The sequence below is a fragment of the Hevea brasiliensis genome, chromosome 11 (assembly GCF_030052815.1).
Source record: "Hevea brasiliensis isolate MT/VB/25A 57/8 chromosome 11, ASM3005281v1, whole genome shotgun sequence".
NCBI lineage: Eukaryota > Viridiplantae > Streptophyta > Magnoliopsida > Malpighiales > Euphorbiaceae > Hevea > Hevea brasiliensis.
The window spans coordinates 10,652,886-10,724,974 of record NC_079503.1 but is presented as its reverse complement, the minus strand read 5'-3'; the positions used below and the strand labels follow the sequence as shown (position 1 = coordinate 10,724,974).

Here is a 72,089-nt window from a genome sequence, read left to right as displayed (position 1 = left end):
GTTATGATTGGTTTGGATAGATTGGCATGCCAATAAGGTTTTGATTTGTATTACTACTTATGGCCTTGTGCCATTCTGTTATCATGGCTTTCATGCCGTTCTGTTATTATGGCTTTTAGCCATTCTGTTACATAATGATTGATATGACTTTATGCCTGATTTGATACTATGGCTTTTTAGCCATTCTGTTGCATACCTGGTTGACATTATGTGTCCCATGGTATGACAGCCCGTGGCACAAGTGTGTCCAGCGCTAGTTTACCCACTTATCCAGTCCAATCAGTTTGTTATAGGTTACTTGAGCAGTGAAAAGTATTAGTGAGATTAAAAATATATTGAAATAAAGTAAATGAATTAAACAATATGACAAAGAAGGAAAAGAAATATTACAATGAAATAAATGTTTTCAAAATTCAATAAAATTTTAAATGATGTCTAAAATTATTATAGGATCAAATAATAAAATACTAGAAAGAGTTGATATCTTAAATTTTAACTAGCCTTTAACTAATCCAAAATTTATTGAATGTGCATTTTCCTTTATAAGCACTACAACTAGGAAATTATTTCTCTTATTTGTATATTGTATTTTCTTTGTATTATTGCACTACTAAGCATAAATGTTGAGCGCGTTGGATTTTTCATCGCGCAGGTACTGGAGATAGAGATAAAGCCTGGTAGTCCTTAGATTGGGATTTTTGGGAGTTCAAATCTGCAAATAATGTCCAGTGTCACCTCCTCGTTGCAGTGTATTTTGGTAGGGCCCACATGTATTATATTAGGGTATTTTATTTTTGTTCATTGTAATTAATTATGGAGTTACAATGTGAATTGTAAATTTGTATAATTAACTTGTACATGATGTAAAATAATAAATTTGAAAATTTCATGTATAAGACGAGTTTGTATTTGATATGGATAAATTTACGAATTTTAGGGAAATGAATGTGAACGGAAATGATTGTATGATTTGAATTAGAAATTGTTGATGAGATTTTAAACAGGTGAATATGTTAACATGACAAATGTAAACAAAACAGGGGAAACTCCGCCCTTTTCCCCACTTAAAAAAATATATATTGAGTTTGAAAATATAATGGTGTTAAAATTAATATGGAATAAAATAAGATAGGATAAGATGTTCCGGCACAGAATGTAGTATGCCTTCCTCGCTTATATTGTAGATGGGTAAGGGATATTACAACCTCTATGTCCTTTACTTCCATATTTGCCAAAATGCCAAATTTGTTCATTAAGCATTGATCTCACCTCAATATTTGCCTTAGATTTCTTACTTCCCTTCACCCTCTTTTGAATCTGCCTTTTCCTTTTTAGAACATGAATTAATCCGCGGATCCAACCCTTCTCTTGTTTCATCTGCCCCCTTGTTTCTTCTATTTGTTGCCCGACCTAATCCCTAGCCTTGTTATCAGAGTCTAGTTCATCTGTAGACTGAGCAAAAGAGAATATATTTGCATCATGCCCCATTTTGCCATATTTAAAGCAAATGATTGGCAAATTTTCATACTCCAACCTAATGTTAATCCTTAGCATACATAAAGAGGTTATAATAAGAGACTTTAAAGTGTTTAGTTCATTAGCCAAGCAAGTAAACTTGCCTTATTGGTTTACAAGGTATTAAAATCAATCTTGATCACCTTTCCCAACTTCTCCCTAATTGCCTAATGAATTGTCTTATAATTGTTATGATTGAAGTGGATATCATGCCTAGCAAGTGAAATTAAGCAATGACCCTAGAATGTTGGGCATTAGAAGGGACAAAATTTGGATTCCAAGCTTGTACTGTTAGGTAATGCCTAAGCCCCACCTAAGCACCATTGAGTAAGGCGGTGTTCATGTCCATACTTTTGTTAAAGCATACTAAGGAGTAATCAGTTTCTAGATCTATCATAGTGTACTTGCCTTTAAGTTTCTAGAGTGTTAGATTTGTGACTTAAAATTCTAATGAAATTTGAAGACCCTTTTCCTAATTTGAATAGAAGAAATATTCCTTAATAGGATAGAGAAATATTTCCTAGATAGAGTATAACTCCTATTTTAGTGTTATTTCTAAATTGAGTGAGATTCCTAATTAGATTAGGATTGAGGAGATTAACGCTATAAATAGGAGTATGGTAAAAAAGGCTATTTGACTTCAAGCCCATAGAATGAGTGGCTTTGCCAATTACTAAGGAGTAGCTTTGCCCATTGATGATGGGCTCCTGCTCATTATAGTCCACTGGGGGAAAGAGGCTTCAGTCTAAAGTGAAGAAGGGCAGAGTCCAAGAGGAAGGGACTATTGTCCAATATAGTTGAAGACAACCTTTGTAGTGTAGCAGTTAAAATAGTAAATATATTGAGTTAAGTCTAAAGAAGACTGAGAGAAATTAACTACTATATTTACTATGAGTAATTATGTAGTGAGAGTTTTCTAGGATGTAATTAGAATAATGGGTAGATAGTTTTATGCTTGTAATTGTTGAATATTTATTGATAGTGGAAGATGGCATGTCCGTGGATGTGACTCTATGTGGAGAGAGTGTGAACCACACAAATATTAGTGTTTTGTGTTTTATTTTATTTACATGCTTCCATGGTGTACAACACAAAGAGTTTTAATCCGAGTACAGAGCATTTTATAACTAATAGGTTTTCCTAGGAGTTTAATAATAATCACATTCCTCCATGGCTCCACCAATTAGGTGTTAAGCTTTTTAGATAGATTCATAAAGAAATTATTTCTACAATCTTGGATCACAATGTCTTTAAGGTACACTCATCAACATCGCTTGAAAAAACTTTACTATGGGATTTAACTGAGTACACCATGTATTGTGGAAGAAGGAGTGCTACATATGCACAAATAAACCTTGTTGGATTTCTATGAAATCACAATCACTTCAAAACTCCTCCATCTCCCCTAAATCTTCCCCAAACCCCACCCTTTGGTATTCCTGTCATCTCCATTTCGTTCCGATAAAAACTCCACTACCAATACTGCTTAGAGAGAGCTCCATTAAAGTTCCCAAATGGTATAGTCTTGGCCCAAAAACCGAGCTTGATAAGTTTGGATCAACCAAGCCCAGTACTGTTCTCATTTTAGATTCGAACTAAAGTGGCAATCTTTGACAAAGAAGGCCATCTCTCTCAGATTTTTTCTAAGTCTTTCCCTTTACTAAAGATTATTATTTTTGTGTAAACTTATGCATAATTTCCTCTTTATATTCAATCATAGAAAGGAAATTAGATATGAGGTTTTTATATTTTTTATATATCTATTCCAAATTTCATACAATATATATAGATAGCTTGTACAAGCACAAATAACTGCAACACGCAGCAGGTTAACACAACATACACACACATATACATATAATATGCAGAGCTAAATAATTAAAACACATTGTATTAATATGAAAACACTTATAACTATATTGTAATTGATGATGATAATAAAAATAAAGCAAAAATAAATCCTCTTAAATTAATATATAAAGGTTAGAAAAAGAAAAAAAAATTAAATGAGAGTTACTAATTTTGTTGAATTTGGGTTAACTATATTTTTAGTTTACATTGACAGACATTTAGTCAATCTCAACTTTTATTTTTAAGAACATCTTTTCTCCTTTTTGGTCATTAAATATAAAATTAATTAAAATAATAATATAAACTTTTTCAGTAATACAAATATTATTAGAGTGTATAAAATTTTTATTAAATACATATTTTATTAGAATTTTTGTTGAAATTCAATTATTATTTTTAAAATGTAAAATATTTTTAAAATGTAAAATCCTTTAAAATTCATTCATGATTTATTTTATATTGTATTTTTTTTGTGCAATTATGTTTAATTGAGACTCGAATTCAAGACTTAATAGCGCTAAAAATCACTCCAGCACCACTAAGATAAAGACATTGACTGTATTGTAATTTTTTATCATATATAATCATATTATATAACAATAATAATATAGTTATTTTTGTATGGATAAATTTATATTTAAACAAAGAGATATAATTTCATAGCTCTAATTTTTGAATATAGAATGAGTGTGGTGGCCTTTTTTTTTATTCATTGCTTTAAAAATGTTCAAAATAGATGATTGTGAGTTTAAATCAACAAAACAAAAATATTTAATGCAATGATTACAATATAAGTTGATGAAATATGTTCCCAACTTTAAAATATATTAACTAAAATATGAATTAATCAATAGAGTGTGTGTCATTAATTTTGCTTTAAATGTATGCGAACATGGCAAAGGTATAGTGTATCATATTGGCTAGTGAATTAGTATTTTAAGATCTTATGTATATGCTAATAATTTTTTTTTTACTTCCAAATTATGAGATAAGTACTGGATGTGTTTCGCTAAATTATATATTATCTAAAAGCATTAATGTTTATTCACAATTTAATATTTTTCATATATAGTTTTCACACTGTATGTTCTATAATTTTTTTATTATTTTATAATATGGAATTTGAATTTTCAATTATCATGATTTATTTATTTATTTATTTATTTATTCAATTAAAATAAAATTAATTATATAATACTATTTTTATATTTTAAAATATATTATTCAGATTAAAATATAAGATCAAGATCCTGTCCACCCACCCTAGACATTCGTGCATTGAACTTTTTGTGTGAGAATGAAAATATCACTGCCCTTAGATTTGCCCACATGTATATATATACATATGTATATATACACATATATATGTATATAGTAACTCACCTCCAACCGCAACCATGCTGGATAATAAGAAAGGGTAAAATTGTAATTTTATTGTTCCTTAGGAACAATAAAAATATTGTGTGTTTTAGTGATATATAATAATGTTAGATAATAGAGAGAGAAAAAATTCTCATATTGTTGAAATACATAAAAAAGGAAGAAGTGAAATATATATATATATATATATATATATATATATATATATATATATATATATATATATATATATATATATATATATATATATATATTCTGTTATGACACTTAGCACGTATGTATGTGAAATAAAATAATTATCTTATTTTAATTCTCGTAAATAAATTATGAACAGATGTGTTTGTTAACAAGTAGATGTATTTATTAATAAAAAGACATGTCTATTTACACACAAATAGTTATAACTGTTAGAAGATGTGTCTTTTAATAAATGAATATAATTACATCTGTTAGAGGATATACCGATTTAAATAAATAGTCATATCTATTAGAAATAGACAGACACGTTTATCTAGAATAGGTGCCATGGCTTTTCATCATCTATAAATATGGATGAGTTTTTTAATTCAAATATATACTACTTCTATTTCTTCTTCTTCTTCTTTTCTTCTAATCTCTCTAAATTCTGTTCGTATAAAGAGTTCTTAAGGGAAATCTTCAGGAGTTGCTGTCTACAGATTTCAGGCTTTATTATATCCAAGAGGTATATTGTCATAACATTACAAAAATCTAGTGGGGGCAATTAATATCTTAAAGATAGTGATTCATCACGCCTCAAAGTCTATTCTATACCCACTGCCTTAACAATTTTAAGGTATTAATTGCAATGGAGTCCCAGGCTGTTTCTGTGATGAATCAAGAGTTCGTGAAAATTGATTGTTTTGATGGGACAAATTATGTTCACTGAAAAGACAAGATGCTATTCTTACTCATCACATTGAAGATTTCTTATATACTTGATCCAAGTCTACCTGCCATTTCACCACCAACACCAGACGATTCTAAACAAGTGAAAGCTGATCGGGAAAAATGTGAAGAAGATGAATTGTTATGCAGAGGTCATATTCTTAACAACTTGTCAGATAGGCTATATGATTTATTTACTTCTGTCCAGTCTTCAATGGAAATCTGAAAATCACTGGAGTTCAAATATAACTCAGAAAAATAGGTATGGATAAATTTCTCATCATGAAATATTTTGAATTTGAAATGGTTGATAATATATCTTTTATGGATCAAGTCCATGAGTCACATGTCCTTGTTTCAAAACTTAAAGATTTAAAAGTGATAGTTCCTGAATTATTGCAAGTAGGAGGAATAATAGCTAAACTTCCTCCTAGTTGAAATGATTATAGGAAGAAATGATTGCATACCATAGAAGATTTTTCTCTTAAACAGATTCAGAAACACTTGCACATTGAAGAAGAGACAAGAAATCATGATAAGAAATTTGTATCTCAATCTACTACAAAAGTTAATTTTATGCAAGGAAATCAGAATTTTCAAAAGAGAAATTCTAAAAATAAGAGAGTTTTCTGAAGCAGCATGCAACATTTCTAGTTATGGCAGCAACAACAAATCAAAAAAAGGAAGAACTTCTTGCAATTGTGGCAAGAAAGGGCATTACAAATGTGAATGCAGGTTTCTAAAGAAACATAAGAAAGAAGATACGAATAATAGTACTCAGAATTCCAATAAAGTAAATATAGTTGAACAAACTACTGAATTGATTGCAATGATATTAGATTTGCTTATTGGAATGGTAATAGAATTCAATATGGCTATAACAACCAAATCCAATGATTGGTGGTATGATTCTGGGGCTACTGTTCATGTTTGCAATGACAAGACTCAATTTAAAAATTATGAAGAATGATGGGCAGAAAGTTCTAATGGGCAATCATGATTCCGCTAAAATGGTAGGAAAAGGAAGTATTGAATTAAACTTCACTTCTGGAAAGAAGCTATTATTAGTAAATGTGTTGTATGTGCCAGAAATAAGGAAAAATCTTGTGTCTGCTAGTCTATTGTGTAAGGAAGGTTATAAGGCTGTTCTGGAGTCTAATAAAATAATTGTGTTCATAAATGGACTATTTGTGGGAAAAGGTTACTCATGTGATAGAATGTTTAAACTCGTTATTAATAATAATATAAATATTTCTGTTTATACTGTTGAGTTATCATTATCTTTATGGCATGATCGTTTAGCACATATTAGTTTTAGATCTTTAAAATTTATGGCTAAACATGATTTAATTTCATATATAGATGACAATAAAAAATCTTGTAAAATTTTTATACAAACAAAAATGATTAAGAAATCTTTTCCAAAAGTTGAAAGATCTTCTAAGTTATTAGAACTTGTGCATTCTGATATTTATGAATTAAATGGAATATTGACTAAAGAAGAAAATAGGTATTTTATAACTTTCATAGATGATTTCTCCAAATATACTTATGTTTATTTAATGAAAAATAAAGATCAAGTATTCCAAATGTTTCAGATTTATAAATCTGAAGTTGAGAATCGAAAAGGAAAAATGATCAAAATTTTGATAAGTGACAGAGGTGGTGAGTATTTTTCCATTGAATTTTCTTCATTTTGTGAAGAAAATGGAATTATACATCAAATTTGTGCACCATATACACCACAACAAAATGAGTTGGCAGAAAGAAAGAATAAAACCTTAGTGGATATGCTTAATTCTATGCTTGTGAATTCTAATTTGCCAACAAACTTGCGGAGAGAAACTTTACTCACTGCTTGTCATTTACATAATAGAATTTGCTCTAGAAAATTTAAGGTTTCTCCATATGAATTATGAAAAAATAGAAAACCTAACTTGAACTATCTAAGAGTATGGGGTTGTTTAGCATATTATAGAGTTCTAGATCCTAAAAGGACTAAATTAGGTCCTAAAGCTTTGAAAGGAGTTTTTGTCGGTTATGCCGAAAATTTCAAAGCTTATATAATTTTGAATTTAGACTCTAATGTAATTGTAGAATCTAGAGATGTTGAATTTATTGAAAATAAATTTCATAATGACTCTGTATATGAGCCCATGAATGGTTTAAGTCAAGGCAATGATTCTAGTATTGAAATTAATTTTGAATTGATTTCTAGCAACAAAAGAAAGTTAGATTCTTCTAATGAAATTAGAAGAAGTCAACGTGTTAGAAAAGAAAAGAATTTACATACAGATTTTATATCTTCTCAAGCAATTGTCTTTCTAGTAGAAGGCAAAAGGTCAGTTGTACTTAACAAAATACCAATTTTGTTAAATGTAGAAGATGATCCTAAAACATTTCAAGAGACAATGACTTTAAGGGATGTGGCTTTTTGGAAAGAGGCAATCAATGATGAAATGGATTCATTATTATTTGATAATACATGGGTTCTAGTTGATTTGCCACCTGGTTCCAAACCGACAGGATGTAAATGGGTTTTTAGAAGAAAATAAAACACAGATGGATCGATTCAAACTTTTAAAGCTAGATTGGTTGCAAAGGATTTTAAACAAAAAGAGGGAATTAATTACTTTGATACATATGCACCAGTGGCTAGATTAACATCTATTAGAGTACTTTTATCTTTAGCATCAATATATAATTTATATGTTCATCAAATAGATATTAAGGTAGCTTTTCTAAATGATGACTTAGAAGAAGAAATATATATAGAGTAACCTGAAGGTTTTGTTCTACCAGGGAATGAAAGAAAAGTTTGTAAATTAATTAAATCGATATATGGTTTAAAACAAGCACCTAAGCAATGGCATGAGAAATTTGATTATGCAATTTTGGAATATGGCTTTAAACATAATAGTGCTAATAAATGTATTTATTCCAAGTTTATAGATAATTTTGGTGTGATAATTTGTCTTTATGTTGATGACATACTTATAATTGGAACAAATATGGAAGATGTGAATGATACAAAGAAGTATCTAATATCAAAATTTAAAATGAAAGATTTAAAAGAGGTAGATACAATCTTAGGTATCAAAGTAAAAAAACATAGTGAGGGTTTTGCTCTTTGCCAATCTCATTATATTGAGAAAATATTAAAAAAATTTATTCATTTAAAAGTCAAAGAAGCAAAAACTTCACATGATGTTTCTTCCAAATTAACTGAAAATTCTGGCACGGCAATTGCTCAAATTGAGTATGCTAGTGCTATTAGTAGTTTAATATATGCTATACATTGCATTAGACCTGATATTACTTTTGTAGTATATAAATTGTCAAGATACACTAGTAAGCCTAGTATTGAACATTGAAAAGCAATTTCAAGAGTTCTTGGTTATTTAAAAAGAACTATAAACTTTGGTTTATTTTATAATAAATTTCCAATTGTATTAGAAGGTTATACAAATGCTAGTAGGATAACTAGTATTAATGATAATCAATCAACTTCTGATTGGGTTTTTACCTTAGAAGGATGTGCTATTTCTTGGGCATCAAAGAAATAAACTTGTATAACCCATTCTACAATAGAATCAGAATTTATAGCTCTAGCAGCAGCTGGTAAGGAGGCAGAATGGCTGAGAAATTTTTAACTAGATATCAAGTTGTGGCCGCAACTGATGCTTGCTGTTTCCTTATATTGTGATAGTCAAGCAACAATGTCTAGAGCTTATAATAAAATTTATAATGGAAAGTTTAGACATATTAGTTTAAGACATGAGAATGTGAGACAATTAATCTCTGATGGAATTATTACAATTACTTATGTCAAGTATTGCAATAATCTGGCAGATCCATTTACAAAAAGGGCTCTCGAGAGATATGATAAAAAAAAAAAACATGTGCTACATTAGGATTAAAAATATTCCATTAAGTTTACTAGCGATGGGAGCCATACTTTATAGTATTATTACTAAATAAAGTTTAAAGGGTAACAAGTCATTAGTAAATATTATAATTAAGTACTTAGTGTACTAAGTTAATGGAATGAGGATGAGTATTTATACTCTTAATGAAGTTTAATATTATGACAAAGGAAACTTCACCTATATAAACATAGGAAGTGGTGCCGCTTCAACAAAAAGTGAGAATAACTTTTGTAAATGTTCATGAAAATAGGAGGTAGCACAAGGCCATGTTTGTGACACCCCTTACCCGTCTGCAGTATTGGCGAGCAAGATATGTCACACAGTGTACCGAAACATCGTATTTTACCTCAATTATTTTTAACCTTCCTTAATTTATTTCTTTTTGGTTGTGAAATGCAATTTGTGAAATTTAACTTATTTAAGTCATTTATTGAAATTATAAATTCATTTGAGGTTCCAAAAATTTTATAGAATATTCAGCAGAGTATCGGTTAAAAATGGAGAAAACAGTTCTTTGGAACCTATGAAAAACATTTCCAATACATTTTCAATCATTCTCAACTCCATTATATTAACATAATCTCAATATTTCTCAACCATTTCTCAAAAATTCTTCTATTTATCATCATTCATTTCACATGATAATCATGTACAAATCATAAATAAATAGTAAATTTTCATTTATAAACACAAATTACAAATATTTGCATTAATACCAAAATATATTACATGAGTTTCAACTATAAATGATAAAATAAAAGTTTAATTACAAAATACAAACAGTACAAAATATCAAAATAGGATCTAGTGTCCTATCAATGCACTGAAGTCTGTGAGGTGACACTGACACTATGTAGATCTGTATACAAGTCTCACTCAGTTTGTAGTTTGCTGGGCTCTCTGGCTAAATCTTTAGTACCTACACGTTACAAAAGTGACGCGCTAAGCATAAAACTTAGTAGTGCCAATAATAAAATAAAAAGAACTAAAAGAAAATAAATAAACAATGTATATGTTAATTTCTCATACAGATAATTTATTTGTAATATTTATTCATATGGCGTTGTTTATATTAGATATTTACTTAAATTTATCCATTTCCATTTTGGTTGTCCAAGTAACCTATACTGGATGACTAGATTGGATAAACGGGTAAACTGACACTGGGTACCAAGTACCTCAGGCCGTCACACCATCGATCACAATGTGTCTCCCGATGTGCAACAGAACAATTAATAAGTTGTAATAAACATTGGGCACAAGGCCAAGTATCACAATGAAATCAGAATGGCATAATGCCATGTGCAGTACTGCTAACTGAACCCTATTGGCATGCCAACCTATCCAAACCAATCTTACTAGGTGTACGAGGGCACATTACAAAGTTATTGATTGAATTTTTTTTTTTTTTATGTTTTACATGTAAGGTTACTATTCATTTTACTATTTAGGTCAAATTATTGACTATCCAATGCATAATAGTTACATGAGTTCTAATCACATAGATTTACCACGTTTTGGTTTCCAAAAGTGTTGGCATTAGTTGCCAAGCATTGCTTCTAACCAATGGAGAATAAATTAAAATTTTTAGTTTTGGGTGCTAGAGTTCATTATTTCATTAGGCCATTCTACAGTGAGAATTTGGCTAATTGTTCTCCATAAAAGTTGTTCTTTATTGTGTCTAGTTACATTTCACTTTTTGAATCACCTCATTGGGAGTTTTCTAGCTCAAGTTATGGCTTTTACCATAATTGGTCGAATTGCCTTTACCCAGAATTTCTGGGCAATTTTGGTTCTGCCAGATTTGATAGTTCAAATTTTGGCTAGCAATTTCATTTAGTTGAGTCCAGAATTTGAGTTTGTGTTCTATATGAAAGTTGTTCTAATTTTCCTAAGCTTTCCATTGATATAAATTTCAAGTTATTTGGACCTTTCTACACTGAGTTATGACCAAATGAATGAACACTGTTCATTTGGTCATTTTACCCAGGCAGAATTGGTGCTACCCGAATTTAGTCAATTTGTAGGGCATCCTAAGTTTGTTTTCTGGATAGGGTTCCTTCATCAAAGTTGTGCCATTATGTGTCTAATTGCATATCCAATTATCCTTGCACCAACTGAACCTACACAACTTAAGTTATAGCTGCCAAAACTTGCTAGACTCACATCCAGTCCTGTAGGTCACCCAAGGCAGCACACGCAACCTCAAATCCTAAGCTACAATTCACTTCAATTCCTTATTATACTCAGCCAACTGGTCACTAATTGACCATTAGAACTTTCATTCAGTAACACATGAGCAAAATCTAAATTTTGTGCCCCAAACCCTAACTCCAACAACTACAATTCTTTATACACACACAATCAATGCATTTATCCATCAAATTCATGTTCAATTGCTTCCATTTACAACTATAATTCAATTTTATTCTTGATACCCTAAGGTACCATAAGGCTGCCGAAATTAGAGGGGCACATAACTTATGATTTTCTTTTCAATTTCTTGTAATTCCTAATCTAAATCAAGTCCTTACACATATATTGAGAGAAATGAAGAGAGATTGGTCACTAACCTTGTGAGCAGAATTTTTCTACTCCAAATTCCTTCACTTTCTTGGCTTTTCTTGGTAGCCAAACACTTGCTCAAAATGTAATATCAAGTTTTTATGAAGGAATGTAGGGATTTTATGGGGTATTTACAAGGAAAATCTAGTGAGAAGGATGAGCATCCATGGAGGTGAAAGGAGAGATGGGTTTGGGCTGGTTGGGAAAGAAGAAAGAGCTGATGGTTCTTTTTAATTTTTAATCTCTTCTTCTCTTTTTTAATGTATTATTAATGTTTTTGTTGGATTATGATTGGCTCACACAATCTTTATAACATCATTATGATGTAATAATTAAGTTTAAACTTCTTTTTCTTTCTTTTCTTTTCTACTTAATTTCAATTCAATTTTTAAAAATATTTATTCACATTTTATGTCATAATAATTATTTACTTAATTGGACAAGTCGGTCAAAAATCATCCCTGAAGACAAAATGACCAAAATGCTCTCCGTTTGGCTTATCGAGCCAAAATCATCTATACATATCGAAAAATTTTCCTAAGCCTTTTCTTAGCATTCTAATGCCATAGAAACCTCAATGACTCTTCTCTGGTGTCCCAAAAATTATTTCATGAATTTTCTCCTTGGTTTAGGGCTTTTAGCTGTGAAGACCGCAACTCCCCTCTAGGTTACCCATCACTAGGGTATCGGCTCATTTAACTTGGTTGTATTTTATTTCTAAAATTTTTTCAATTAATATTTGAGTTATTTACGATTCCTCACTCTAGTCTAAATATTTTTCCAGACGTTCTAACTGTTCAGACCAACACTGGTCAACGGAACAGTAGAATGTACGGAATTGCTACAGTGAGGGTGTTACAATATTCGTGCTAAAATTTTAGTGAACTTTTTAATTCGAACTAATTAGTTCATGTGTGTAGCATTTTCGATTCTATTTAATAGGAATCTAGGTTTAAGCTAAGGCCACCATGATTTCTTTAAAACTTTGAAATACTTACACTAAGTAAAAAGTTTAAATCGAAAAATACTTTTTATTATGCATAAAATAATGGGATCTAACAATACAAGCTAAGTGGGAGATTGTTATAAATAACTGTATATTAGATAATAAAGAGAGAAAAAATTCTCACATTGTTGAAATACATAAAAAAGGAAGAAGTGAAATATATATATATATTATTCTGTTATGGCACTTGGTAGGTATGTGTGTGAAATAAAATAATTATCTTATTTTAATTTTTATAAATAAATTACGAGTAAATGTATTTGTTAATATGTAAATGTGTTTGTTAATAAATAGACATATCTATTTACACACAAACAATTATAACTGTTAAAAGATGTGTCTTTTAATAAATGAATATAATTACATCTGTTAGAGGATATACCAATTTAAATAAACAGTCATATCTGTTAGAAATAGATAGACATGTTTGTCTAGAATAGGTACCATGACTTTTCATCATCTATAAATATAGATGAGTTTTTCAATTTAGATATATATTACTTTTATTTTTTTCTTCTTCTTCTCTTTTAATCTCTCTAAATTCGGTTCGTATAAAGAGTTCTTAAGGAAAATATTCAGGAGTTGCTATCTGTAAATTTCAGGTTTTGTTATATCTTGGAGGTATATTGCCATAACCTTGCAGCAATCTAGTGGGGGCAATTAATATATTAAAGATAGTGATTCATCACGCTTCAAAGCTTATTCTACACCTACTGCCTTAACACACACACACACACACACACACACACACACATATATTGATTGCATTTGAGCTATTGTGTAAGTTATTTAGTTTGAGGCATACATGTCCAAATTGTGAATTTTTTTTTTCTCTTATATTCAATGTATCATGAACTTAAAATATAAGATGTCTGATGGTGTTCACCTATTAAATATATGAATTATATATATTTATATCTTAAATTAATGATAAATTAAATTTAGATAAAAACTTTACATGAATTAAAGATTTATAACTTAAGTTTTAGATGGTACTATTAATTTTATTACTAGTACTGTACATACATAAGTTATCAAAAGCGACTAAAAGATTTTTAGAGAAAAAAAATGAGATGCTTATAAATTTCAAATTAATGAGTTGCTGAATTATGATGAGGGATAATGGATTATTCTGAGTTTATTTAATATTATTATTGAAATTGTTATTAAAATAAATAATATTTTAAATATATTAATAAAAATATATTTTTAATATTTTAAATAGTCTTTTAGAAAGCAATTTTTTTGAATTCTCAACCGCAGCGCAAAGAGTACTACATGTGTGCAAAGTACACAAATATAATTGTTTCGCAGAATGCTGCTATTGCTCCTGCCCTTCATGATAGAATATTCATTAACCTGATTAAAATTATTGCTGATAATCAACCTCTCACGATGAACAGTAAACTTGTCACATTGGGCTAATAAATTTTGATAAAAAAAGAAAGTAGGCTAATAAATTATCATTTGAGTATAAAGTACCTAATTTTCAGTGCAGCAGTCATCATCTGATTAATCAAAGCATGAAATAGTCAATAAATTAAGTGCAGCATGTGATTAAATAAAAGCTGAGTATCGCCACATTTCACATTGTAATTGGTTACATTAGTTTAATTATATTTAAGGAAAAAAAAAGAAGAAAAGAGAAAGGGCACCATTTCAAAGGAGGAATAACCAAGAAGAGAAAAACAATTAAAAGAAGTTGAAAGAATTAAAATACCTTCCAAAGAAAAGGTAGAATTAAATCATTTTTATAATAATTTTAATTTGTGTATTGCCTTTTATATTATTATATAGAATTGTTATTGAGAATAATTTTTTTAAAATATATTACTGAGAAAGTATTAAAAATAATTTAAAATTATATTTTATAAATTTTAATCATAAAAATATTAAAATAATAAAAAATATATTTTTTTTCAGTGACATCTAAAATTGTGTCATTTTTCTAAAAAAAAGCATATTTAACCCGCTTTAGGTTAAATCAAAGCAAGCTTGGCAATTATACAAATTCAGTTATCAAATTAAAAGAACTCGACCCACAAATTTTACCATAAATATCTAGCTCTTGCTTTGCTCCTGGTAGTTCTGCTTCATTTAAGTATAGGATGCAATTAAGAAATGAGATAGTCATTACGTATATAAATTGCTTGTAGTCATACCCTTTTAAGAAATTTTCATTTATCCGCAAATTACATGTAATAGGCTTACCGTTTAAACAGTAAAGAGAGCATATGATCATAATAATAATAATAATAATAAAAGATTTTCCAAAATGTGCTTCACCATTGGCCAACAGCGAGTGTTCAAAGATTGAATGTGCATTGTAATACAAGTGATTTCAAGAATTTAAATCTTGAATGATCATGTGGCCCAAATGGCTCCAATTAGAAGATCACTTGAGCAAGTGTTGCTCTGATCCAGTGAAGATGGAGCTGCAAGTTTTAGCTCTAAATCTGGTGGTGCACATTGAAGATTAGGATTATTTGTTGCACCAAAAGTAGGTTCAGAGTTGAAAGGTTTAGTACTTAACCATATAGGCGATGTGGAAAGGTGATGACGAGCAGATGGAGAAGCTTCCGTGGTCTTCAATGCAAAACCAGAACCAAAAATATTATCACTTTCAGTTTTCTTAGAAATGCCACCGTTGAGGGGTTCAATTGAGGATTGACCACTGCCCATCTGACAAGAAAATCACAAACAATTAAGTTAATGGAAATTATTGAGTGATCAGATTAAGCAGTCAAGAAAAAGGAGAAGAAATTAATAAATCAATTACATCGAAGAGGCTAGGACGGCGTTTTCTTTTGTTGATGAGGCTGTTTTGTCTGAGAAAATATTTCTGTGCATGACTGGCTACTTGGGTTGGAGTTCTTGTGGTCACAAAGTTCCTAGAAATACCTCTCCAATCACCCTTCCCTAGCTTATGGAGCCCTAGTAGAAAGATCCGATGCTCCTCCTCACTCCATGGCACTCCTGGAACCATAATGATACCAATGATTATGATAGCCATCATCAAAACTAAGAATTAAATTTTCTTTTTCTTTAAAAAGAAAAAGAAAAAAAAGCCTTAAAAGATCTAATCATTATCTGGATCAAAAACCCCAAACTATAAAAATAAAAAAAGGAATATATCATCATAGCACATTAAATTAAATTAAGGTAGAAAAAAAAAAACAAAATCCCTCTCTGAAGGAGTTTATTTTTTTTTCCTTTTTGGGTTTTTTTTTTGAAAATTTTTTCCCATTAGGTGTTCTTATATGTATGAAACCTAATAGTTTTTTTTTTTTTCAATTTTTTGAATCTTCTACTGAAAATCTTTTGGTAATTCTAAGTGTAACAGAAGAGAATGCTAAAATAAGAAAGAATTTTCACGTAGTCATTTAACAATGAAGAAGAACCATATTCTCTCTTTCTCTCTGCGTATGTGTGTGTGTACTTTTCACAATTCTATATTTATGATCTGTGCGCTTAGAGAGAGACAGAGAGATCATAAGGCTAATGAGCAGTGAAAGATTATACATTGAAATCAAAACTCACCTTTCTTCCTTTCTTGGGTACGCCCAAGCAGGCCATCAGAGAGATATCCATTCGAGAATGTATCAACATTTTCTTCCACAGTGGCAAGCGAAGATCTAGAACAAGTAGAAGAAGAAGCTGTGGATGGAGATGACAAGCAATCCACGCTAGAACTTTTCGTCAAAGAAACAAGAGAAGATGAAGAAGAAGAAGAAGAAGACGGAAAAGTTAGGTTTAGTTGAACTCCAAAGAGCTTCAGACTTTCTTTGTGAAAAGTGCAAGTTCTTGAATTATGCCCTATACTCCCACAGTAAGAACATTTCCTGCCCATATTCTTGCCCACCAAACCCACTAATCAACTACTAAAACCTCTCAAACCATGATCTACTTGAGAGGGATAGAGAGAAATCACCACTCACCAGGATAAATCTTGTCTCTGATTTATATATGTAGAATGATGGACTTTGCTTTTTCTGGTTTGGATTTTTTTCCACCAAACATTTTCTAACCCAGAAATAAAAATAAAATAAAATAAAAAGTATCAAGATCTCTATCTATCTCTAATTGGATGAGAAAAAACGAAAAACTTATCCTCAAAAAGACTAAAGGCACCATTGCAAATGGTACACGATGATGAGCTACGTATGGAAGGGGGGACCTTTTGCATCCCATTCGTACGTACAATTATAGATAGGACCATTAATATATATATATATGAACTGGATTCTATGCTTCTCATCGTATATGCGCATGGACAAGATCAGGACAAGTGATGACCCGATTTGACCCTGCTTACGTTTCTTAATGACATCAAAATCCCTTGTATTTAGTATTCTACTTTTCATTACTTTTCTAAAGTAACTATTAGTATTGAAAACATATTATTCGTTTAGCTGATTCAAGTTTGAATTCCTACTACTCTAATCTCTTGATTACTATATATATATATATATATATATATATATATATATATATATACAAGCGTTCAAATTCATTTTTTACTCTCAATTTATTTTTGAAATCTATTAATTTACTGATAAATATTAATTTGATGGTATTGAAATTATTTTTAAAATTATAACATTTTAAAATCTCATTTTTAATTTTAATTGAAACTGATTAAAAAAATTTTCATTTAACTATTTTAAATATAATCTAAAAATTAAGTATTTATTTTATAATTAATATAAGTAATTAATTAATTATCATAAATTTAATACGTCCTTCTTTTTTAACTTTATTTTTCACAAGAAGAAAATGATGAGATGGGGTGATATGGTATGTTTACACCCTATAAAATTGGGCACATTTAGTTTATGGAGAGTAGATATAAAGAAAAGGGAAAGGAGGAGAGATGGGGATAGCTAGGTTCGTTGAGTGGAGGGCATGTCCACCAAAAGTTAATGAAGTTTGGTAGATGGAGTGGAGGAATGACGTAGAGATGGGAGAAAGAAACCCTATAATTTTGAGGTGATGTTGATGAACCAACACCATTTTTGTTGAAAATTTGGCTTAAAAAAAGACAGTTGCTTGAAAACTAGGAAGCAAATTGAAATGATGGGTGGATCAAATTTTTGTAATCTTGCAAATTGCTATAATGTTTATTTGTCCAATTCATTAAGGAAGGTTTAAGGGTATATATCAGTGTTCTATACGGGAAACACCACCTTATTTATAAGGCAGCTTGGTCCTTTATAGTCAAAATTAAGACGTACGTGAGCAAGAGTAGTTGTTGGTCCACTGCCCTATATTGACTGCTTTGTCCCCTTACCAGAGGACCACCCACTCCCCCAGGCCCATCCATAGAAAGCCAACATCTAAGCAACTTCAAGGAGATTCTTCATTCATCAAGTGATAAATTTTTCCCTAATCCATATAAATAAATAAATTAATAGTTGGTAATAAGTTTGAAATGAATTTTTCTATTTGTTTCTAATTTAGAAATGGATCGAAAATAAAATGTATTTATTTTGAATTAGAAACAGACGTTTTTTCATTTATGATTAGAAACAAACAATTTTCATTTCTAAAAGAAAAAGACATTTCATTTCTAATTCATTTGTAATCAGTATTAAAATATAATAAAAATATATTAATAACAATTTTTAGCGCACAATTACAAATAGAAAATTCATCTATTTCTAAACTCTGTTTCAAATTTATTTTTATTTATGTTGATCAAATCTTGTTACCGGTCCATTTCAATTTGTTTCAACTCAAAATAGAATGAATCCATTACTAATTTGCATTGCTAATCCGATAATTTCTTATAGTGAAAACTATATGTATCAAGTTCTTTAGGATAACCTTATATATTAATCATTAATAATCCAAGGAGATTGCATGGACATGATATAATTTAAATTAGTGATAATACCCTTGTCAATTCTGACTAATTTTCTTCCTATGTACTTGTTTGGGTTAATGCATTTTAATACGAAATCAAATATTGTTGAAGAGTCAAGTTCTTTGGGAACTGATAGGGTGCACCAGAGTGCACCCATCACTAAAAATAAAAGATAATACACCCATCACTATAAAAAATTAGTTATTTCTTAAATTTAAGAGTGTGAGATTCACAACTCTGTGAATGAGGGTGCACATGCACCGGGAGTATTCGATAATTTATCGAATTTCTTTAGATGCTAATTAATTGGTTTTCACATCAAATTGCATTGATTTAGCAATTAAACATCAGAAGAAGTTTTAATTAATATATACATATATATAACAATTGATTGATTAAAATTTAATAATAAGAATAAAATAAGTGATAATTAGTACACTCTAATTAATTAACTTGTTTCTTTACTTACTGATGCTGCAATGAGTTTTTGGGTCCGGTCTTAATGTAATGTAAATGTGTAATAAAGAAAAAGGTGAGGTGGGTAGCTTTCTAGCAAGTCACTCCGACATTCAAGTCAGAGAACTGAATGTGAGAATATGAAAAAGAATTGTAATGAGATTTTGAGAATGAAAATATGCGTACCATCTTTCTGGTTACTTGGTTGGTATTTATAGGCTTCCTAGGAAAATAACCGTTACTTCATTTATAGAAATAATCTTAGCTAATATGCAGAGATTGTCTCCATGAAATTCGGTCTTGCTTCATTACTGGCGTGACTATTACTTGGTATATCTTTTGCTCATCTTGTTGGACGAGAGAAGGTGCTTTGTTCGATCTTGCTTCAATCTAATAGTGCTTTATTCGGCTCGCTTGGTCTTTTAACCATATAAAACTATTTGACATTTCTGGTTGCCACGTTAGATATTTGTATAGAATTTTGACTATTTGACTTGAATTTTAGGTAAGTAGTATCACTTACATAATTATAGTTCCACATATTCTATAATTTTTGAGCAACATGTATGTCATAAATCATTATTTCCTAATAGTGAGTCCTTGGATTATGTTGGTAGAATGTGAAAAAATCAATGATTAAATATTACCTTATAAATTTTAACTTTTCAAAACAATAATTATTAATTTAAACCTCAATTTAATATTTAACCCCTAAAAGGTATAAATATTAATAAGATAAAAAGTTAACATAGTCTCTTTTAAATATCCAAACAATATGAACAAGGCGGAGGTAGAAAATTTGGTCAATGGGGTTAAAAAATTTCATTTTGCTCAGTTCAATATTATGTATAATAATAAATTAAACTATGTATTGAGAGAAAAAAAAAAAAAGAACATATATAATGCACGTACCTTAAAAGACAAAACACTAAATTTTGTAGCATCATATCTATGAAAACAATTTTAAGAATATTATTAGAAAAAAAACAATTATTAAATTTTTAATTATAATAAAAATTTGAAATAAATTAATAAAAAAATAGATTTTAATAATGAAGACATTTTACAATTATTTTAGCATATCAAAATATTAAAATGATGATTGCACATTAGGAGTAAATCTTCCTTATCTATGCTAACTAATAGAATTTAAATATAAAATATTTTTATTTATATCTTAAACTTTTATCATCATTTACAATATTAAAAAAATATTATAAATAAATTATATATTTACAAAATATGTAAATTTAATATATATATATATATATATATATATATATATATATATATATGTGTATATATAAAGTTTAGCGGGTCAAACTAAATGTACCTCCGCCCATGAAAATTAATAAGAGATTAAAAGTTAAATTTTTTACCAAATACCTGATCGGAGGAGGGATAATATTTTAATTTTATATATAATTAGTTACAATTAAAAGCTTACAAACAACTCTAATATTATTAAACTAAAATTTATTCATAAAGGGCTAATCTGATTTATTTACTCATAATTTTTCATTTGTTATAGTGAGGAATTTACTTAATTTATAGATTTTAAATTAAAATATTAATTTTATCAAATATTGATTCAGTCGACAGGTTAACTTTAACTTAAATTATATAAATTATTGGATAGTTTTTTTAATTTTATAACTTATTTAAAATTTTATATAAATTAAAATAAATTATAAATGATTTTAAATTAACATGTTGGAGTCAGCTCAAAATTTGTTAGCCTCTAAATTTAAACAAAACATGATTATGATTATGATTATGAGTTGTCAAATCATAAAACAGGAGTTGATGAATAAGGAAATTAATTAGTTTGCGTATGACCTCTACATCAGTGAATTTTTGGTGATGAAAATTAGGTAAAGCTACGACTCGGCCAAACCCCACACCAAATATATATAAATATGATTGGTTCATTTCAATTATGGTTGAAATAGTAATCGAAAATTTCAATCATTTCATTAAAATTTTTTTTTTTAAAAAAAAAGCAGTGAATTTATAAATAGCTTTATCACAAAGCATGCTTGGCCTATAATTGTTTAAAGAATTTTATCAGGAGAAGGTGGAATATGATAGCTTCAACACTAAAATTATTTAATTGTTTAAGCAAACACATCATGGCTTAATTGGATTTTTGCCCAAAAACAATGTTTTTTTTTTTTTTTTTTAATATGGGTACATATTATGTAGATTAGATATTCTTAAAAAAAATGGGTCAAAGCTAATTAATCCAAAACTATATAAGAGATACATTACTCATATATCAAATTAACGTGAGATCTTAATATATATTATATCGAGAATTATAAGTGTAGACAAGAAGACATAAAAATTAATAATTTATCAAATGTGATTATTTGTGTCATACTTATATAATGATATAATGAGATAGGTAATTGTAATTGCCCTTATTATATTGCATTAAACTATTTTTTAGTGGCATTGGAGTTATCTATTAGGCTGTGAAATCTTAAGTTTAACTCTCAGTTGGACTCAAAATATACAATATATATATATATATATATATATATTTTAGTCTCAATAATTTTTTTTGAAATATATATAAACAAACTAAATCAAGGGAGATTATTCAGTTCACCATTTAATAATTTGCCATCAACTATATTGGTAGGTGCCATTAAATTTAAACCATTCACAAGGGGTAAACAAGGTTGAAAAATTAATGCATATAGTACTGAAAAAAAAAATCAAATTAAACATAGTAAAACGGATACATACATAATACTATATTGGTAGGTGGCATTAAATTTAGACCATTCACAAGGGGTAAACATGGTTGAAAAATTAATGCATTTAGTACTGAAAATAAAAATCAAATTAAAAATAGTAAAAGGGATACATACATAATAATTAGAAGTTTTAATTTGGCAATTGAGATGGTCAATTAAGAGATGACACACTATCTTGACTATATTCAACAATAATTTAAAGACAATAATCTTAACCCACCTTTAGACAAAGAGAAGCAATGCAAGACTGAAAACCGAGGCATGCAGATGCAGAAATAATCTGATGTCCAGATTCCAATTTTCAATGTCTCATGATGAAAAGGCAATTGTAATTCCATGCTTAATTATATTCATTGCGCAAGTCCAATATTGTATGCATGAATTGATAATTATTTGATCAGATAAATACATTTGATTTTATTATTTATATAATTTTCTCAAAAAATAAAAAGAAAAAAAAATAAAGGGAGAGTTAGATTCGCATGGAGGGCATAATTTAGGACATTTTCTTTTCATTTCACATTATAATAGTATTATTTTTACCGCATGAAATAGACGACAAAAGTTATTATCATCAGTAATTTGTTAATTCTAGAACGAGGGTTGCCAATCAGAGGTAGTCTGATTGATTTTTCTATATTTTAAAAGGTGTGGGGAGTGGAGAAGTCTGAGTTCGAATTTTTTTATTTATTTTTTTTTAATTATTCACTGTTATAATGAGAAAAAGAGAATTACTTCTCATTATGTAATTTATCAGTTATAATCGGCTCATCGTGCCAAGTAGATTTACTACTACTACTACTATTATTATTATTATTATTATTATTATTATTATTGTTATTATTTTCTAAAACTACTTAAAAATAATAATTTTTTCTAAGCAAAAGGATGTAGAGGCAATTGCAATATCTGAAAGTTTGGTGAAAACTCAAAAGTGACTCTCAGCCTCTCTTTTGTTTATTACATTTTTTATTTTTCAATATTTTTAATTGTGTTTTTTAATAATTTTTAAATTCATTTTTTAATGAAATTATATTTTAAATTTTATATGTTTTTATTTATAAATCTTAAGTTATTTTTTAATTTTTGTGAGGATTTGTTGTCTTTTTATATTATATTATGGAGTTTTTGAATGTAATGCTTTATTATTTGAGTATGAGTTTAATAAATATTAAATTATTCTCTAAAAAAAATTATATAAAAACTTATTTAGTTTAAATTTAGAAATTAAAAATAGAATAAATATTTTTTTGTTGTTTAATTTAAAAAGAAAATCGAAATACTATAATCAGAACCGATATTAAAATATGAAATTTAATTGAATTTTATGTAATTTATATTTAATATAATTTTATATTTATTAAAATTTATTTACCTTTACTTTTCAAAATTACCTAAATAGAAAAATAATAATATTTTTTATTAATTTGTTCCTAAAATTTAAGATAAAAATATATTTATGAAATTATTTAATTGGCAAACAAAAATCAGTTTTGTCCACTTTAAAATTGAAATTGATTAAAAGGGATATAATAAAATTATGAATAGTATTTCCTGTTAGCCTAATAAGGGAAAATCTCATTTTTTTTAAAAAAATTAAGAATTAAAATACCATAATTTTTAATAATTCCACAAACCAAATATAATAATAATGATTTAAAAAAATCCAAAAAAAAATAAAATTTGAGAAAAACTCATGTATAAAAATTACAATAACTTTATTTTAATAATATGGCATTTAACAAATCTAAAAATTGATGATAATTATAACAAGTTATCTAATTATTAGAGTTAATAAAACTTTAAAATTTTGATACGAATTACCAATATTTGTTATGTTTTATTACATTTATAAAAAAAAAATTTTAATTGATATTAAAAAAAAATAAATTTATAAATTAGATTTGGATTCTTGCAAAAAAAAAAAATAAAACTATAACATTTTTTCAAAAGTTAAGAGATAAAACAACAAGAAAGTGAAAAAATTAAATATTAATACAAAATTACTCATCTTATTGTCAAATCTAACAACTGAATTTGATTTCTTTGATTCTCAACATTTTTTCTATTTAACTTTATTTGTTCAACTCTTTCCGACTTTATCTTTTTTATGGATTGTGATTCAAAGAGACAAATAAAATAAAATTTAAGTGTTCAATTTTTTTTGTCAAAATTTAAAAAGTAAATATTAAATTTAAAAATTTAAGAGGGGTAAATATTAAATTTTAAGGAAAAAATTTTATAAACTTAACATTTTTATAAGTAATTTAAAAAAAAAAAAAAAAGTAAGGGAAGCAATTGCCCCTTTGTGCTAAACGTGGCTTTGCCACTGCTATGGAGTAATGAGATTTTCTCTGTAAATCCTCCAAAAATTTTTAAAACCCTTTATTTCTATCCAAATAACAAGAAATTATTAAATTTTTAAAACAATGAAAACTTAAATATAATTTATTTAAATTATATATACATATATATTAATTATGACTGTTATTTAAATTTGAAATCTCATTATAATTTTTAACACAACTCTAGTACAATTAAAATAAAGCTTACTGAGATTTAATTTAATTTTATTTTAAAAATTAAATAAAAAATTATTTAACAATTCAATGGGTAATTAATTTATAATTCAAAATGTTATGAAAACAATTTAATTTTTTACTCGACCCTTCAGAGCCTGGGTGGGAGAAATAACCAAGAAATAGTGAAGAATGGCCTTTTCTTTCTTTCTTTTTTTTCTTTTTTTTTTTTTTCAAAGATATGTGAGGCAGAGAAAAACATGCGGTGATCATCCAAGAGAATTAATAAGGGAACATTTGGCAGATGTGAGGGTATCCATGTTTTGGCTATATAATATTCCATTGAAGCTTGATCTGTGATGAGGACAATCTGCTGGGGACCTGGTCTGGTTTTGTCTCCATTGTCGGCTTTCCTCTCTTAATTACACAAACCACAAACTTTGAAACCATCGAATGAACATTTGAGAAGTAAGAAATTAAACAAAAATCATAATATTATCTTCTCTTTCAGGTCGAACGAGAAAGATATCTAGTTTTATTGTCCATTGTTTGTGCACGAGTGACGTGGATTCATGAAATAAATCTAACTCTTAGCAGTTTGCAGTCTGCATTATAATTCAAAATAGCTTCGTACGTTCTCTGCAATAGCTTTTTGAGGATGGTGACCTGTGAACCACCAAAGAATCATTTTCCTTATTGTGCTGTACCTGTCAATTTTGTGTCCATAAACATAGCTGGAAACCCTGTCATAAACCCAAAAAAAAAAAAACCTGTATTTATTTTTTAAGGAATCCTAGATTAAAGTAAAATGTGGAAATTGATTGGAAAGTAAGAGCAAGAAAGAAACAAACAAGTTTAAGAAAAGTAGCAAGGGGGAAAATAAGAAAAGAAAAATGAAATCAAACAAAAACAAAGCAAATCTCTCTCTAGTTTCTAGAGAGAGACCTTTTCTCTTGAGTTTAGATTTTTTTCTAGAGGCTCATTCTCTTAGCCTGCTCTCTAGCGGCTCATTCTCTTAGCCTGCTCTCTAGCGGCCTTCCCCTGCTCCTTTAAGGCAGGGGACAACTTCTTCCCCGGGTTAGAGTGTGGATTTTTTCTTCCCCACCTCCAGGCTAGCTTGTATCTGTTCCTTGTGTTTTTGGGTTTGTTGGTGTGGTGCTTCTTGGTGAGGGGATTTCTAAGAGCTGCTCTGTATTGCTCATGTAGTTCCCTTGGGTGTTGATGGATGTCGAATCCATCAGAAATTAAATTAACTGAAATTATCAATTATGAAATATTTTTCTGTAGCAAGTGGTAAATCTAAGTCGAATCTTAGAGACTAAATTATTAAATTTCGCGCAATTGTGTAATGGAAAACGGAAGAGACAAAGATTGAGGGAGTTTTGTAATACAAAATCAGAAGAAATCAGAAATTCAAGAACTAAATACGAAAATCTCAATTTAAACAGACTTCAGTCCAAGGTAATTCTCATTCCAATGCATTAATTTGATTATAAACAAAAGAAATACAATTATCTCTTATTGAATACTTAACCTAAATTTACCAAACAGCGAGGTAAACCCCTGACTTCCCTATACTCATCAATTTGAGCCCAGCACTCTTATTGACTCTAATTATTAACCGAGTCGGTATTAAGCAATTCTCATCAAATTAATAACTACTTTAAAAAAACGAACTAGTTAAGCTAAACAATAATTTATGAAGTATAAATCATTTAATCCACTCTATTATTTTCTTAGGTTATTATCAAAAACTGGGATCATAATCAATAAAACCTAATTGTTACTTATGTTCAATCTTACACAACAATTACGGATTATGAAGATGAACTAGTAATTGATCTCATCAAACAATCAACTAATAGGCCTTTTTAGCAAATCATTCAATAGATCAAAGACAAATAAATCAGAAAACAATAGATATTCAAAAAGACATAAATTAAATTAAGAACCTGGTCTCACAAATCAAGCAAAAGAACTTGAATCCCTTGAATTGAATTAAAAACTTAGCCACTCATGGCTTATAGAAAAATAAAGAAGAATTCTAAAAGATGAATGAAGAGGCTGCTGAATGATTTTGGAGGCGTCTGAATGCTCTCTGAGTCGGCTGCCATCTCTTCTATTTATAATAAATGGTCCAGGGTTAGGTTTTTTAGAGTCTCTGTCAAAAACTACAATTGGAGAAAAATTAGGAATCCGACTGTCAACAGATACACGGCCCATGGCCGTGTAACTTAATGGAGCTGAGTGGGTCTGTCTCGCATTGGCACAGAAAGTTACACGGGTCTCCAAGATTTACACTGGTCAAATTATACGGTCCGTGTATTTCGTTTCTTTCTCGGTTCTCTAGATTCCTTCTGGCAGAATGTTACACGGGTCTCTGGTTGTGCTTACACGACCCTACTTTGTATCAACAATGCTTCTCAATCCTTCGACCTTTTCAAGCTTCCTTCCACACTATATTATTTCGGAACTTCACCAAAACCTTGAAAAATACAGCAAGAGTCAAATTTCTCCATTTAATATAATTATTTCAATAACTCTCTAAACATATGCCTAATAGATAACTATACTTAATCAACTGAATTAAATATAAAAATATATTAAAAACACTAAATATTATGAGAGTAAAATTAATAAATTATGCACTTATCAGATGTTTTATTTGTTTAGCTTGGTGAGGAGGGTTAGGAGTGCCCAAGATGATGGCTCCTCCAGGATCATTAGGCAAGCTTCGTCCGCACCCTCAAGGTTAACATGAGATTTAGACGCCGATAAGCTCTGCCATCATCACCCTTTGTTAGTTGCCAATGTTGACTTTTATATGTTATCTGACTTCCATAGTCTTTGGTTCTTTAAATTTCCAACAGAATTCATATTTGGGTTTGGTCCTAGTGTGATCTGGCTTGGAAGGTCTCTGTTTGGCTGCAACTAGGTCATCTCTGCCTTGTATGACTGAGAACTTGTTAGACGTTATTGTTAAAATTATTATTTAAAAAATTATTTTTTTAAATATATTAATGAGGAAGTATTAAAAAATAATTTAAGATTAAATTTAATAAATTTTAATTATAAAAATATTAAAATAATAAACTAAAATTTTAAATTTTTTTTAAATAATATTTAAAATATTATTTTTATTTAAAAAAACAATTCCGGCCTTCAAATGCAGTGCTAAACAATAACTGAAAGAGGTTCCTCTTGTTGTACGCTTCTCATTGTGGCAGCGGCGCTGCATCATCTTCTAGGGACAGTGGATCTCCTAGTCGGGTTGAATACCCGTTTAGCCTAGGGTTTCAAGTTACTTAGGCCTCCGGCCTTGGGCCTATTTGTTTCTTGGACTAGAGTGCATAGATTGTTAGCTAAGAATCCAACTTTGTATTGGGTCATGGGCTGTGTAATCCGCTACTATAAATGGAATCTTACCTTTGGAGGGGGGAAAAATCTACTCGTTGCATTTTTTTTTTATTGTTTCATTGTGCTTATTATTTTATTGTTTCACATTTAGTGACTTTCAAAAGTGGGCAACATAGAAGCCAAATCGACTTTCTCTTAACCAGGAAGACAAATAGAGCTCTATGCAAACAAGTCAACATCGGTTGGTGGTCTTGGATGTCAAGTTTAGGAATAATTCAAGTAAGGTCAGAAGAAATAGTGTAACTCGAACAAAGTGGTAGGAGTTCAAAGGAGTAAAGCAAATGAAGTTCAAAAATGAGCTTCTCGAGTCTGAAGTATGGAAGCTGGATATGGAGGCCAATGATTTGTGGATATAGATGGCATCAAAGATTAGAGAAGTAGCTAGAAAAGTACTTGGAGAGTCTAAAGGACATGGACCACCCCCAAAAGAGAGATGGTGGTGGAATGAGAAAGTACAAAAGGCAGTGAAGAGAAAAAGGAAATGGTATAAGAAATTACCTAAATGTGATAATAATGAGGCATATGAGCAATACAAGATAGCAAAGAAAGAGGCAAAAATGGCAGTTAGTCAAGCAAGAGCACAGGCCCTTGAAAAGTTATATGAGAAACTTGGAACTAAAGAAGGGGAGAAAGATATTTATAGATTAGTAAGGAGGAGAGAAATGAAATGTCAAGATCTCAATCAAGTTAGGTGCATTAAGGATAAAGAAGGAAAAGTGTTAGTAAAAGATGAGGACATTAAAAAAAGATTGAGAAATTATTTTAATGATCTCTTTAATAAAAGTCAAAATGGTAATAGCGTGAATATAGAGTATAGAACAATAGAAAAGAATGTGAATTATATTAGAAGGATTAGATCTTTAGAAGTAAAGGAAGCACTTAAGAAAATGAAAGTGGGTAAAGCCTGTGGACCCGATGAAATACTAATTGAAGTGTGAAAGTGTTTGGGAGATATGGGAGTGGCATGGTTAACTAAATTATTTAATAAGATTCCAAACTCAAAGAAAATGCCTGATGAATGGAGGAGGAGTATCTTAGTACCTATTTTTAAAAATAAGGGAGACATATAGAGTTGCACAAACTATAGGGGAATTAAACTCATGAGCCATACTATGAAGTTGTGGGAGAGAGTTGTGGAGCATCGACTAGGTCATGATACTTCTATCTCTCTCAATCAATTTGGTTTCATGCCCAGTCATTCAACTATGGAAGCGATTTTTCTCATTAAAAGCTTGATGGAGAAATATAGAGATGTGAAGAAAAAATCTACACATAGTTTTTATTGATTTAGAGAAGGCTTATGATAGTGTTCCAAGAGATGTCTTATGGAATGTGTTAGAACAAAAGAGGGTATCTATTAGGTACATACAAGTGTTGAAAGATATGTATGAAGGAGCAACTACTATTGTGCACATGGTGGGAGGGGACACAAGAGATTTTCCGATCTCAATTGGATTACACCAAGGATCAGCCATAAGCCCTTACCTTTTTACATTAGTTTTAGATGAATTGACGAAATATATATAAGAGAGTATTCCTTGGTGCATGATATTTACGGATGATATTGTTCTGATAGATTAGACACGAGAAGGAGTCAATAGAAAACTAGAGCTTTGGAGAAGTGCTCTAGAGTCAAAGGGTTTTAAGTTAAGTAGAACGAAGACAGAATACATGCATTGCAAGTTCAGTGAAGGCCAAACTGGTGATAGGGAAGGAGTTAGTTTGAATAGAGTGGTACTGTCCCAAAGTAATCACTTTAAATATCTAGGCTCAGTCCTTCAAGTAGATGGGGGATGTGAGGAGGATGTTAGTCATAGGATTAAAGCCGGATGGTTGAAGTGGAGACATGCCACGGGAGTTTTATGTGATCGTAAGATTCCCAATAAGTTAAAAGAAAAATTTTACCGTATAGCCACACGACCGACTATGTTATATGGTAGTGAGTGTTAGGCACTAAAAGAGTCATATGCGTCTAAAATAAGAGTTGCAGAGATGAGAATGTTAAGGTGGATGAGTGGCCATACTAGACTAGATAAAGTCCGTAATGAGAATATTAGAGAAAAGATAGGAGTGGTGCCAATTGAAGATAAGTTGAGAGAAGGGAGATTGAGGTGGTTTGGTCATGTGAAGCGTAGATATACGGAGGCTCCAGTTAGACAAGTAGAGCACATTAGGTTAGAGGATAGAAAGAAAAAAAGAGGTAGACCTAAATTGATTTGGAGGAGAGTAGTACAACATGACCTAGAAGCATTACACATTTCTGAAGATTTAACCCAAAATCGTTTAGAGTGAAGAAAGCGAATCTATATAACCGACCCCAAATTTTTGGGATAAAGGCTTAGTTGAATTGAGTTGAGTTTCAAAAGATTTGATGCTTCAAGAGAAATTCATAAAAACATATATGTATGCTAAACAATTTCTTAAAAGACTGAATTTTGCAAGCATCATTAAAAATAATACTCTATTGATTATCAACTCATAACAAGTTTGCCCCAAACTAAAGAAAAAGAAATTTCAGCTATTTTTCGTTTTAAAAAAAAAAAAAATTGCTGACACATAAGAAACGATGATATAAAAATTAAAGCTTCAAATTAAAGAGTATGGCAAACTGACAATTCGATTTTTACTTTTCCTCAATTATTTTGGAGTCTCATTAGTATAGAATATAGATTTCCCTTGAAAAAAAATAGCAACTGTAGATTTCAATTCGCATTCTTTCTTTGCATATTGCTCCAAATTCAATGCTGTTTTTCACATTCCTACTGCAACTTATCAGTCGCTTTTTTTTTTTTCCAAAAAAAGAATTTCATTAAAAAAAAAAGGAGAGGTACAAGAAGGCCCAAGGCCCATTACAAATAAAACTCCCGAACCCATTACACCCCAAATTCAAAAAGCTAGGCCTAAGCCCAAAGGAAAATAAACCCTAGAAACCCAAGGATCCAACCCGTGGAGAAACAACTAGGGCTTTGAATGGTTTTTGAGAGAATTGAACTGAAGAACCATATTGAATCAAAGTTATTGTGATTCAATTTTGGTTATTCACTAAGAACCAAATTGAAATCGTATCGAAACGAACTACAACCATACCGAATCGAGAATCAAATTTATACATATGTTTTTCTATTTTTTTTATATGTATTATATACTTTTAATATAATTATATATTTATATATATATATATAATTATAAATAAAATATAATTTAATATTATATTTCATTTTTCTATATTTTCTCAATAATTTTAGTTATAAATACATTAAATTACCTTATAATTCTTAATAATAAATATACTATTATATATATATATACTTGTACTATTATATTATATTTAACCCTAAATTATCTATGCACCTTATAGTTAAATATTATATAATTTAGAAATAACTAAAAACTATATTATATAATATATTATATATTAATAATTCAATTCAAAAATTAAATAATAATTCAAGTATAATTTTTTAAAGAAATAATTACATAAAATTGTTTTAAGAACCAAAAATCGAACCAAAACTGAAGAATCGAGAATCATACTAAATCGAAATAGAAACAATGAAAAATCGAATTAGAACCATATCGAAATTTTGATTCGATTCCAGTTTCTAAGCAAACGCCAAACCAAATTGGAACCCAACACCCTTTAGAAGCAACTTAGACTCCATCAGCACCGCGCCAACCATTCGATAGTTTGGGACAAACAGTACCAAAACATGCAAGCCCTAGCAGAGGAGGCCACCGACCAAAGACAAAACAAAACAAACCAAAAAGCCCAAAAAGTGGCCTAAAGCAGCTTTTGCTCCCATCATCCTTACCATCTTCACACCGCCAAGAATAAAAGAAGAGCAATAACCTCTGAAGCTCTACAAGGCTAAGGCAAAGCTCGCTGGCAATCTTTGGCTAAGGAGCATGGTTTCAAATAACGGCCATTATGTAACGTAACGGCCATTATTTATAGGTTTTGAAGGGTGTCGTTACCCGTTAGACCATTATTTACAGGCAAACAGGGAGTTGCAGCTGTAACGTGCATTACACTATTACGTAACAATAACGGTAATGGTAATGGCCGTTACTTAGAATATTTTTCTACCACTCTTTCACATGTACACATTGTTTTGATGCCTTTTTCTTGTCTCTGCATGCAACCCTTTAGCAGCTACATTTCGACTTCAATTTCTCTCAAATTTTCACTTAAAGTTTCCTCCTTTCTTCATAGAACATCTCTCCTTTCATTATTTTTTAAGAATCTTGGCTAGGATTAGTAGATTACCCTATTTTCCAAAACTAATTCTTTAAAGAAAAAAAACTAAAAGAGGTGAGTTATTTGCTGTTTTATATAATTAATTTTCATTATGTGCTTTTTTTTTCTTTTCTATTGTTTTGCATATTTGTTGAAGAAAACTAATGTTAATGTTAAATTTGTTGTTAAGTTAGTAGTTTGAAGGGTTAGTTTGCCCAATCTATAGTTTTATGTATTTTTTTTATTATTTTGAATTATTTTCAAAATTAATTTTAGGGTTTACATTATTAATTACAAAATAACATAAAATGAAATTTTGGCTTTAATAATATGCTAAAGCTATGCTTAAGTTTAGAATTGGGAATAGAAAATTTAGGCTTCATTAAAACTTAAATTTAAATTAAATACTTATTTTAGTTGTTATAGGTAATATTTAATGGATTGCAAGCCAAAAAAAAAAAAAAACATGCTGTAATTTCTTTTTTTTTTTTTAAACTGTTTTAAAATTGAAAATTTTATTTTTTAATTTATTAACTAATTTTATTTCATATGTTCAGATTTAATGTGAGTTAGTACTTAGTATATAAGTGACTTATGAAACTATATTTATTCAAATTAACTATCTCATTTGTTGAATATTGAGATTGACACCTATAATTTTAAAATGCCTCGAGGAGGTCCTGATACTGGTAAACCAAGTGATGACATTGGATTAAAGTTTGCCACTCCAACAGGAAGAAAAAAAAAAAAAAAGAAATGACTTGCAATTTTTGTGAAAAAAAAAAATTAGAGACATAACTAGATTGAAGTTACACTTGGCTAACATATCAGGTCAAGTTACGGATGTCAAAAAGTGTCATTACAAGGAAAGATTTGATTATTTTTACCTATAAATTGTTTAAAGTTAATAATGTCTAAAAATGATAGATTTAATGTCTTTATTTAATGTATTTATGCTTACTATATAATTGTATATCTTAATTTTACTTATATTTACTAATATATAATCATTTTAAGAACTTTACAAATTTTTTTAAAAAAATTTACGTAACGCTAAAGTGTTACCGTTACATCACAGCCATTATAGGATTATTTCCGTCACCTGCGACCGCGACTGCAATTTGAAAACATGCTATGGAGGCATTAGATGCTCCACAGAGGCGTCGGTAGACCTCTCAAGAGGTACCTAACCCAAGAAAAAGAAAACCCATAGAGCAAAGACTGCCCCCAACAACATAAACATACATAGCTACCAAACCTAAGTCCAGCAACACAGAAACACTACTAAATCACCTACAAGCGCAGATCAAAGTATACCCTCACCATGTGCACAGATCTGCTATCGAAGAACCACCAACAAAACCTATTTACACTGACCCAAATGTGGGGAAGCCAGGATGGTGAACCCATTAAGCTAGGCTGGGAATGGAGCTTCCCCTGCCCAAAAGGGGGCAGGGAAAGCCTCTGAGCAGGTAGATAAGTCGGCTAGAATTGAACAGAAGAAAGAAATTGAGTTTTACTCAATATTCAATATTCAATATTCAAAATCAACATAAAATAGTATCATATCGATATTAATCAAAATCCATTTAATGTAGAGCTGTATTCTTCCAACATGAAAAAGAAAATCGAATAATGGGAAAATAGATTCCACAGAATTAAATTTTACAATTTCATTGAACATCAAGGATGAGTAGTTATCCACTATCATCCTAAATTACAAGCTCAGATTAAACTATGATACAAAGGGGAAAGAATGTTAACAATATGAGAAGAATGATTACCTAATCACATGCAAAAGCAGCTTCATGTCAGTTCTTGGAGCTGTTAGATTACCTCCTCCATTTTCTTGCATTTCCAAGGCTTGATTTGGTAATGGTTTGGTTAGTAAAATACAGAAATTTTTCCTGACCCTCACATGGTATCAGGAGAGGGTAAGAACGTAATTTCATCTGCACAGCGGAAAAAACAGGCTAGAGCACAACATGCACTTGTCGAACAAACTTTAATTGAAACGTTTATGTACAGAGCTCATGAGTCATGAGGTCCTTGGACAACTAGCGTTATCCGCTGTTTACCGCTGTCTGATCGGAAGTTATCTACCCTAAACCCAATCTGAGAGCCAAAAACATATCCAGGGTAAATTTAGAACAAAAGATAATAAAATTTATTGCCAAAAATGATAATATAATCGATAAGATATACCTCAACAGAACTGTCAGGTGGAAACCACCGTAACAACACCCCAAGATGTGCCACCGCAGGAATTAGCTTTAAAAGCAGGGGAGTCATTACCTGCAAGTATTTTGTTTAGTAAATACCTGAGAAAAATAATTAAAATTTAAAATTATTTCTGCAAATATAATCATTAATGCTTTTGGTTCTCTAGGTATCACCTACATTGACACACCATTAGATCAGACAAACTTGATTTGTCAAATATTTCACTTTCTTGCAACTCAATTACCAACTTTACTAAAAAATTAAAAGAATAAAATAAGAAAAGGTAAATTTTCATAATCCCACGAAAGCAGGCATAGACACATACATCTTGAGATGCATTATATGTACACAATTTTTAAATGGCCTAATGATACCAAAATATCCTGAACCATCAGTCACTTTCAATTATATCCCACGTTCTAATTTTATCAATTTGGTCTGTGAACTTTTGAATTAGTGATAATTGTATCCACCAAACAAGTGGGAAAATCTTCTCACCAATAGACTCCACCTTATGTCTTTAAAAACCGCCAAAAACATTGTCAATTAAATGAAATTGCTAACAACAGAAATGGTTCCTCATTTTCACACATAGAGCTGTTTTTAGGGCACCATTGGGGCCCAATGATAAGAATAATTCCCCATTCAGTCTTGCCCTCTACATAGACATGCCATATCAATGTCACGCCTTCAATTACACACAACACTTCACAACACTTCCCCAGTGGATATGTAGAATTGAAACGGCAGCATATTTTAGGATATTAAGATCATTAGGCCTTTCATTATTTTCACATTAACTGTAAAATGCATAGGCAACCTGTAGCAAATGCATTTACTCAACTAGCGCACATGTTACCTTTTGTTTCACATTTTTTTCACTTCATTTTCAAGAGAGGTAAGAAATCATAAGTTCATAAAGAGGTACAACATGGAAAATTCACAATCTTCCAAGGAGAGGAAATAATGATGATGATGATGATGATGAAATGCTCCAAGAACTTCCACCAGATATGCAAGATAAATGCTCCATGACCAATTGGCAGAGTGCACTAGGGTGCATAACACTCCAATGTGAAACACAAGATAAAAAGGACCTTAAAATCCATTAAATGCGAGATTCAAACAAACTGTTGGCATACCAGGCTAAGAGCTGTTGTCCCAAGAAGAAGTAGGTAAAGCTTCCCCTGAAAATGTTCAAAGCATTAGCTCTACAGCAGCACAAAATTGCCTCTCCCCTATAATGTTAGGGGTGAAAAGATTTTCTTCAGGAAACAAATGCCACAGACTATTAGTGATTAACAGATAATGTACACAAAAAAAAAATGCAAAAAACTTGCTTGGTATGCTAAGGGGCTAATGTTTTCTATTTTTGGTTTCTGTTGTTGAATTTTGCAATTTTATTTTTTGGAAAACAAGTCAAAGAAAGTGGAAAAACCACTTTTATGATTTTTCTGTGCTGTAACAACCTGTTTTCTATTTTAGAATGCCACAAAAGCCAAATTTAATCTATATAAATTTCTGACGATTGGAAAACAGAATGGATATCAAAAAGGCCCTAAACTTCTCATTTCTCATAGCAAGAGCATTGTCACAATAGACTTCAACAGTAGAACTAACCTCAACTAGATGAAGATTAGAAGCACGGCTGAGAAAAACAAATGCAAACTCCCCTATTTGTGCCAGAGACATTCCAACCTATAAATGCATGCCCCCTCAACCAGTGAATCCAAAAAAGGTTGGTGGGGGAAAAAAAAAAAAAAGAGCATTACAGCAAGCCATCAAACAAAATCTTACAAGCATTGCAGTCTTGTTGCTATAACCAAATCCTTTCACAACGGTAGTGATTATGGTTGTCTTTATGATTATGACTACTATAACAGATGCCAGCAATATATCAACATGGTTCCAGAGAAAATGAACATGGATCAGCATCCCAATGCTGGCAAGGAAGAAAGCAGCAAAAAAATTCCGAATGGGTTCTATCTGGACAAGAAACAAAGTTTCAGGTTTGGGACAACATAGAGATATTTAATAAAACTTCAATATTAAAGCCTCAACAACATAAGCAACAAATCAATTAGTGCAAAGATAAACTACAACAGTAATAACTACCATATATTCCACATAATATTAGATTATACAAGTATTAAGAAAATGATTAATGAAAAGAATCTTGTTGTTCCAGGAAGAAGAGAAATAGAGGACTTTAAGAATATTATTTAGATTAGATACAAAAGTTTATTTCACATTGACCAGAAGACTGATGGCCTATAATACAAACCAATGAAACAAGTAGGTAAAGACAAATTTTGCATGCACATGCGGCCCTTACAATGAACTTGCCTACAAATTATGGGAAGGAGTATCATAATGAATCTAATAGTTTCATGTGAAATAGATCAACTGGCTTAAAATGGGGGCACTCTAGCAGCATCATTGCTTTGCCTATATGGGAAATTAAAAAAAAGAACACTTTGGACTTGTCTTGTGGAAAACTGAACTAGTTTTTTGGAAAAGTTTTATAAGAAAACAAGAAAATAGAGTTCCGTATTCAAATGTGTCAATTTTCCAAATGGATAACTAGAAAGCTAGTTTTCCAGTTTTACAAAATTTAACTACAATTTGAAAAACAGGTTTAAGTTATTTTCCACTGTTTTCCTTTGTAACAAAGTCCTGTTTTCCAAATGGAAAACAATAACTTATCTATAATAAAAATTCTACTATTTTATTTAAAATTGAATAATTATTTAGGAAAAATATTTATTTATAATGACAAAAAAATAAATATATTATTATAAAATAAATGAATAAGACATACTAAAATAAATTTAATAATAAAGAAGTTTTAAATATGCTTTATAATTATTTATTTCTTTTAATTACAAAAGACATGAAAATTTTTTTTAATTTTTTGAATTAGAAAACCGTATTCTATTATTGACAGGTGAATGCGTTTTCCATATTTTCCCTTGTTTTGCATGGAAAATGAAAACTAGAGCTTTCTTAGAAAATGAAAAATGGAAAACAGAAAATTGTTTTCCACAAGTAAACAGGCCCTTTGCTTCTTTGGCTGGCACAAGACAGTCCCTGAGGAGCACATTACAGTCACAGTCCCATATTCATTTAACAGTCAAATACCAGTAGGATACCACTTCTTTTGCTATATTCTACTGCCACTTGGAAAATATAACCTGTTTCATGACACACTCGTGCATTACATCCAACAAAATTAAATGAAAAAGAAGGAAGTTCACAGATTGCCAAAGCTGTCATGTTGCTTCCATAAAGATACATAAGAATATATACCTCTAAAATTTCCAACGACAGTTCAGCACATATAGCCTTACTTGTTCTAGTGTATGTTGGGCAAGGTCAGCTGTTGATATCATCACCCCAGCAGCAAAAGATCCCAACTCTAAACTTAGGCCCAGCTTATCACTACCCTGAAATAATACAAAAAATTAGATAAGAATGCCACTGAATATGCAACCTTAAGGCTTAAATTATCTCAAGATGCAATATGAATCAGATGCAACACCACGCTAACATCTTGGGACAAATAACCTTGAAATACATCAATGAAGTTACAATTCACTGGTCCAAATGCTCAAAAAACTACTGATCAAAAGGAATGCAAACAAATGTTGACCACAATTGACTTCAACATCTATGTGGACCCAAATGGAAGACAGCTGCTAACTATATAAGCAAGTATTTGTATAGACAAGACTACCAAACTTCCAGAAGGATCAAGAACAAGTAAATGGAACAAACCCAGGCTGTTAGTAAGCAGAATGCTACTGACGCCAATTGATAGAGCTCATTGGTCTGCACAAATGAAATTATGGTCATAGAACAACGTAATGTGACTAAAAATCAGATATCCATTCCAGAAAAGCTTTTTAGGCCTTCTTTAAACTAAATAGATATGTACCTGTGATGAAAGGTTCATCATCAATTTAAGAAACCAAGGAACACAAGTACGAGATAATATTGACAAAACAGCCAAAAATGCAATCAACACTACCAACCTGTTTAAGAAAAGGCAAGTTTTAATAGATAAATGATTTCAATGCTCATGGAAATTTGGATGGAAAGAAAAGAGGAAAAAAATAAATAATTATTAATAGGATGCTGCATTGCTGCTACCTGCATAATCTTTGGGGAAGTAAGCAAAGTAATTTTTTTTTCAAACAAGAACACCCCTATATCTCCTGTTTTACATTTTAAAAGTGTGTAGGGACAAAAATCTCTTTTGACTTAGGCCAAGGAACATTGTTCCCAATCTATATTTCTCTTTATCTCTCCATCTCCCCCACCACCAGGCGCCCCGCCCCCACCCACACCCCCCCCCCCAAAAAAAAAAAAAAAAAATCCCTTCCCCATCCTACAAGATGCTGCTACTATACAAGTAATCTTTGGATATAAGTCATGCTCAACAATTGATTGATTTCATAAATAAATAACCATCCTAACTCTCTCTTTTACAAAATTGGATGATGTTAGGATTCCCATCCATCATTATTGACCATTTTTTATAAAATTATGTCAGAATGCACATGTTAAGGAAAACAAGGAAGCAGGGGGCATAGAGATAGTAGGGGGAGAGAGACGAATAAAGAAGAAAGTGGAAGAGAGTTCTAGAGTATTTAAGACTTTCTTTACAAGCATGATTCTTGATATTTCAATTTCCTTAAATGGTAATGTAGAAAAGACAGTCTATTTTATGTGCACCAAAATCGAGATGTTGCTAACTTGCCCAAAAAGCGATTAACTTACCAGATCCTACATTCTCAAATTTGTTAATTCCAGGCAATTGTTGTGTCAACCCTTGAAAAAGAAAAATCCTCCCTGGGACATTTAGTTCGTTCTGAAGTTATTTACTTACAATTTAGTCATGGATATTACTCCTTGAAGAACACCAGAAGTTCCACCAAGAACTGGAAGCAATGCAAACAGCAAACCAACAGCACAGTCCTGGTTCACCAAAAAAAAAAATCTCAATATTCAGCAGTAATCAAGAGAAAAACCACAATTTAGATTGATAACTAGAGTACCGGAATCAGTAATAACATACTGACAGAGTGGACTCAAGGTATCAGAATAAGTGCAAGGAAAAGGAGCTAAATAACTGCAGAATGAGGGTGCCAATGGTGACTTGACCATGAAGGGAACTAGTAGAATTCTTTTCCATCAAAAACTTCAAAACCTGGAAAAAATCAGGCACTGCAATCATGAGCACAAAAAGCCAATAAATTTTGTGCAAGCATGTGATTTGTATGTGCAAATGCATGTGTGTGAGAGTCCACATAACACAAGGTTTACCACTGCTGTTGAAGACATTGAAAGGAAAGCGCCAACAAATATACCGTCTGAAGGCTTACCACCGCATAACTGCAAACAGCATCACATCAGAACTGCAGCATTTAGAATAAAAGCTTTACTTAACATACCCATCACACCCAATACATGATTGCACCAAAACCAGAGGCTTAACATTTCTACTGAATGTGTGGCATAATGATGTTTGCAAACTACAAACCAATGATGAGGCTTGATGCCAATGGCATAAAATATGAACTTCAGATCAATGCAAAAGTATATATTAGGAAACATCACACAATATTTGAGTTTGAACCCATTACCATAGCAGCTACTTAAATGATACAGCAGCATTAACTATCAGCACAAACTCAACAAGGTCAAACCTAATAATGGAATCTAAGAGCCAAAAAACACATCAAACATTAAAGGTGCAGTCTACAATATTTTATTCCTTGATATTTGATTGAACATCTCATACTTGTACGCATGAGTAAAGGTGCTTTCAAATTGAAAGGAAAACTTAGCAAAGCCAAGCTGATACAAAATTCTGAATGAACTAATAGACATACCATGGACGTAATCCCACATAGGAACATAAATAAAACAATTTGAAGCACACCTCCTAAAACAGCAACTACCCGTACAACTCGAAGCTGAAATTGAAGGCAATGAACTTCGAGTTATGAATTAACTACATTTGCATCAATGGAAAGGAATAAGAAGCACATGAAATAACTGACTTTTGCAGTTGATAACTCCAGGCCCAACGCAAAAAGAAGAAAAATGACACCAAATTGAGCAACTGTCTCAACCTACAGACATGCAACACATGAAAAAGAAAGTAACACATGAAGTTATTTGATGAAAAAAAATAATAATCTCGATCAGATAGGACAAATCAAGACTATTAACTAGCAGATATGTTGCTGAGACAATAATCAAATTGAGTTATCGAAACATAATAATAATAATAATAATAATAATAATAATAATAATAATAATAATAATAATAATAATAATAAATAATAGTTGAGATACTGCCTTGATTTACTCCTTTTTAGTTGCTGTATTTTAGGCTAATTATAGATTATAATCAGCTGTAATTATGTAATTAAAATCATTATAATTGTCTTCCGATTGTGTATTCTTCAAAGATGCATAAAAAGCACACTAAGCTTGGCAGATTGCATCAAGCTTTTCATCCCAATTTCTTCTCTTCTTCAATTTCAAGGTATCAGAGCCAAAAGAAGGGTTTGATTTTCTTCTTCTTCCCTTCAGTCCCTAAAGGAAAAATGGGACTGACTGCTTTTTTATCATCTTTCAGAATGAGGTCGAGTACACCACCAGCCCTAGGAGCTTCCCCAGCTGCCCGAGAGTCAATCTCTAGAAGGCTGGCACCGGACTTCTTGCCGTCAGTTCCCACGCGCCGCCACAGTAATTCCGCCGTTAGTACACGTGCAGGCTTGTGAGCAGTTTTCTGGCCACATTTCTTGCTGGATCAAACACCGGACAATTTGACTCTTTCTGGCGAGCCTTCTTAGCCACAAATCCAACCTTGTGCTTCTTCCTTTCTTCATCTCAAAGCACGGCAGTAGTTCTGGCCAGATTCCGTTGCATTATGCTTTGGTTTTCTTCTTCGGAACTTTGTTTTTCTAGATTGCTAAGTGTTCTCTGAGTCTCACCTTTCAAAAATGACAGAAAAGGGTGATTCTTCAAATATATGTGCACTCAAACCACTCTTCTTTTCTATTTCAAGTTCTCCAACCATTACCACAGTAAAACTACAGGGTAGTAACAATTAGATATCATGGGCTGCCTCTGAAAAATTATGGTTTATGGGTCAAGACTATGATGATCATTTAGTTAAAAATGCTAGTGATATTGTGGCTACTGATAAAACCAACTGGACTAAGATTGATGTCTAATTGTTTATTCTTTTATGGCATTCTCTTGGACGTAAGTTACTTTATTCCAATCATGCAAAACATGTTGCAAAGTCTAGACCAAAGCCAAGACACTTTATACTAACGATGTTCAACATATATATAAAGTTGCCCCAAATATTGTCCACTTACAGCAAAATCAACAAGTTATGACAAGTTATTTAGGATAAGTAGAGTCACTAAAAGATGAGTTTAACTTTCTCATGTCTTTCTCTAATAGCATTACTGCACAAGAACAACAAAGGGACAAATTCTTTATGGTCTTGGCTCTGATTGGACTTCGATTTGTTAGAGATCAAATCCTAATAAGTTCTGCTATTCCCACACTAGAAGCAATTTCTGTGCAACTATTACGCATATTTGCTAATATGAATGATACTATTGAAATTGAAAATTCTGTGTTAGTTGTACAGAATGCAAATCAGTAGGGTCAAGGAGGACAATGAAAAGGGAAAGGAAGAGGTTCCAAGTCACACTGTACTTATTGTTATAGAGGTGACCCAAGGGATAATTGTTGGTCGTTGCATGGTCGACCACCATGCAATAATGAAACTACTAGTGCTGGACGACCTACAATTCATATGGTTCAAACTGGTGAAGATGAAATTCTACCTTTACCTGATGCAAAGGATCAACTGTCCAACTCTATTAATTTAACTAGAATAGATTATGATGAGTACCTACAGTACCAAGCAACAAAACAGCAGTCCTCTTCATCTAGTATTTACCACTCTGGTAATTGCTTTGCTTGTTTGACACAGTTTTCACCCATTGGCCTATGGATACTAGATTATGGTGCTTCTGATCATATCTCTAGTAACAAAGACATTTTCTCTACCTTTACTTTTCCTTCTACTCCTAAAGTAATTTTAGCTAATGGTTCACAAACTATGGTTAGAGGAATGGGAAGAGTACAACTTTTTCTTTCTGTTTCTTTAAACTCAATCCTTTTTGCACTAGAATGCCCATATAATTTGATTTCTATTAGCAGATTAACCAAACATTTCAATTGTTCTCTAGTTTTTACCACTAATTTTGTTGTTGTGCAGGATCGAGGTACAGGGAAAATAATTGGCGCAGAACGAGAGTCACAAGGATTGTATCACCTATCTAGTCCAAATCAGTCAGTTGCCTTCACTTTCGCTGCTTCAACTGATCTTCTCCACAGTCATTTGGGTCACCCAAGCCTCTCCAAACTTAAGAAAACAATAACTAGTTTATCTACATTGTCTTCTTTCGAGTGTAAGTCATGTCAGCTTGGGAAACATTCTCATGCCTCTTTCCCTAAGCGAGTCAATAATAGGGCTACATATATGTTTGAAATTGTTCATTCAGATACATGGGGTTCAAGTGATATTAGTTCTACTTTGGGTTTTTATTACTTTGTGACTTTTATTGATGATTATTCAAGATGCACTTGGTTATTTCTAATAAAAAACAATTTTGAATTATTTTCTATCTTTTAAACTTTTTTGCTGAAATTCATACTCAATTTGGTATTTCAATTAAAGTGTCACAAAATGACAATGCAAAAGAATATTTCTCTCAATCTTTTAACCAATTTCTGTCTTCCCAAGGTATTACTCATCAATCCTCCTCTGCACATGCCCTCCAACAAAATGGAGTTGCAAAACGAAAAAATCAGCACTTCATTGAAACAACCCACACTTAACTTATACATCATAATGTCCGTCTTCATTTTTAGGGGGACGCTGTTCTTACTGCTTGTTATTTGATTAAGCGAGTTGCATGCCTTCTTCTGTTTTGGAGCATCAGATTCTTTTTTCTCTTTTGCATCTGGATCAAAATCTCCACCATCTTTCACCCCGTGTTTGGTTGTACATGCTTCGTCCATAACCTTTCTTCTGGCAAAGACAAACTTCAACCTAAATCAGTTTGTCTTTCTAGGTTATTCATGGCTTTAAAAGGGTTAAAAATTTTATGATCTAGTCATACATAAATATTGCATATCTATAGATGTAACCTTTTTTGAAACATCTCCACATTTCTCAGCAAATACAACTGACTAACATTTTATCACCAAGGCCCTTCCTATTCCTATCATTCCTCTTCCACACAAGTCACCTCACCTTCTCCTCTTCCAGTCTACTCACGCCGTCCTCATCATTTTCACCAGTGGCCAAAATTGCATCAATCCGTCTTCTAATCTCCTTAGCAACAATTAATCATTGGACTCTTCATCAGTTGCATATTAAAAATGCCTTCTTACATGGCAAACTGGCAGAGGAAGTATATATGGAGCAACCATCATGCTTTGTTGCTCAGGGAGAATCTAGCCTGGTTTGCCTTCTACGATGGTCATTATATGGTTTGAAACAGTCTTCAAGAGCATGATTTGGCTGATTTGGTGCAGTGGTCCAATAGTTTGGAATGTCTAGAAGTGAGGCAGATCATTCAATGTTCTTTCGTCATGATAAGCATGGTAAAAGTATTTTTCTTGTAATATATGTTGATGACATTGTCATAACAAGTAATGACTATGATGAGATATCTTAGCTTAAACAATATTTGTTCGGCCACTTTTAGACTAAAGACCTAGGGAGATTGAAGTACTTTCTAAAAATTGAGGTAGCTAAGTCTAAAACAAGCAGTGCTATTTCTCAAAGGAAATATGCTCTAGATATTCTAGAAGAGACAAGAATGTTAGACTACAAATGTGTAGATACCCTTATGGACCCAAATGTCAAACTTGTTCCTGGACACAGGGAACCATTGAAGGATCCTAGTAAATACCGAAGATTGGTTGGAAAGTTAAATTATCTTACAATAAAGCGACCAGAGATTTCGTTTGTCGTGAGTGTTGTCAGTCAGTTTCTCCGGGCTCCATACAGTGGTCATTGGGATGCAGTAATTCGTATTCTTAGGTATATTAAAGGAGCTCCAGCATAAGGTTTGTTATATGAAGACAAGGGTCACTCAGAAGTTGTTGGGCATTCAGATGCAGATTGGGTAGGGTTCCTTGCAAATAGGCTATCTACTTCAAGATACTATGTCTTACTTGGAGAAAATTTAATATCCAAGAAAAGTAAGAAACATGATGTAGTTGTCAGGTCAAGTGCAAAAGCATATTGGGCCATGGCTCTAGCTACTTGTGAACAAATCTAGTTAAAACATCTTCTCCAAGAATTGAGATATGGAGAAGTCATGCAAATGGAGTTAATATGTGACAATTAAGCAGCTCATCATATCACCTCTAATCTAGTCTTTCATAAAAGGACCAAACATATAGACGTAGATTGTCACTTTATCAGACAAAAGATTGAATCAGAATGCATCACTACTAGTTTTGTTAATTCAAATTATCAGTTAGCAAACATCTTACTAAGTCCCTTTGAGAAGCTCAAATTGAATACATTTGCAACAAACTTGGAGCCTATGACATATGCGCTCCAACTTGAGGGGGAGTGTTGAGATACTGCCTTGATTTACTCCTTTTTAGTCGTATTTTAGGCTAATTATAGATTATAATCAGCTGTAATTATATAATTAAAATCACTGTAATTGTCTTCCTATTTCGTATTCTTCAAAGACGTATAAAAAGTATACTAAGCTTGGTAGATTGCATCACCAATGCTAATTAACATTGGTCACTAAAACTGCGCTTAAGCCCGCCAATTATTTTATAACAGCTCCACTATCAAAGCCTATTCTGATTTCTCATTAACTTTAGGGCGTACACAATTCTTAATGGCCTCGAACCATACTAAACCAATCAAAATCTTACCAACCCAAACTTATTTTACTATTTTGATTCAATTATAGTTCTTCGCTAAGAATCCAAACTCGAACCTACTTTATATATATGGTTTGCTATGATTTTTTAATAAATACATTAAATCACTTATAATTCTTAACCTTAATTATATATGTACCTTATAGTTAAATACTCTATAATTAAAAAATAGCTAAAAGACATTATAAGAAATATTGAGTATTAGCAACTAACTTTAAAGCTTAAATGGTAATCATGTACACTTTCCATTATAGTAATTGCATAAAATTATTTCAGGAACCAAAATCCGAATTGGAAATAGATTGAACTAAATCGAAACCGAAATATCGAGAACCAAACTTAACTGAAACCGAAACATCGAAGAACCAAACCGAAACCATATCAAAAGTTCAATTCAGGTCCAGTTCCTAAGTAGACCCCAAACTGAAATCAGAACTACACATTCCTAATTAATTTCATGTAGTCAATGTGAATTAATCAAAAGCTTTCAAAATAGTTCATATAACATCAAAGACAAACAAAGCATCATCCAAAAAGGCTTTTTGTAATGGCAAAGCCACTTACTTGCACCATTGCACTAACAAAGCTGAACCCTCCAGGACCAATAACAGACCCTGCTAGCAAATATCCAGTTATAACCTGTAAAATGTTGATGTGAGAAAATGTTCAAAAGAAACAGCTTGCTCATATAACTTAGAGAATGCATGCCCAGACATTGAATTATATCCTAGCATGCAGTCATGAACTAAGCTTAGATCAAATATGCAGACCAGTTGTCCAGCACAAGCACAAGCAAACGCAATGCCACCACAAGTTGCAGATACAATGACAACAACCAAATCTGATATCAATCTACAAAGCAATAAGTAGACAAGTTCATATCAGCTTACCAACTAGTACAAAAAAAATTTAAAATATGAAAATTTAGAAAGTTTACCTCAAATCTAACTGCAGCACTGGATATTTTGATTTAAAATTAGATATAATGAATACGTTGTCCTGAAGGGGGAAAAGTCATTGTTTCAACCATAATAATATTATCAACACAGAAAAGCTTCTAATGAAACAATCATACCTTTCTGTCTATCAGTGTGGGGGTATCTTCAGCTCCATTATCATTGTCCAAATTGAAAATAAATGACCTTCAATGAAACTCATAAATGGAAGATTTCAAACAATGTAGCAAAACTTATGTATCTAATAAATATACTAGCCAGCTTTACTGTTAAACAAAATAAAGAAGAGATTCATTATTTTATAAGATGGAAGCTTATACTTTTCCTCTTTCGTGTCATTTTTCTTCGGTTTAACTCTGGCAACAGTTTCCAAAACTGCCTGAGCAACGCAAAGAAAATAAAGAAGATACATTCAACAAACTTCAAGCCAAAATATTATCAAAATGAACTTAGCAAAGGGCAAAACAGGAAATTGTAAGGCATACTTTTCTGCTTATGGAAATGGAATCAGAACAAATTTGTTTCAAAAAACTTTTCTGCTTATGGAAATGGAATCAGAACAAATTCGTTTCGAAAACATAATTTGTCACGAAAATAAAATGAGATTCAGAACCACGATATGCTAGACTAACAGAATTTAAGATTGGAAAGCAAATTGAGTATAGTTTCAACAGATTTGGAGAAAATTACTAGAGAATGTATTAGTTTCTTAACAAGATAATGAAAATTCTAGTTAAAATATGACATAAGCTGCAATGTATCTCAACCATTAACTGCACTTCTATGCTCTCCTCTAATGCTCATAACTTATTCATTCATATGTGCTGTTGCTTAAAATTTGGGGGAAAAAAATACCACGAACCTGCTGCTCAGCTACACTATTGTTGAAGCTTCCAGAAACAGTTGCTGCCCAATAAGAAAGGAGGAACAAAGATTAATTAGATGTTGGAAAGATGTGATGATTTAATGGTTTATAGTTTGTGAAAGATAAATAAGAATGTAACAAATTGACTATAAAAACTATAAGAACCCACTTAGAGATTGAATTTCTCCAACATTTTCTACTTTCGATTTGCAGATGCAAATGACAGGCAGTTAAATAACACCAAATATGTTGTACAATCAATTAAAGCATATGAATTAACATTGGTGTTTAAAACAACCAAGTTATGGAATTTCAATTCTAGATAAAATTCAGTTATTTGTTACAGATAACGCGTAGATTTAGGAGATTCTTGTCATCGATTACACATGAATGAAACCATAAAGTAGCTCAATTATCAAGGACCGCTCAAATGAAAACCTGCTTACAAGCAGTTCAGACCTTAAACATCAGCCCCAAAGCAAGTATTACAAAAATTATAGATTGGTATTAAGAGAATGAAGATCCAAAGTCTTATATCTCAATTATCACTATATTATTCACCAAAGACAGAAAATCTACTAATAGAAGTAGCACTCTGAACTATGAAATATACAATGCCAGGATAACCTACAAAATCTAATTAGTCTCACTTGAGGTTAAAGCATGGAAAACCTTCAGTTCAGCTTCATTTTCTTCGCCTTTGTTTTCGGCTTCAAAATTATATATAAAAATAAAAAAAATAAAATCTATACCAAAACCAAGTCAAAGGCTAGTTAACAATTGGAATTCAATTAAGCTTGATTCCCCTAGTTGTTAAGCTCTATTACATGGAAAGGAACCCTAAAACGGAAGCAGTAACAGAAGGGAGAGAGAGAGAGAGAGAACCGTCGTCGTTTTGTTCATTCTCAGGGAACTCCTTCCGAAGAGCATCATCGATGATTTTGGCGAAACTGCCTTCTTCAGGTTAAGAGAGAGAATCCTCGGAGACGGCAGTGTCGTTGGTGAACTCTAGCCGATCTGAGTCAGAGAGTTCGAGAGCTTCCAAGAGTGAAGCGAAGAAGAGGAGAAAAAGAGCCAGCTGAGGGAAACAGAGAGTTCTTATGAGCACCATTGTAGAAGAGGAGAAGCAAAGCAAAAATCCTATCCTCGATGCTTACGAATAGCTGCAGTAGAGCATAGCTGAGGATGAAGAAACCAAGCGAGTGGGAAGGAAGGGGTCAGACTAAAGTCTTAAATCATCGAGCTGGCGAGTAGCCAAAGCAAGTAATATAAATGTCAACAACCCCTACTATTTCCAGGAAAGGAAATTGTTTGTATTTTCATTTATAAACGTCAACAACCGCTACTATTTTCCTGGAAAGGAAATTGGGTATATTTTCATTTTGGACAAAAACGTCAATTTGGCTCTGTATTTTGACCCTAAAATTTAATTACAAAAAATTTACTTTTTATAGATAGATTTTTTTATCAAGAATTTTTTATAGATAGATAGATTGTGGTAATGGATACTCAAACTTGACTTCCAGCAGAGAGATAGATTGTGGTAATGGAGTTATTTTTAAGTCTTCAGAAATAAGCTAAATGTCACTTAAACTTTTTTTTCTTTTTGAACTGCAATAGCAATCATCAAACAGCAAAAGAGGCATCCAAAGACAACCAGTTTTTGAGCTCCTGAGGAAGCACCATTATCCAGTTACAAGGAAGAATGGCTTTAACGCTAAGCTTTGATAAACAATTTGTTGCTCTATTTGCCTTCCAGTTGACAAAGGAGAAGGACAAATACTGGAACAAAGGCATTAGCGCCTTGATAGCACTAAGGGAAGCTCTAATCTCCCATCTTTGATGCTTTTGAGAGCTTACAACCATCTCATATAGAATTAATGAATCAGTTTCAATGATCACTGACTGAGCTCCCATAGAATTAGCTACATTTAAAGCTTTCAACAGAACAGTTGCTTCACCTGCAAGAGGGGAGGAACAATGGAAATTCATCGCACTCCCATCTACAAGATGACTATTAAAGTTTCTCACAATAATTGCCGCTGATGCCATTGAATTAGCTTCATTGCACGCTGCATCATAGTTGAATTTGAGAAAGCCACTAGGCGGAGGAGTCCAAATCATTTGATGATGAGGATGAGTGGCAAAAACCTGTTGGGAAAGGCTCATTTCTAAGACATGACACATTTCTGAGAAGAAGTGCATAATCTTCTTTGACAGAGCTATCGGGTTGGGGTTGGTATGCTCGAAAGTAGCCCAATTTCTAGCTTTCCACACATTCCAGCAAATCACAGCAATAAGATTTAATAACTCCTGATCTGCTTTGAACTCTTGGGACATGGCGGTCCACCAAACAGAGAAGGAAGCAAAGCCTCGCATTTCAGGTTTATAGGAAGAAGGAATTGCAAACCAAGAGGCTTAGCATAATCGCACCAAAATGGGGCATGTTCTAAAGTTTCAATGCAATTATTACAAACTGGACACACTGCACTAGTAGGAATTCCTTTCTTGGCTAAGTTATCTCAAGTGGGCAAAGCATTGTGCATAGCTTTCCACAAAAAAAACTTTATCTTAGGTTGAACCGAGAGCTTCCATATAGAGTTCCAAGTATTAGCAAAATTTGTTTGTGAAGAGTGTGGCTGATTTTGATCATTAATTCTAACTTTTCCTGCTAGCCTTTTATAACTCGATCTCACTGAATGCACACCCGTTCTGTCATAATGCCAAACTATAGTGTCTTCAACACTAGTAGGTGCAATAGGAATGGATTTTATTACATCGACATTTCCTCTGAAAGAAAACTATCAATCAGGTTGGATTTCCACTGAAGATTGTCTTGGTCTGCAAGATTAGCTATCAAATTAATATTAAGAGGACAGTTGAAGGGTCTATCAACGCTAAAGGTTGGGACAGTAGGCACCCAAGGATCAAACCAATTTAATGTATTCCTACCATCACATATATTATTTCTCAACCCCTCTTGCAGTACTTCCCTTCCAAATAATAAGCTGTTCCAAATCCATGAGAGTTTCCTTCCTTCAGTGGCTTAAAGGACATTTGAATGGGGAAAATATAAACTCTTAATGATCTTGGCCCATAAGCTGCTCGACCTCCGGCATTGTTTAGCTAGGCAAGTTAAGTTGAACAATCCGAAATCCCTGAAACCTAACCCTCCTGTCTTTGGGTGAGAAGCTTTACTCCAATTGATCCAGTGCAACTCCTTTTCCTGATCTCTCCTCCCCCACCAAAAAGTAGAAACAAGACTGTTTAGTTGTTTGCAGAAGCTTCGAGGAAATTTTAAGACGGCCATGGAGTAGGTAGGAATAGCATTCAACACTGCCTTTATAAGAGTTTCCCTACCTACTTGAGATAGTAATTTTTGCTTCCATGTCTTAGCAATTTTTCTTCCAAGACTGTGTTTTTGCTGCAATTTTTCCCTTAATAAAATTTAAAGCCTTCACTTTTAATCTTCCCCAAAATGAAGGCATACCCAAATAATGGTCTTCCGAATTCATCTCTCCTATATGGAACAAGGAGAGAATATGGTTCCTCAAATTGGTGGGTGTTCTACGATTGAACAAGATGCTAAACTTTTGACAATTCACACTTTGTCCTGTTGCTGCCGAGTACCATGCAATAATTTGGAGATTGTTCCTCGCCTCCGTCCAAGATGCCCTTCCAAACAGTAGTGTATCATCGGCAAAAATGTCACTTAAACCATAAACCTTAATCAAATCAATTGGACTGTTTAAATCTTTAAACCTAATACTATTAAATCTCCAAATTCATTTCAAAAAAAAAAATCTTCAAATTAAATAAAAATGGCTATTTAGATTCTTAAAAAAAGTCTGTTAGTCATTTAAGCCTATTAAAATAAATAAACTTAATTTTAGAATTTTAATAATTAAGTTTATAAATAAATTTTGTTCATTTATATTGTTAATAAATGAAATAAAATAATTTTATAAATTCTATATGTTGTCCCAAAATAGTCCAAGAGGGGGGTAAATCCTACTTAACCAATTTTTCGACCCTTACTTGTAGCCTAATAAAAAATTGTGGCTTTGTTCAACTAGGTGCTCCTATATACATATAGTAAAAGTGATATGTGTTTCAAGAATGTGTCTCTAAATTGCAATTCGAGCCTCAATCAATATTTATAGCAATTTTTTACATAACATGCATAGAATTTAAATTACACAAAAGTAAAGAGATTAAGGTTAGAGAAATCAAACACAATAATTTTTATAGTGGTTCGGCTTAACTAGCCTACATCCACTCTTTCAAAGAACCCTCTTGAGTCTTCTCTCCACTATTTGCTCTTTTAAAGGCAAGAGACCAAAAGCCCTTTACAACTTTTTCAACACCAAGCTTTTACCAAGGTCCTTAGACAAGTGCTATCTCAAGCACTCACACTCTCAAGCTTCAATAGGTGCTTGTACAACCTCTCTTAAATGCAATTTAATATTTTAATACTCACTCTCACTCAATGCAAATCAAACTATAAAGAAGAGATGAGTTGATTTGCCAATGGTAGCTCAAACACTTTAAAGCCCTTGAATGAAAGCAATAAATGAAAAATCAAGATTGGAGTGCAATTGTAAGCTTTCATCAAGTGTAAAATGAAGTAAAGAATGTGTATTTATAGTCTCAAATCATTTTAAACTGTTTAAAACCTTTTTGAAACATTATACACTCTGTTCTAGGAAAAATAGCCATTATTTTATATTTTTATATGAAGTAGAGCAACTCTGATTATTTAGCAAATTAATAAAATTTTTTGCTACGGTAGTAAACTAGTTAGCAAACTATAATTTTAGCAAACTAATATTTTAGCAAACAAGTTAGCAAACTAATTGACCAGATGCCTGTTTCAAATTATAATATTTAAAAATCTAATTTAGAACTTAAAAAAATATATATATTTCAATAGCAATATCCAAGGTCATGATGAGAGAAAATTTTATAAAGTAATTAAAAGAAAAATTAATTTTGAGCTCCATTTGATTAAATGCAATTTAATATTTTAATACTCACTCTCACTCAATGCAAATCAAACTATAAAGAAGAGATGAGTTGATTTGCCAATGGTAGCTCAAACACTTTAAAGCCCTTGAATGAAAGCAATAAATGAAAAATCAAGATTGGAGTGCAATTGTAAGCTTTCATCAAGTGTAAAATGAAGTAAAGAATGTGTATTTATAGTCTCAAATCATTTTAAACTGTTTAAAACCTTTTTGAAACATTATACACTCTGTTCTAGGAAAAATAGCCATTATTTTATATTTTTATATGAAGTAGAGCAACTCTGATTATTTAGCAAATTAATAAAATTTTTTGCTACGGTAGTAAACTAGTTAGCAAACTATAATTTTAGCAAACTAATATTTTAGCAAACAAGTTAGCAAACTAATTGACCAGATGCCTGTTTCAAATTATAATATTTAAAAATCTAATTTAGAACTTAAAAAAATATATATATTTCAATAGCAATATCCAAGGTCATGATGAGAGAAAATTTTATAAAGTAATTAAAAGAAAAATTAATTTTGAGCTCCATTTGATTAAAACTTTTATCTATTCTTTTTACACAAGTCCTAAGACTCAATTCCTAACTCTATGACTTTCATACATTTACTTTGAGTTTTAGCTTTCATAAACTTGTTCTTTCTCAACTTTGATTCATCTTGAGATGCCTTTGAGTGCTCTTCCTCCTTAGATGCAACCTCAAAGATTCTTCATGAATAAGAGAAAGCATCTACATATCACTTAAAATTGAGTTAGATAGATTCTATTTGAGTTTTGTTATCATCAAAATCAATGCTAATTTTGAGCTACACGGGGTCAACAATCTCCCCCTTTTTGATGATGACAAAACTGAATTGAATCATCAATCAAGAAAAAGTAAAAATGTGCATAAGTTTATGTATAACCAAGCATGTTAGTATGCGGGAATTGCTCCCCCTAAATGTATGCACACAAGTTTAAAAAGTAAAAGTATTAATAGCTATACAAAACTCCCCCTGAATTTATGCTATAAGAAATATTCATGAGATATCCATAGTTTCAATATGCAAAATATTAAACTTAATAGTTTTCACACATAAGCCACAATAGTTTGCATACACACTTCTAAAACATAAGCATACTTCCATTTTCAAAATATAAGCACACATCCAATTTCCCAAAACAAAAGCACACATCCATTCTTCCCCTTTTTGTCATAAGCTAAAAAGGAAATAGGAGATATTAATCTAAAAAGAACCAAGTAAGCACAAACTGAAAATCAGTAAGGTAAACAGTAGCAAACTGAAAAACCATTCAACAACGGTTGTAAACATATTAGTAAACTAAAAAAGCATATCATTTTCTAAACATTAAGCCTTTTGCTCCTTTGAATAGCTTTGGAAGGCACCATCTTCTTCTTGGAGGGTTTGGCAGCAAGAGGCTGAGAAATTTGGTCAGCCAAAGAATCATGCGCCTGTGATTCATCCTCATTAGATGGGCTTTGAAGAGCAGCAGCCAAATCTAATATGGATTGGACACTGTAGACTTAACTCTTTTCTTGCTCTTCTTAGCCTGATAAGCTTCAGCTGCAAAGGTTTTGGTGGAGCACTCTCCTGCTGATCCTTTAGAGAGTCTTCCTTCTTCTGTGTAGACTCAACTATAGGTTTTACAATTTGTTCACTCTCAAGTTCAACAGTAGGCTCAACTATAAGTTCTACAGCCTGTTCACTTTCAAGCTCTATAGCAACAGTAGACTCACCAAGTCCAGTGCCTCCACACTCAACATTACCATGATCAAATGCACTACCATCATGAGTAGAAGAATCATCTGCATCTACATCAATCTCAACTCTGATTGCAAAATCAGTTCCCTATACCTTCTTAAGATCTGCAATCTTTTTCTTTAACTCCTCATTTTGAGTAAGTAAATGACTTACTTTGTAATCAACAATATCCACAAATTTCCTCAGAAGTTCAATAGACTGATTTGTGTACTGAATTTCTCATTAATAAATGTTCTTAGTCCTTGAAGCTCACTCATAATCTCACTTTGGAAATCTGAATCAACTTTGGCTTTAGAGGATCCACCTTTTTCAAAACGTTTCTTTCTGCCATCATTATTAGAATGAATTTCTCTAAGCACAATTAAATCTGCCCTAGAACTCTCCTTAGAGACATTTATCTCCAATTCTCTAAACAAGGCAGTTAAGAGGTGTGCATAGGGTAATTTACCAATCCCATAAGCTTTACACATATTCTTGAAAATCAGATATGCCAAATTCATTCTCACTTTATTAACAATATGCCACATGATGCACATATCCAAATAACTCAAATATCCATAACTGCCAGATTTAGGACAAAATATATAATTCACCATACTATGAATAATCTTAATATGTTGAAGGGCTTTAGTGCTAGCGGATTTTTCACTAGTAGCAGTGTTGGCAGGAAAAACTTCACTTTCAAACTCAATCAAATTAAAACCTGGAACTCTAGCAATATCTCTATGAACAGAAATCCTATTTCCATCATTCGGCAATTTTAAGGTTTTAGCAATCAACTCAACAAAAACCTCATAAGCTCTGTCATTCAAAGAAACCTTAAATCTGTCATACATATAAGTGATGCATGGGCATGCTTGAACATATAATAATAGTGAAATTACAATTAAAATTAATATTTTACTCACAGATTTGACAGCGGTCACTGTGGCTGCTGGGTGGAGGAAGAAGGCTGTCTGGGCTCACCTGATAATTTTATTATAATCATTTAATAAATTGACTCAATACAGACTTAAAAAAAGACCAAATACGTCCTAAGTCATGCCGAAAATTCGGCAGAGTCTCCCATATACCTAGGACCTACCCAACCTGCAAAAGGGCTCAAAACACACTTCTATATTCACAACCCATATTTCCACAACTCAATCACATCACACAGCCCCTCCTGGGCCCATCAAATCAGTCATCCATCAAAATATGTAAAATTTCAATTTAGTCCTTATAATTGATCATTTTTGCAAAAATTGCCCAAATAAGCTCTAAAAATTCTAAAACTTTGCCCCGCGGTCCTTAGCAATATTTCTAAGCTAATGAAAAAAGAATCATAATTTTCTAAGCTACCACGAATATTTTATGGATTTTTAATCCCATTTAAGTACTAGAAATTTACGAAAAAGTAAGGTTTGGGTTTACCTATATCGATTCTGACTTCGGGGACGCTCTCGGGACGTCTGACAATGGTGGGGTAGCCAAAACCTCGATCCAATTCAGAGACTTTTCAGGTAATCGGTCTGTCTGGTCGAAAATTTAATTTCCGCGAATTGAAGATACCTACACGAAGCCCACAACACGGGGGTTAGTACATAAATTTTATGAAATTTTCTAAGCTCATTAAATGCTCGGAAAAACACTGCGAAGTTCCATGGGACCCACCGAAAAATGATGTCAGAAAAATTTGAAATTTATATCGCTGCGAAGCTCTCGACGAGTGGAGCGCTTCGGTACTCTCGGTTTTCTCGTGGGATTCACGGTTTGCGAGAAATCTAGCCCAAAAGTTAAAATGGGCTAAAACTTCCCGGCAAAAATTGGACAAACCGCTCGTTGGATTTCGATGTTCTTGGTGTCTATGGAAAGCTCTCGACGAGTAGATGGATTTAGACATAAGACCCGGTCCGATTGATGGCCGGATAGGCCGGATTTTGGCCGGGAATACGAAGTGCGCCGCGTCGCTTCGGGCGCCTTTTTCCGGCGTTCCGGGCGGCGGTTGGGAACCGGAGCCGACGGGTTGGGGTGGCAGGGGAGGCGGCGGCGTGGCAAAGGGAGGAGAGAGGAGAGAGAAAACGGGAGAGAAAGAGAGGAAGAAGGAAACGCGCACGGGAGAAAAAGAGAAGAAGAAGAAGGAGCAGGTCTGATTCGACCGGTCCGATCAGATCCGGTTCGATTCGATCGGTTCGATTCAGAATACAAAATTTTAAATTTTTTTACTCTGCCTTGGGACCGAAAACGAGGTCCAAAAATTTCAAAAAAATTATAGAAAACTCAGAAAAATACATAGACTACAAATATATTTTTAGTTTTGCCACGTGGTCTTTAAATTAATTTTTAAAAATCATCAAAGGTTATATTTTCGGAAAATCAAACCTGGTTTCTAAAATTCGAAAAATTTCAAATAATTTCCTAAAATTCAAATAAAATAAAATATCAATATTTACCCAAAAAAAATAATAAATTTAAAAATTTGGGGTGTTACATTCTTCCTCCCTTACAGAAAATTCGTCCTCGAATTTTACACAAGGTAGAATAAAGTACAAGATTACATATTGAACAGATAAGCGTACTTGCTACGCATGTCCCGTTCTGACTCCCAGGTGCACTCTTCCACTGACTGGCTCCTCCACAAAACTTTAATCATAGGGATCTGTTTTGATCTTAGCTGTCTCACTTGGTAGTCCACTATGGCTACAGGTTGCTCCTCAAATGTCAAGTTTTCTTTTAGTTCTATTACATCCGGCTGTAGTACATGAGAAGGATCAGGAATGTATTTCCTGAGCATGGAGATGTGAAACACAGGATGAACATGAGAAAGGTTGGGTGGTAGCTCCAACCGGTAGGCAACTGCTCCAACTCTATCAGTAACCTGAAAAGGTCCAATATACCGAGGTGCCAACTTGCCCTTCTTTCCAAATCTCATGACTCCCTTCATCGGAGAAACTTTCAGGAATACATAGTCGCCTACTGCAAACTCTATACCCCTCCTTCTGGGGTCTGCATAACTCTTCTGCCTACTGAAAGCTGTTTTCAATCGTTCCCTGATTAAATAAACTATCTCTGAAGTGTACTGCACTAGGTCTACATCATGCACCTTTGCTTCTCCCATTTCCGTCTAACACAGAGGAGACCTACACTTTCTTCCATATAGTGCCTCATAGGGTGCCATCCCTATGTTGGAATGGTAACTGTTGTTGTAAGCAAACTCCACCAAAGCTAGCTGATCATCCCATTGACCTCCAAAATCCAAAACACTCATGCGAAGCATATCTTCCAGTGTTTGGATGGTCCTTTCGGACTGTCCATCTGTCTGAGGGTGGAAAGCAGTACTAAAGTTCAACTGTGTGCCAAGTGCCTCCTGCAACTTCCTCCAAAATCGAGAAGTGAACTGGGGCCCTCTGTCAGATATTATGGAAGCAGGAACTCCATGCAATCTGACTATTTCTTGAATGTAAAGCCGGGCGTACTGTACCACAGAATATATAGTTTTTACAGGCAAGAAGTGAGCTGATTTGGTTAGGCGGTCTACAATTACCCATATCGAATCATATCCTCATGTGGTACGAGGCAACTCAGTCACAAAATTCATAGTAATCATTTCCCACTTCCATTCTGGGATAGGGAGCTCTTGCAGCTTCCCTGACGGTCTCTGGTATTCAAACTTCACCTTCTGACAAGTCAAGCACTTGGACACAAAGTCTGCTATGTCTCTCTTCATGCCATTCCACCAATAGCTATCTTTCACATCATGGTACATCTTAGTGGAGCCTGGGTGGACATTGTACAGTGTATAGTGTGCCTCTCACATGATTTCATTTCTAAGATTGTATAAGGGCGCCATAATTGGCAAATCCAAACTCTCCACCTTCACCTTGTTGTACTCTTTCTATGATCTTCATCAATTGTTGGTCTCTGTGCTGGGAACCTCTAACTCTGTCTCTCAAGTCTGGCCTCACTGAAAAATGAGCCAATAATACCCCCTCGTCTGAAAGATCTAAGATTAAACCTTGATCCATCAACTCATGTACTTCCCGGATCAACGGTCTCTTCTCAGCTGAAATGTGAGCCAAACTGCCAGAAGATTTCCTGCTCAAAGCATCTGCTACTACATTGGCCTTCCCAGGGTGGTACTGGATGGTGCAATCATAATCCTTTAGAAGCTCCATCCATCTCCTCTGTCTCAAGTTTAAATCCCTCTGTTGGAAGATGTACTTCAAACTCTTGTGGTCAGTGTATATCTCGCACACTTCACCATACAGGTAGTGTCTCCAGATTTTTAGTGCAAAGATTACAGCCGCCATTTCCAAATCATGGGTGGGGTACTGCTCATGCCTCTTCAGCTGCCTTGAAGCATAAGCCACTACCTTTCCATTCTGCATCAAAACACACCCTAAGCCAACTCTGGAGGCGTCACAATACACGGTGTATCCTTCACCACTCATCGGTAGTGTCAACACAGGGGCGGTGGTTAGACACTCCTTAAGCTTCTGGAAACTCTTCTCACAGTCATCTGTCCAAATGAATGGAACATTTTTCCGAGTCAACTTAGTTAGGGGAGTTGCTATCCTTGAAAAGTTCTGCACAAAACGCCTATAGTAGCCAGCTAGGCCCAGAAAACTTCACACCACAGTGACTGTTGTAGGCCTAAGCCAATCAGTTACAGCTTCAATTTTCTTGGGATCCACTTGAATGCCTTCACTAGAAACCACGTGTCCCAAGAATGAGATGCTTTCTAGCTAGAATTCACATTTTGAAAATTTGGCATATAGCTGGTGCTCCCTCAAAGTCTGCAACACCATCCTCAAGTGCCACACGTGTTCCTCCTCGGTCTGAGAGTATACCAAAATGTCATCTATGAATACGATGACAAAACGGTCCAAAAACGGCTTGAACACCCTATTCATCAAGTCCATGAAGGCTGCTGGTGCATTAGTGAGTCCAAAAGACATCACCAAGAACTCATAATGACCATATCTTGTCCTGAATGCTGTTTTGGATATATCCTCATTCCTGATTCTCAACTGATAGTAGCCCGATCGCAAGTCCATCTTGGAAAAGAATCTAGCCCCTTGGAGCTGATCAAACAGATCATCAATCCGAGGAAGTGGATACTTGTTCTTCATAGTCACCTTGTTCAGCTGTCTATAGTCAATACACAACCTCAATGACCCATCCTTCTTTCTAAAAAATAGAACAGGAGCACTCCAGGCTGAAGTGCTCGAACGTATAAAACCCTTGTCCAGAAGCTCCTGTAGTTGCTCCTTTAGCTCTTTCAATTCTGCTGGCGCCATCCTATAAGGCGGCATTGATATGGGGTTTGTACCCGGCACAACATCAATGCAAAACTCTATTTCCCTTCCTGGTGGTAACCCTTGAAGCTCCTCAGGGAAGACATCCATGAATTCTCTGACAACAGGAACATTTTCCATGCTGACACCTTCTACAGATGTGTCTCTCACCAATGCCAAATACCCTTGACATCCACGCCTCAACATTTTTCTAGCACTAATTGCTGACACCAAATTATATGGAGCCACACTCCTGTCACCATCAAAGCTAAACTCTTCCACACCAGGTATGTGAAAATACACCTTTTTATTCCTGCAGTCTAAAGTGGCATAATGAGTTGCCAACCAATCCATTCCCAGAATTACATCGAAATCTATCACTGATAGAGGAACTAAGTCTGCTGGGAGGATCTTTCCATCCACTACTACTGGGCTACCCGGAAAAATCATAACTACATCTATGTTGTCACTAAGCGGGGTAGCTACAGACAAAGGGCATTCTAAAGTGGTAGAGTTTCTACCCAACCTCATGGCAAACACAGGGGAGACAAATGAGTGCGTAGCACCCGGATCTATCAAAACACGAGCCTCGTAAGAACAGACTAGAAGAATACCTGCCACAACTGCATTGGAAGCCTGAGCATCCTGGTGGGTCAGGGTGAAAACCCGAGCTTGACCCCTACCCTGAGTGGCAGAACCCTGATACTGACTTCTACCTCCTGATCTACCTCCAAATCCATGTCCCCCTTGTCCTCGGCCCTCACATCGAATCGATCGCCGCCATGTTGGAAGCACCAGGATACAATTGTCGAGGAACATTTGCAACAGAACCCTGTGACCCCATCTGTGACTCACTGAACACGGGGCATTCCCTAGGAAAGTGACCTGGTTGGCCACACCTGAAGCATACTCCTGAACCCATCATACAAGGTCCTGAATGTCCTCTTCCACACTGTGCACAAGGTGCCAAGGAAGATCCTGACCTGCACCTGCAATCGCTGCACTGAATCGTGACCACCGCTGGATCCGCACTCAGTGCAACCCTCAGGATTTGTGTCTAAAATCACTCTTCTTGTTCCTACTTCTTCCTCTGTAATTACTTTGGCCACCACTATCCGGAGCACCCATATGGGGAACACCTGAAGAACCCTCTGCTTTGTTTTTCTTTGCCCTTCCGCTATCATCCACAGCATAGTTAATCTCAATCTATCTGGCTCGATCAACCACCACATCAAAAGACTGATCCGACATCATTGCTAGGTTTGCATATCTCCTGTCAAGCCCCTTTAGGAATCTCTTCACCTTCATAGTTTCTGTAGCTACTGCTGTAGGGGTATACCTGCTCAATTCCAAAAATTATGTAACACACTCATCTACAGACTTGCCATTCTGTCTTAAGGCCTCAAAGGCCCACTGCTTTTGATCTCTGAAATTTTTTGGTACAAACCGGTTGATGAACAGTTCCACAAACTGAGTCCACGACAAACCCTCCATCCGAGGTAATATGTAGTCATTCATCCATTGTCTAGGCATAGGCCCCATGACATGCTACATACACTCTAAAAGTCTTCTATCAGTCAACTGCAACTCTGTTCCTGCTTGTCTGCAGGAATCCAAAAACCGATATGCATCGTCTGACCCATCATAAGTACCAGGCACCAACTTCTTGAAATTGATTATCTGTTTGTAAGGTTCTCCTCTTGGTGCGGTAGACTGCTACTGCTGTGGAGGGTGGACCATATACTGCGCCATCATATCGATGGTTCTCTGCAACCCAGCTAAAGTAGCTGCCATTGGGTCCATGGGACCCTGTGCCATAAAAGATCGATCTCGACCGTTGGCACCGCTTCTACTTGAGCAGCTCTAGGCCTCCTACCCTGCCTCCTCGGGGCAGACACCTCATCCTGTGCTGACACTTCGTCAGGCACATCTGGTTCTGGTGCAGTGGTAGCTCTCCTGCTTCTATGCATTTTCCTGAAATTCAGCAGCATTAGCCCACAAAATTCAAAACAGCATGTTACACAGCTCTATAGACTCATATTTATACATAATTATATGAAGCAGAAACTAGAAGCAAAGATGACAATGCAAGACGAACATGGACCCTATTTTCCGCATGTGACTCCTAGTAAACTCTTCCTAACATTTTAGACGAACATTTCCTAAGAATCTAGAGCTTAATCTCTGATACCACATTTGTCACGACTCAACCTATGGGCCGGATCGGCATTAGGACCTGGGCCAGCCTAAAGCCCCCGAGGCCCGTAGTAAGCCTAACTATTCATTAACCCAACTCTAAGGCCCATTTGGGCCCAAATTTCAAGAATTCAACCGGACAAAGTCCGGCCATAAAATGGACCTTTCAACGGGAAGTTTTTGACTCACCCGACCTGTAAACACAATATATATCAAGTGGGGAGCTCAGCTCACTCTCCACATACTCATAACAACATAAAAATAAATGGGAGCTCAGCTCCCTCATCCAGTCCATCAACATGCATAAAATAATAAGTTTACAGGTCCAAAATAACAATTTATATTACAGACCCAATTCAATAAATACTTCTGACACATGCGGAAATTCTAGAAGTTTATAGAATTACACAAACATGAATAGACGACCTGTGAGGGAGAAAAGCAAGTTAACCTCAAAAATATCCTTCTGTGGCCTGGAAAAATATTAAACAGGAGTGAGCGTTCGACTCAGATAGTAAAATATCAATTTTAACCATAATCTCTATAACTATCTAAAACTAATGCACCCTGTAGTGTGAAATGCAACATCAACAATATTTTCACATCATAACAGTAAAAAGGTAATTTAGAGCACTCACACACCAAGTAATATCAATCATAATATATGGGAGCTGATCTCCTATACAACTCTCTTAAATCCAACCTGTGCCAGCGAAGAACTCAATCCGGACTTTCGCTTAATAAACCAAATCGGAGGTCCCAGCAAAGAACTCAAGCCGTGTCTACCCCGAAGGACCGGGTCCTAGCGAAGATCTCAAGCCGTGTCTACCGATCCTTCCATAGTCAACACCACATCACACGCACGTCAACGTACGCACACTGCTCTAAATTACAACAACAACATCCATGGCACTTTAACAGTTATGAATGCAACATAAAACATGCCTAGAGTTTAACTACATAAATACATACATATAAGTGATGCATGGCCATGCTTGAACATATAATAATAGTGAAATTACAATTAAAATTAATATTTTACTCACAGACTTGACAGCGGTCACTGTGGCGGCTGGGCGGAGGAAAAAGACTGTCACGGCTCACCTGACAATTTTATTACAATCATTTAATAAATTGACTCAATACAGACTTAAGAAAAGACCAAATACGTCCTAAGTCGTGCCGAAAATCCGGCAGAGTCTCCTCTATACCTAGGACCTACCCAACCTGCAAAAGGGCTCAAAACACACTTCTATATTCACAACCCATATATTCACAACTCAATCATATCACACAGCCCCTCCTGGGCCTATCAAATCAGTCATCCATCACAATATGTAAAATTTCAATTTAGTCCTTATAATTGATCATTTTTGCAAAAATTGACCAAATAAGCTCTAAAAATTCTAAAACTTTGCCCCACGGTCCTTAGCAATATTTCTAAGCTAATGAAAAAAGAATCATAATTTTCTGAGCTACCACGAATATTTTATGGATTTTTAATCCCATTTAAGTACTAGAAATTTACGAAAAAGTAAGGTTCGGGTTTACCTATGTCGATTCCGACTTCGGGGACGCGCTCGGGACGTCTGACAATGGTGGGGTAGCCAAAACCTCGATCCAATTCGGAGACTTTTCAGGTAATCGGTCTGTCTGGCAAAAAATTCACAAATCCGGACAACTGTCGAATTTCCGCGAATTGAAGATACCTACATGAAGCCTACAACACGGGGGTTAGTACATAAATTTTACGAAATTTTCTAAGCTCATTAAATGCTCAAAAAAATACTGCGAAGTTCCGTGAGACTCACCAAAAAACGGTGTCGGAAAAATTTGAAATTTATATCGCCACGAAGCTCTCGACGAGTGGAGCGCTCCGGTACTCTCAGTTTTCTCGTGGGGTTCACGGTTTGCGAGAAATCTAGCCCAAAAGTCAAAATGGGCTAAAACTTCCCGGATAAAAATTGGACAAACCGCTCTATGGATTTCAGTGTTCTTGGTGTCTATGGAAAGCTCTCGACGAGTAGATGGATTTAGACACAAGACCTGATCCGATTGGTGGCCGGATCGGCCAGATTTTGGCCAGGAAGATGAAGCGGCGCGCTTACGCGTTGCGTCTTTTCGGGCGCCTTTTTCCGACGTTCCGGGCGACGATCGGCGAGCTAGGGCAGTTAGGGACAGGCGCCAGCGCGGCAAGGGAAGGAGAGAGGAGAGAGAAAACGAGAGAGAAAGAGAGGAAGGAGGAAACGCGCACGGGAGAAAAAGAGAAGAAGAAGAAGGAGCCGATCCGATTCAACCGGTCCGATCCGGTCCGGTTCGATTCGGCCTGTTCGATTCGGAATACAATATTTTGAATTTTTTTACTCTGCCTTGGGACCGAAAACGAGGCCCAAAAAATTTGAAAAAATTCTAGAAAACTCAGAAAAATACGTAGACTATAAATATATTTTTAGTTTTGCCACGTGGTCTTTAAATTAATTTTTAAAAATCATCAAGGTTTATATTTTCGAAAAATCGAACCAGGTGTCTAAAATCCGAAAAATTTTAAATAATTTCCTAAAATTCAAATAAAATAAAATATCAATATTTATCCAAAAAAATAATAAATTTAAAAATTTGGAGTGTTACAGCCACGGTCCGATTTGGAACCGGAATTGAACCGAAACCAGACCGGTCAAACCCAGACTGAAACTGGTCAAAATCAAAATCATTATTAAACCGAACCTAAATCGTTCCTCCATGGTTTAGTTTAGGTTCAAGATATTATAAAACCGTTGAACTTTCGGTTTGATTCGAATTAAAACCATCGGTTTAATTCGATGGTTTTAATTCGAATCGAACCGGCAGTTCGATTAAAACGCACAAGACACATCGCAAAGATCGCACTTAGCTGCCCACCTACTCGCGCAAGCCCAAGACTCCACAAAGACCTACCCCTGCAACCTACAAATGTCTATTCAAATGTCATTTCTTTTTTTTTTAAATTTATAATCATTTATTAAATTTCAAAATCAATTGTTTTTATTTTTTTAATCTCAAACAGTTACTGTTACAGTTTTTTTTTTTAATTGTAAAATTACCCTTTAGTCCCTAATAACAGTAAAAAAGTAGTTACTTTTTTAGGATAATTTTAGAAATAAAAAATTTATAAAAACTCTATAAATACCTCAATTCATCCACTTAATTCATTCACGCAAATCTTAAATTCTCTCCAATCTCTCGAATCTCTCAAATTCTCCACACAATTATTCTCAAATCTCTCTTTAATTCTCAATATTCTCTAAATTTTTACACTTTATTTTTTTTTACACTCATAAAAATTTCTTATATCTTATTATTTTATTCAATAACTCTATTATTATTTTTTTATACTATCATTAAAATTTAATATTTTCTTTATTACTCTATTTTTTTATATACTCATAAAAATTTCCACTATCTCTAATTTTTAATTTAAAATTTTACACCATTTTTTTTGTTTGCAAATTTCTAATTTTTTTTTTGTTATCTTCTACACTTCTTTTTTCAAATTTCTAGTACCTTCTATTTTTTGTTAACTCTACACTATTTTTTTTTTTCAAATTTTATCATAGTATCATACCTTTTTTTTTTTTTTTGAGAAAAATGGCAAGTAGTGGATTTGGAAGTTCATCAAGTAGCAAGGGGAAAAGTAAGGTTGGTGAATCAACATATCCAAATCCAAATGAGCTTACTGCAGTTGATTTAGACAACATAATGGAGCAAATTGGGGATAATGATAATGATGTTGAAGTTTAAGAGTTATTCCACCAAACTCAAGAAGGCCAAAATCAACAAGCTGAGAAAGATGAAGTAAAAAAAGCACTCACGTCCGGTATTTTTAAAGTTCACTTTACAAAAAAACGAAGTTCTGAAAATACATTTGATGTAATTTGCAATTACTGTGGCCAAGTCTATAAGTTCAAAATGGGAGGTGAATATGGCATATTCAAGAGGCATTTGGAGCAAAAGCATCCGGCCAAAATTGGATATTATAAGTCTCAAACTGAAATATCCAGGTACACAAATTCTAAATCTCAATCTTTATTTCAATAGTCTAATAAAAAAATAAAGAAGAATTAGCAAAAATGATTTGTGTTGAGCATTTATCATTTAATTTTGGAGAAAAAATTGGTTTTATTAATTATTGTCAAAATGCTTTAAATCCTAATGCAAAACGTATTCCTAGAAATACTTTGAAATGAAATGTTTTTCTTTATTTAAAAAGGAAAAAAAGAATTACAAGAAATTTTTTTAAATATGAGTGCACAAGTTTCTATTTGTAGTGATATTTGGAGTGATCATTGGCAAATGCATTCATATATGGGCATAACATGTCATTAGATTAGTGATGACTGGATCATGCAAAAAAGAATAATTGCATTTCATGTTTTTGATGAGAGACATACTGCTGATAATATTTATAGGATGATTAAAAATATTTTAGAAGAATATAGATTAGTTTATAAAATTTTTTTTAATTGGTTTTGATAATGCTGCTGCAAATTCTGCATCAATTAATGACCTTAAAAAAATTTGCCAACCCAATTTTAGGGGAAAATTTTTCCATATTAGGTGTGCATGTCATGTATTAAATTTGTGTATGCAAGATGGTTTAAGAACCCTAGATGAATTTATTTCTCCCATCAAAAAAGCAATTTCATTTTTATGGGGACATCCCCAAATTATGAAAGAATGGGCTAAATTTTGTAAAATAAATAATAAAAGACCAAAAAGATTTCCAAGAGATGTTTCCACTCGTTGGAATTCAATATATGAATTACTAAACGAGTCATTTGGATATAGAGATTTATTGTGCACATTTATTAGCAATAATGTGCCACAAGTTCAACTATATCCACAAAATTGAGACATTTGTACAAAACTTTTGGATATTTTAAAAGTCTTTAATGATGCTATATATACATTGAGTGGTGTTTATTATCCTACATCTCATTTATTTATGATTGAATGTCTTAATATTATTGGTGCATTGCAAGACCATGAAAATGATGTTAATTTAAAATATTGCATTTCTAAAATGAAAAAAAAAATAGTTAAATTATTTCAAAAATATTCCTCCACTTTATCTTGTTGCTTGTGTTTTTTATCGTAGATGTAAATTAGATGGTTTAAATGATTATTTGTCTCTTTATTATTCATGTTTAAATCTTGATGATGAGATTGATTTTGATATTCATGCAATAATTGTTGAAATTAGAAAATTAATTTTTGATTTGTATAGTGAATTTTGTTCTTCTAGTCAACAATTAGTTTCTCAATCTCAGCCTTCTAGTCAAGTTAAGAATGAGCCAACCTCTAGAATAAGCATGGGTGATCGTGCCTTATTACAAAGGCAAAAAATGCCTAGAGGATCCCTTGGTAATAATTCTAAATTTGATATTTATTTAACTACTATTTTCGAGTTTGGTGATAGTAGTGCAGGTAAAGAGTTTCCAGTACTTAATTGGTGGCGTCGACATACAAATACTTTTCCCACCCTTGCACTAATTGCTAAACAAATTTTAGCAGCACCAATCTCCACAGTTGCAGTTGAACAAGCTTTTAGTGCAGGGGGTAGTATATTAGATGAGACACGATCTAATATGGTTCCTGAATCATTAAAAGCTCAAACATGTTTAGATGATTGAATTAAGGTAGCCTTAAGGCAACAAGAGATCACACGTGAAGGAAATAAAGATTTATATGACATAGGAACCGATGGAACAACAATGGAATCGAGCGATTGTAGAAGTGATTAGGATAAGGGGGTTATCTAACTCTAAATAGAAGATAAGAGAACTACGTGGGCTTTGATTCCTCTAAACCTGTCGCAAGGGATTTTGCGGTCGCCTGAACGAACCTCACCGAGGTGGAAAGAATGAGGAGTCGCCACTTTAGTTTTGAGGGAAACTAAAGAAAACCATTTGTGAAGATAAATTGAAATAAAACCACTTCAAAACAGAGATTCTAAGTTCGGGGTCCGTAAACGGGTGGGGAAGGTGTTAGGCACCCCACCTCGTCCCTTAATAAGGGTAAGTAGATTTAACTTCGCATTCTTTGTAAATTAGTTAGGAGGACTTGAATGGAAATGTTAATCCTTTTGACAAAAGGAATATTTAATTTTTCACTAAATTCGGATTACCCAAATACATAAGTAAATGAGACAACCTTAATGAGTTACTGTTGTATGTTAGTTTTGTTTGAAGGGCTATTTTATTAGAATCCAATTTTTGAAATTGGATGAGAACTCTCCTCCGATTTCTTTTGAATATTTATTTAAATTTTAGATTGAGAACCGGATAAGAACTCTCCTCCGATCTCTTTTAATATTTATTTAAATTTTAGATTGAGAACCGGATAAGAACTCTCCTCCGATCTCTTTTAATATTTATTAAAATTTTAGGTTGAGAACCGGATAAGAACTCTCCTCCGATCTCCTTTAAAATATTTGTTAAAATTTTTAAGCTTGAGGATCGGATAAGAACTCTCCTCCGACCTCTTTTAAGTAGTTTGTTAAAATTTTTAAGCTTGAGAACCGGATAAGAACTCTCCTCCGATCTCTTTTAGTATATTTATTAAAATTTTAGCGTGAGGATCGGATAAGAACTCTCCTCCGACCTCTTTTAAGTAGTTTGTTAAAGTTTTAGGTGAGAATCGGATAAGAAACCCTCCTCCGATCTCTTTTAATATTATTTACTGAAATTCTGATTGAGGATCAGATAAAGACTCCTTTCCGCTCTCTTCTGTTTAAACGGTAGTCAGATAAGGGTCTTTTCGATCTCTCTAAATTTTACCTATCGAGAGGACCTAAGGCTAAGGGTTCTGACGTTCAAAGGTGTCAGGGGGCCTGAGCAAGACTTCTTTAACTTATTGGTACCTTAGGAATGGGCAGGGGATGCCAAACCGAATCCTCCGACCTTCCTATATGGTCGCCTCACCAGCATTTTTGGTAGCCGATCTATTCCATTTAGTTATCCAGGGTTTGGTTTTACTGTCTTATGACGTCTTGCCCTATGACCTATTGAGTTATTCTAGTGACTCAGCTTTACCATTTTCCAGGCTTATTATTCAGACCTTTCATTATTTCAAAAGGACTCTTAAGTTGCCGTTACCCACATCTCATCCAACTACTTATGTATCGCTTGGAACTAGATGACTTACGCTCAGAAATAATAAAGATTAACAAAGGTATCGACACGGAAATAAACTAGGGCACAACCTTTCTCTGTATCTTTCTAGCGTGATATGAACTTAAAGAAAATAACATACATAAAGAAAGAAGAATGGAAATGCGTAAAACAAGAACTAAACTTAATAAAATGGCAACATGAATACTGACCTGTAAGGAGTCGATTCTAGTGAACTAACCGAGAATCACAAAACGCAATAAGATTGCAAGTTGATAGCCAGGAGACTAAGGTTCGCCTTGGAACAAAGAGTACTTCACTAAATGCAATCGAGTCAGAATTATACCCGAGTTTAAATGAGATTGAGTATGGGCAATGGAAGTGAAAATAAAGATAACAAGGAACTGAAAAATGTGAACACTACGGGATAATGAACGAGCTGAAAATGGAGAGTTTCAGTGTTCAAAATCTTTTAAGAAAACACTTCAGGAAACTGGTTCCAAAAGTTCTTCTTATGAAAGCAGAGTAACGATCTGAATTAAATTTCAGAGTTCTTCCGCTATAGTAACTTCCTCTCTTTTTTTGTCCGTCCCTTGAACAGTTTTCATGCAGGTATTTATAGGAACCGGGTGCTCCCCATGAAGGGTCAGGATCTATTTTGAGGGAGATGGAGGGTCAGGATTTCGAAGGACATGATCTGAGGCTCAGGAATTAAAAAGGATCAGAACGGACGGCTGAGATCCCTTTCAAAACATTTGTCATTTTCTTCTTCTAATCTGACGGTTCTAAATTCTCTTATCCGGGCCGATCCGAGGGCTGGGAGTGAAGGGCGCTGATCTTGTCGTTTTCTTCTTCGATCCGAGGGCTCCGAGCTCGTCCTTACAAGTAAGATCAGCGGTGGAGATTAGGATGTACAGCGCTGTCCTAACGTACGCATGTCAGAAATGCGGGCGATTCTGGGGCGTGCGGTTGAGATTTCTCCTGCAACGCTTTAACTACCTTGGCTCTGATTATGACGATAGCGGTAGGCGCCTTATTCTCTTTGTTTTCTGCTCTCTCTTCCTTTCCGATCTTCTTAACATGATCCTTCTCCGATCTTTCATACCGGTCTCCCCTCTTCCGATCTCTATTATTCCAATATTTCCCTTAATCAGGCCCGGTCCGGTCAAAGCATTAATTCCCCTCGATTCCCGAAGCGTCCGCTTCATTTTCTGCTTAGCAATAAATACCCGATTTTCCCCTATATATACCCCTGACGGAAGAGACTTTCCTCATTCGATTTTCCTCTCTTCCTTCTTACTTTCCAGTTCTAGCTGCTCCGGCAGAAGTTCCGGCCACGATTGTGGCTTTTGATCCTTTTCCGATGGACCTCTTTATTCCCCGACTGAAAATTTACGATCCCGGTGATCGAGGAATTATGATGACCTTATCTGATGATGGTGAGAGAACTAGACTAACTAACCGATCCGGGTCGAGGACTTTGATCGTGCCGATCTCGAGATGTTCGATGAGTATAACCGGCGAACCGATTTTGGCCGAGAAAACTGCTAATGTTCCGTCGACCCTTGGCAGTTGCCCTTCCAAGTTTATTCGGCTTCTCACCGCGTTGGGTGTTCCGACAGCGACTTTCCTCCACACTGGGTGTTCTGACAGCGGCTCGGTTCCGAGCGGTAATACCGGTGATGATCTCTCTCATTCTCAAGAGAGTCCTTGTCACCGCCATCTAAGCTGCACCTCTATCCGATGTCGTCGGCCGGTCTTCTGGTCGAACACATCCTTTGGATCAGTCACAGCCTGGGCTTTGACATAGGCCCTTTAGATGGGATGTTCCGCTGATCGCTAGAGATCGACTTTTTGATGTAGTCAGGTCCTTAAATGTAATCCGATCTCTTGAGATCGCCCAAATGATGTAATCTGACTTTTGGAAATGTAATCCGATCTCTTGGGATCGCCAAATGATGTAATCTGGCTTTTAGAAATAAAATTTTATTTTGACAGTTATCATTTTATTATTGTTACTTCCGATCTCTGAAGTGTTTGTCCGATCTGGTTCCCGAGGATGAAGGGGAGGAGAGTGAGGAGGAGGCTGAGGGTGAGAGGGGAGACGGACAAAATGTAGATCAGGCTGGGGGTGATCCTCCAGCTGAATAATTTGTACAAATTCTTGAAATGAAATGAAATGGAATGCCTCTTTTGTTCGATGAATGGTTGTGATCGGAAAATTTCTAAATTATTTAAACACTTGATTGTCTGAGTATGTTGAAATAACTGAAAGTAATTATTAACCTAAGTGTGAGAGATCGAAAAACACAATGAGCATGAGATTGGTAGGGAATCAACGCTAAACGGGACTTGATTAAAATTAGAAATTTGGCTTGAACATTTAAAATCGGGATCATCATTAAATCGGAACGGAACCTTTGATTATTCTTAGACTTTTGAAAGGGAGATCGGCAACAAAAATGGTAACAAAGATCTAGTGTCAGTTCAATTTCGTTTGTCAACAGAGATCAGGAATATACTTGACTGGTCAGGAGATTCGACAATGGGTTTGAGAGATCGGTGAGTGATTTAATAGACCGGTAAGGCTTTGATTGATGTGAGGACTTAGTATTGATTCAATTCCTTGTGAGGAGAGATCAGAAATGTGGTTATCTAGCAAAGAGAGATCGGAAATGTGGTTAGCTGTCAAAGGGAGACTTAGTACTGGGGATCGGTTTCAAAGTTTAATTCTGGGGATCGGCCAAAATATGGTGTCGACAGCTGCCCCTCTTTACATAATTTCTATTAAAGGGAAAAATTTTCCCGTGTAGGAATTATGTAAAGATTCAGACCCATATTTTGGACGATTAGGTGTTCGAAGTTAGGGAACTAAAGCATACCTAAGTTAGTGACCTAGAGATCGGCAACATAAGTTAAATTAAAATCAACTTGGATCAAGGAACCAGAGGTTGATAACAGGAAATGAAATTAAAATCAACTTAGATCAAGGAACCAGAGGTTGATAACAGGAAATGTAAATTACAGGAAATTAAAATCAACTTAGATCAAGGAACCAGAGGTTGATAACAGGAAATTTAAATTGCAGAAAATTAAAATCAACTTAGATCAAGGAACCAGAGGTTGATAACAGGAAATGTAAATTGCAGGAAATTAAATTCAACTTAGATCAAGGAACCAGAGGTTGATAACAGGAA

The 72,089-nt window shown here is 33.3% G+C and overlaps 2 protein-coding genes and 1 pseudogene across 2 annotated transcripts; all 3 read right to left on the bottom strand.

Annotated features, from left to right (window-relative positions):
• Positions 1–15,311: 15,311 nt before the first annotated feature.
• On the bottom strand, positions 15,312–17,270 carry LOC110635301 (transcription factor MYBS3). Its single transcript, XM_021784584.2, has 3 exons — positions 16,693–17,270; positions 15,932–16,128; positions 15,312–15,834 (listed from the first exon to the last, which is right to left on the bottom strand). Exons 1-3 carry the CDS (start codon positions 17,000–17,002, stop codon positions 15,517–15,519), a joined length of 825 nt encoding a protein of 274 aa, XP_021640276.1. The 5' UTR covers positions 17,003–17,270; the 3' UTR covers positions 15,312–15,516.
• Positions 17,271–34,060: 16,790 nt separating this feature from the next.
• Positions 34,061–48,811, bottom strand: LOC110635317 (K(+) efflux antiporter 6-like; annotated as a pseudogene).
• Positions 48,812–49,107: 296 nt separating this feature from the next.
• Positions 49,108–49,860, bottom strand: LOC131170207 (uncharacterized). Its single transcript, XM_058129278.1, has one exon. It carries the CDS (start codon positions 49,858–49,860, stop codon positions 49,108–49,110), a length of 753 nt encoding a protein of 250 aa, XP_057985261.1.
• Positions 49,861–72,089: the final 22,229 nt, after the last annotated feature.

What these genes read in the sequence shown, in the direction of transcription:
- LOC110635301 (XM_021784584.2), bottom strand. Translation starts at nt 17,002, where the DNA reads ATGGGCAGGAAATGTTCTTACTGTGGGAGTATAGGGCATAATTCAAGA. An exon ending in TACCCAAGAAAGGAAGAAAG is followed by an intron (nt 16,129 to 16,692) that starts GTGAGTTTTGAT and finishes TTATGGTTCCAG; the next exon opens with GAGTGCCATGGAGTGAGGAG. An exon ending in GCCGTCCTAGCCTCTTCGAT is followed by an intron (nt 15,835 to 15,931) that starts GTAATTGATTTA and finishes TTTTCTTGTCAG; the next exon opens with ATGGGCAGTGGTCAATCCTC.
- LOC131170207 (XM_058129278.1), bottom strand. Translation starts at nt 49,860, where the DNA reads ATGCGAGGCTTTGCTTCCTTCTCTGTTTGGTGGACCGCCATGTCCCAA.